The sequence below is a fragment of the Embiotoca jacksoni genome, unplaced genomic scaffold (genome assembly GCF_022577435.1).
Source record: "Embiotoca jacksoni isolate LCO1_2020_lvr unplaced genomic scaffold, fEmbJac1.0.p SCAF_29, whole genome shotgun sequence".
Lineage (NCBI taxonomy): Eukaryota > Metazoa > Chordata > Actinopteri > Embiotocidae > Embiotoca > Embiotoca jacksoni.
Window position 1 is genome coordinate 271,475 of NW_027185380.1, and position 71,026 is coordinate 342,500.

Sequence of the window (71,026 nt, forward strand, 5' to 3'; positions counted from 1 at the left end):
TAAGCTTCCTGAACAACCCTGAAATCTTGAGTGCCAACATTTTTTTTAAACACCGGGTCCATTTCTTTCCTCAAAAATATTCAGATCCTGTTTTTTGTTTTTTTAATTTATGACACTGAAATTTCAGATTTTAGGGACAGCTGCCATGAAACTTGGCAGTCATTAATTACTTTGATTAGTCTTAATCAAATGTATCCACAGCCTTAATTGGCAGATGATGGTACGACACGTTTTTTTTTTAGTTGATGTTGCTTAATCGCTAAAATGTAACAAACTTTGATTTATAGTATTATTATTATTATTATTATTATTATTTTAAAGGAATTTGACACGGTGCCTACTGGGTGCTGAATGGAGCCCGATGCTTTGACGGTGATTTGGAAAACACGGCTTAAACAAAATTTGTATTTGACATTAGCAGGATTAGAAAACGCAAAAATTCTCTTAACATCGCAAATACACATTTTTTTTTTCTACTGTCAAATCTCGTTGTGTTACACCACCGAGTGCCGTGAATTTGGGGTTAAACGACAAACATTTAATTATCGCTGATCGAATGTGTAAAATTTTGCATTTCACAGTGTCGTTTTTCTGATTTCGTAGCATCAAAAAAAAAAAAAAAAAAAAAAAAACACAACAGAATTGAGACACCTTTCGTTCCTGCTGTCGGCAGCTGGAACATCTGGAGGAAAGAGGATAAGGAAGTCGGAGCTCTGTTGACGGAACAATAACATCTTCTCCATCGACAAAGCAAAACCATCAATTAGGAGTAATGTCACCGGTGACGACTTGAGCTTCAGTGGAGCGGCAGAAACGCAGTTATGGTTGTTGTTTTTCTTTGCTATTGTACTCTCTATCTGGAGTTGTGAATCAATGCATCTTTTTGATCTTTCTCACTCCCATGAATACAGCGTGTGCGTGCGTGTGTGTGTGTGTGTGTGTGTTTCCTTGCCCCTGGGGGTGTGTGTGTGTGTGTGTGTGTGGGGGGGGGGGGGGTCTGTATAATGATAGTATCTCTGAGGCCCCTCCATGGGGGTTTTGAGGCCTTATTATCAGAGCAGGTAAAGTAATTTCTCAGTTCGACCAATGTTCCACACTAATTCCTTCCCTATATGTGTATCCATGTGTGTAAACGAGTGTGTGTTTTTTGTGTGTGCACACATCAAAGCCGTACAGAGAGATGAGCCAGATAGTATTTCTCTGATTAATTTAGTCATTTGGGATACTCTGTTAACTGGATTACACTCAGATGTGTTGATATGACCACATGGCCCTGGGATATGTGTGTGTGTGTGTGTGTGTGTGTGTGTGTCTCTGTCTCTGTCTGTGTGTGCATATATATGTGTGTGTGTGTGTGTGTGTGTGTGTGTGTGTGTCTGTGTGTGCGCTCACATGCAGATATGCGTGCTTTTAACAATTATCAAGAAGCAGTGTGTTTCGTTCCACTTGTGAGGTCCGGAGAGCTCGCAGTGACACGTAAAGACGCTCCGACTGACGAGGCAGAGAGACGCTTTAAAGACGCAGCACTTAAAGGGTTGTTCTGTAAATTGACTTTCGAGTTCAGTGACGAGTCCGTCACTCAAAGTCCTCCTCCACTCCCAGGAAGCCCGACAATCACAGCGAATTAGCATTTAGTTTTACCTCCTTCCATTAGCCAGTAATTCTGCTCATGTATTTCTCGGTCAGACGGCAGTTTGAGAGTTGATTTAAACACACAATGAAATAAAAGATTAAACATTTTTCCCCATTTATAATCATGATTGCTAAACTCTTAATTGGTCATTTCCTTCACAAAACCGCACCTGGTAGTTAGCGAGAGAAAATACCATCGTGAGAAGTGTATTTTTATAACTTTATTTTATTTTTTTTAGTCGTTAATTTCCCCCAAAAACCGCAGTTCAGGTCCGATTCATTTAACCCACATCCTCCTCCGGGTCTAACAGGTGACGGTGGAGGCGAACAGTCTTACAGCTCTGTATTAGTATAATTACTATTATTTACATCACTCACTTTCATAACCATGTAAAACTAAAGGATTTGATTTGAATCGCTCTCTGAAATGAACCCGTGTTGCAAATTTTGTGACCTTCTCGCTAAATTTTGAGACGCTTTTAGTAATTTTTTTTTTTACTTGGCCACAATTTTATCATCTTAATTTTTCCTCACCCTTAAATGTATATCGTTGTATCTTTGCGTAATTGTTTTAAGTCCTTGTGATGCTACAAATGAAGCTGTTTCAGACTTGACAGCAAAGTATTATCATCGTTATCACGAGCATCGTCGTAGTGATGATATTTAATTGTCCTCACGGTTGCTCTTATTTACTTTTCCATCTGTAAGCGTGTTTGTTTTCATAGTTTTCGCCCTGCACGTACAATTGATGTGTTGCTGTGGCCTGATTGAGAAATGACAGCTGAATTGAGAGGTGAATTAATTACAAATCAGTTTATCGTTTCTGAGAGGATTGTTTCTTGTGGTAATTATTGAGATCGTTTTATTGACCAGTCGTAGTGCTAAAAAAGTTAATGAAAACTGCATTTTAACTTCGATTGAACTTATAAAAAAAAAAGCAAAAAAAAAAAAAGCATATTTACACAAAGTGACGGCAGCGGATTTTGAACAGTGTAGTTTCAGTGTATGTCACCAGAATGGACGACAGTAATAATTACAGCAATGAATGAGCCTTTTTCATATGCATATGCATACGCAGAAAGAAATCGGAGCATATTATTAATACAAATTTGAGACCAGATGGAAATTCCGAACGTGAATTTAAGTCCAATTGTCAGTAAATGTGTGAAAACAATTGCTGTGTGTAGGTTTGGGTTTGTGTGCTGTGTCAAGATGCATCATGACAGACGAGCAGCGAAATGTAAAGAAAAAGAGAGAGGGGAGGGGGGGGGGGGAGGGGGTGGAGAGGGTTAGGATAACTGCGAGCAGGCCAGAGAGAGAGAGAGAGAGAGAGAGAGAGAGAGAGAGAGAGAGAGATGCTCCAGTGGCCAGAGGGCAGTGTGCATTAGAGTAAGAGCCTGATTGGCTCTGACCTTCCTCACAGCCAGCTGTCAGCCTCTTAGATACACACACACACACACACACACACACACACACACACACACACGCACACACACACACACACACACACACACACACACACACACAGTGTACAGCACACGGCCTGTTACGGCCCTGCAGGCTCTGATTACCATATCAGCACCGTCTCATTTGCATAAATCCCAGCACTCTTAATTAGGCTTCATCTCTCTCTTCCTCTCTTTACCTCACTCTCATTTTCGCCTCTTTCCCTCCACTTTTCCTCCTCCCTCTCCCTCTCTCTCTCTCTCTCTCTCTCTCTCCCTCTCTTCTCTCTCTCTCTCTCTCTCTCTCTCTCTCTCCTTCCTCCATTTGCTCACAGATATGGTGCCGGGGTTTAGGGTTAGAATTAGCAGATAGGAGGGTCCATGACTCCCAATTAGTTTAGTGCTGATTAGCCTAATGACAATTTCACTTCATCTACATGTATTAGCAGCACCATATTCTTTTACTACTTCTGTTCACATAAACATTATCTGCAAGGAATTCTCTCTTTCATCTTCTCCCTCTCTCTTCCTTTTTCCCCCCCTCTTGCTCTTTATTTTACAGGTGTTATGGTCAGAAAGGACAATGAGCTAATTATGGCCAGAAGTAAGCTCTTGTACCTGCAGTAAATTACTGTGCGGGAGCATTCGGCGTTATACCTTTGACTAACATGGCTGCATGGAGGGAAAATAAGTTGTTGTTCTTTTGGTATGTAATTACCTTTTCAGGCGATTTAACCCCTATAATTAAACAGGAAACTGTCAAATTCACTTCTAGGGTTACGTTACTCGGTTGTTTCAGAGACCGTCTGCCCCAAACTTACAAAAATCGGATCATTTTTACCGCAATATCCATGTTAAACACTTTTTAATGAAGCTTTTCACAAATGTTCTTATTTCTTATTGAATGTCTGTATCCTAAAGCAATTTTTTTTAATTTTTTTTTTTTTATCTTTCATTGGTGTATGGTTTTGTGTTGTTTGTGAGCCCCTGACCAAAGATAATTTTCTATCACTGGAATAGTTGATATCATTTTTGGAATCTTCATATTGCTGTTTTCAAGTTACCCCGCTGTGGGTGCCAAGCGGAAAAGATTCAAAAATTTTATTTTTCTATAAAACTCTCCAATTTTTCTGGATTAATGAATCACGTGTCTAATATTTCTTTTAAAGTATCACTTACATTTGAATCTTTATATTTTTCCTCCTCATTTGGTTCACAAACTAAACAAAAGCTTCGTCTGAGGTCAACTGAGAAGAGACACGAGAGGCTCAGAATGACACATATCTACCTGCACAGTTTGTGATATAAAAAGCCGAAATCTGACCTGCAGACTTTTCTACTGACAAACTATGTTCAGCTACCGAGCCAGCGAGCTAACTGATGACAAGCGCTTCGTATTGTTTAACACAACTCGTGAACCGCTGATTCGTCCATTCGTTCCAAAACGCCACCGAAGTGAAGCGTTTCTACTTTTTTGTGCCGTTGAAACAAATGTTTTGTTACTGGAACTTCCGACTTTCTGCAAAGCAGAAACGTGATTTCACGGAAAAATCACTCCAAAGAATATATCTTTATTTAATCAGGGAGTTGATCAAAACTGAAATCCTGAGCTTGTATTAAATATTTTTTGACACGGTTTGAAACTCCAGTCACAACTTGTTTGTGTGCAGGTAACATCTCTTTAACCCCTGAAGCCTGAAGTTGTTTTTTTTTTTTTTTTTTTTTCACCTCGAGGCAACCCTGGAAAAGGAAAATTGAAGCAGGACTTTAATTTGGATAGATTTTATTGATGACTGTTTACAGATTATTTAAAGCTAAATTCAACATCAGTTCAATTAAACAGTGACTTAAACAAAACACACTTTGTTACTTCTACGTAGTTTAAATCTCTATTCTGTATTGAAACCTGTTTGTGAATGTGGGCGCGTGAATGAAAACGGATTGGAACTAAATCGCATTCAGCTGTCGGTGCCTCACTCGGCCGGAGGCGAAACCTGATCCCGTGGACCTCCGTTATGTCTGCCGGGGGGGGGCGTGTTGCATCACCTGGAAGCCCTCAAACACTGACGTGGGACTCCAGAGCGGTTTGGTTGCGCGTTATTTACCTGACCGGGTTGGCTGGGAAGGATCTAGATGAAAGAACGAGACTTGGTGAAGGTTCAAGCTGCATCTACATGATCTTAAACTATGATGCACAGGCAGATGGAGTTTGGGGGTCCAGTGTGGAAACGGGAGAGGGGGGGGAGGAGGAGGAGGGGGGCCCTCTGGGAGGCTGTTGAACCCCCCGAACAGTGAATTCGGTGTGTGTGTGTGTGTGTGTGTGTGTGGTGTGTGTGTGTGTGTGTGTGTGTTGATGGAGGGAGGTGTGTAGGGGGGGTTAAACACAGCTATATTCTGTAGATAACAGGATTAGCTGGGAAGCGGATAATAAGTTAGCATTTCCTCCCCGCGGCGCTCTCTCCTCTCTCCTCTCTCTAATCCTGCAGCTTTGATGTCCCTGCTCCCATCAGGTATCTGGGCTGCTCTGGCCCCGGGGCCCCGGGGCCTCCAAATGCTCAGACACTGAGTTGTGTGTGTGTGTGTGTGTGTGTGTGTGTGTGTGTGTGTGTGCGTGCGCGTGCGCGAGTGTGCGTATATGTGGGTGTGGATGTCTGCCTATCTGTGTGTGTGTGTGTGTGTGTGTGTATTCAGTGTCCTCATTAGTTCTGCCTGTTTACTAAAGTTGGCTTCTTGGGATGAAATCTGCTGTGCGGCCGCTCTGCCAGAGAATCTGCTCTGCATTTACTCGCTCTCTCTCTCTCGCTCTCTCGCTCACTCTCACTGCCAGCGTCCGACCCGACAGAAAGCTGATGAGGCATTTTATTCTGGGCATGAAACATCTAAACAGCAACAACAACGTCGCAGGCCAACACAATAACAATCATCTCAACACCGAAGCAGTGAAGCGCGTTCAGAGCGTTGCAGGAAATAATGAGCTCCGTAGGATTTTCTTCACTGAAGAAGCCACATTGTTCCGATGATGTGCAGTCGGGAGCCATCGTACCTGTCTGATCTGCGTTTATCTGTGACCCGAGCCGCCCTCGTTTTTCTGTTGCGCTGATTGAATTCCCCCTCTGACGTGATTCTTGTCAGCGTGGTCGAGCCTCTGAAATGGTCCGTCCTCACCGGAGACGCGACGGCGCTCATTGTCTGCGTCATGAATGACCTTTGTTTACATTGACTCGACAAACATCCGCCTGTCCTGTAACGAAAAGCCCAAAATTGTGTTTTGGACTTTCTCTGGGCGTAGAAAAGCGTTGATACAGCACGAGTTGCACTTTGCATCCCCCTTTTTTTTTTTTAATCAGTCATCGTGATGGTTTCCAACATAGTAGTTGAAGCACTTATGTCGGCTATTTTTGGAACGGGAATGTGTGACATTTACGAGGATACTGACAAACAAGGCGTTTCGTCTTGTAGATTGGAGAACCGGTTGCCATTTGGACCGTTGTGAGGAAACTAGAAATTCTCACCAGGCTTTGTTCAGACACATGAAGTTCACTGAGGTCGCAGCACAAGCAGAACATGGATGCTGCAAAAAAAACCCCCAAAAAAACCTCTCTCCGGATCTGGCAAACAACGCTGAACCGGGCACGACGTAAGCTGATGTGAAATCATGTGCTTTGGCATCACATGATGACACAGTTATTAAATTGTAAAACCCTGTCTCGGAGTACTACGCAGTGTTTTGCCGTCTCGACAGATTTATTACTAAATCACTGCACTTCCTGGATCCTCTTTCACATTTTCCAATGTGAAATGCAATCATTTAAAATAGGGGAAAATACTGATATCATTGACATGTTACACGTGAAGTGGCGGCTCGTGATGTCACCTGCAGCTGGTTGTGTCGTTGGGGCCGTTGTGTACAGTTGCAGCAGTTTAGAGGCACTTGTTCCCTTCAGGCTTGTCTGACCGTCTCGCCGGGTTGGAGGGTGTTGCTTTAATCCTGCCGCTGGCCGGATATTTCTCCTCCACCTTCTGCTATTTGTGTGTTACCGTTCTTCGAAATTCCTACAAGAAACAACAACAGGCTACTGTACATGCAGAAAAAAGCAAGTTGTGCCTGCTTGGTTGGTTTTCTTTGGTTCTTTTGCAGCCATTTTGCTGCCAGGGCTCACCGCCGCACAAAAATCATCGCTTATCGCTTATAGCTGCCTGACTGATTGGTTTAAATCAATGCAAACAAGCTGTTTCCCCTACCCCCTTTAAACCATAAAGATATATTGTTCATTTATTTATTTAATGTTTATTTGTGTAGGGACAAGTATGAAGCACAAACAATGCGACACACCACAGCGTTTATAGCCTAAGCTAATTTGCAATGTCCGTCCCTACATGGACCTTTAAAATACAGAAAATCAACGACTCTTATTCACAGGAGACAATCCAAATCATGCACCCAACAATAAGCACGCACAATCAAAACACAAAAGTTAACGACCAATTATATGACACATTGATATATAATAAATGCACCATAAAAAGGAGCACAACATCGTTCGTGAATACATGACTGCTCCCTCTTTTAAAAACTGTTTCTGTTTCAGTTTAAAATGTTTCCGTCAGAACTTTCTCCGGCGCTGGCACAGCTCAAGTACCTTCAGGCAGACCTCGGTTAGCTGCTTCCACCTGTTTTCCAAACTTCCCGATAAGCTAAGTTAACCAGCTCAAGAAGCCACTTTCATATTACAAATGGTTGAATGTGAGACTGGTATTGATTGTATTACCCGAACGAATATGTCTCTGACAACAAATCTCAAACCAGTCCTTTTAAAGCTAAAACAAACTCTCCACCACACAGGGAGGCAGCGGCATCGACTTAAACTGTCTCTTTCTAATTGGATGTCCCTGCAGTACTTTCATGAGCTGATAACATCCCATCAGCAAAAAAAAAAAAAAAAAAATCCTCTTCTTTATAAAGTATCACACTGTGTTGTAAACGCAGATCATCATGAACCTTTATCTTATCAGCAGTCCAGATATAGAGATTATAGGCACTCCATACTGTTTACAAAGTGCAGGAAGCTTCAGTGTGTGTGTGTGTGTGTGTGTGTGTGTGTGTGTGTTCGTGTTCTGTGGGAAGGGAGAAATTGAGTCTAGGAGTGTGTGAGTCTAATTAAAACGATGAAAATAATTACTGATACAGGCTGACAGACAGCCTCGCCCTCAGACATCCTCAGTAATTAGTTAATTAACCAAACGCAAATTAGCAGCAAGAATTAGTCAGCCAGGCTTAACGGAGAAGATGGTGAGCCCTCCTCTCGCTTTCTGCTTTGCTACTCCCTGCTCCGCCTTTGCTATCTCTCTCTCTGTGTGTGTGTGTGTGTGTGTGTGTGTGTGTGTGTGTGTGTGTGTGTGTGTGTGTGTGCGTGTGTGTGGACGCTATGCTGCGCTGTTTTAAAAAAAGTTAGAAATAGGGCATGTCTGCTTTATTACACTTTATCACTACTTTGCATGTCACAGTCGCAACATAGCATGTAAAATTTTTATGCCTGAGTCAATTCATTCAAATTAAAAAGTGATTTTAGGATAATGAGGCGGTAATTTTCTCCCGTTTTTGCCTAAAAAAAAAACTGGGATACGTGGAGTGAACGTTTGCATCTGCTCCCCTTCAAATCCTCCAAACATCCAGTGGATGCTAATAAAAATGCTAATTTAAGGAAATAGAGGCATTTTCCTCAAGAACTTAAAGCTGAAGTTGAAATATAAAGTCGTAAAAGACCAAAGTAAATATTTCCTCCACTGGACATGACACATTATTATTATTATTTTTTTTTTTTATATATATATATATATATATATCTACTTCCTCCCAGCTCTCATGATCCAAACAAGTCACTGTGCTGTAGTTTCCCCGAGGCCCTGCAGGTCATAAGAACAGCCCCTCAGATCTAACACACTGAAGTCAGAATGATTACGTGAGCAGGGATGAATATTCGCCCGCTGTTGGGTCTGGCGGGCGAGTTGAAGCTCACTGCTGGAAGTGGCTGGTATTCCTCTTGTTAACACTCACTCGCCTGTGGTTCATTTGAAGGAAGATCTGAGAGGAAACAATGCTCCTACTGCACAACAACTCTCAGTCTGGACTTTGTGTAACCATGTACACTATATATATATATATATATGTGAAAAAAGGATAGGTCTGGAATTTTCTATATCTACATCAGTTTATATTGTCAGCAAATCCCGTGAAAAGAAACGGGAAGAAACAATCAAAAGCTACTCAGAAGAGTTTTATGTTTCCAAAGTCTGGTAGAGATTATGCCTCTCTGGCATGAAACATTTTGTTGACCAGAAACTATTAAAACACATCAAAGAGCAAAACTGTTGCACTGAATAACATGGACACTGTAGTTTATTTTCAGTCCATACACCTGGAAATGGAAATACTTACACACATACTAAATTTGTATAAATCCGCAGCTGAAAATAGTCCCTCCCTGAAAAATGTATTATTTACTTTTGCTTTAGTTTTTTGTAAAAACTATAGAGCCCTTCTTTTAGGTCTTTTAATGGGATTTGTTGACAAAAAAATATAGAATATCACAAGCCTTATCCATTTGAAGAGCTTTACTATACGCTTTAATAGTATCACAACTAACCAAACAGTATTTCTATTTTTTTCTTTGCAAATGAAGAACTTCTGTTACTCAAAGTATTGTCGAGGCTTCAACTCCTAATGTAAGTGACAGAAAACATTCTTTAGCAGTTGCACGGCACTTGCTAATGCCATACGGAGCTGTAAGTTATGAAGCGTGCCTTTTAATATTAACAGAAAGAGCCTCAGTCTAAGACCGTATAACTAGTGGATAATTGATGTTTAAAATTCCTACGATGAAACGCGACTGTATGTTTAGATTACTGTACATGTGTTATCGCCATTCGACACAGAACACTGTTAATAATCACAAACCCACATTCACTGGAAGTCATGTTTTCAATTTTAGAGGCACAGTAGCTTCAGAAAGATACTAAAGACAGATGAATGAATACACATGACCTGCATAGATACACGTATCTGTACATATAGTATATCATAGCACATATTACACATACTGACGCAGATGGAACAGTGAATGGTTTTGTCACTGGACATATGAATGTGTGTGTGTGTGTGTGTGTGTGTGTGTGTGTGTGTGTGTGTACGTGCGTGCGTGTGTGTGTGTGTGTGTGCGCGCGCGCGCATACTTGCATACTCGCCTTTAGCTTGAGGGTAAAGAGCCATGTGCACATTCAGGTCAGAGCTGTCAATCAATGTCCAATCTGGTGTGTGTGTGTGTGTGTGTGTGTGTGTGTGTGTGTGTGTGTGTGTGTGTGTGTGTGTGTGTGTGTGTGTGTGTGTGTGTGCGCGCGCGCGCACACTGACTTAAAAAAGCCACATAAAGCCAGCCTTAGCGTTAGCCACTAAAATGTCTGTCCATCAGCCCTGAAGAAAATGTCCCTGCTCGCTTCACTTCCTGTGAGGTGGAGCGCTTTTTAAGCAGCGCAGACTCTACGTTTTGTGGTATTGAAGTGAGGCCCGTTTTTGTTTCCACTGTAATAAAAGTCATTAAGTGTGTACAAAAGTTACGTAGAAGACAAGAGGCTGACGTTGAGTTGTGGTCCTATATCAGACATCATATTGTTCGTTATGTTGAGGTAAATGAGTGTTTAAAAAAAACAAAAAAACATTTATATTGAAAAGGAAAACACAAAAAACAACCGGGATCTCAATTCTCAGCAAAAATAATTGTCTTTCCCTTTTTATCCAGAATCGGATAGCCTAGTTTATAATGCTTTTTTTTAAAAACATTTTTTTATGTTCATTAAACCTTAAAACGTATGGATGTTTTACTCAAACAGAATAACAGTGCTCATACTTCATCTTGTCACCTGTACCTGCAGCAACACACCCGAAACAATGGAGCTTTGCTTGTTTGTGTTTGTGTGTTGTGCTATTTTCAGCCTGAAAAGCATCCCTTTATATTTAATCTTCTTCCGGCAGTCATTGTTTATTTCTGTTAACCATGAACGTAATCTTATCCCGAACCTCACCGAGTACTTAAAGGTGCCTAAACTTTATCATAATTTTGGGAGTTGTTTTAGAATAAACTGACAAATGTTCTACTTTTTGGTTTAGGTACGAGGATTTGTTGAACTGAATAATTGATCTGAGGGAACACGCCATGTACACGACGCTCTTGGTTCGCGTCATATCTTTTGTTTATGCCATCTTCTCTTTCCTGTCACCCTCGACTGTGCATCACTCGGTGAGAGTAGAGTCGCTGTAACGCAGTCTGTAAACAGCGCCGTCGTTTTTCCTTTTTGTTTTTTTGTTTTTTTCTGGTGGGGAACATTTCTGACTTTGTTTCCATTCACTAAGCAGCCAGCAGCTAAAGAGCCGGCGCAGTGGGATTCAAACTTCTTCTCCAGGGACTCGCACTGGAAGCTCATCTACGCAAAACACAGCACCAAAATCTAAAGTAACCATTTTTGACAGTCGCTAAAAATACAAAACGACCTCAGGGGGAGCGTGTGTGTCAATATTTTTTCTAAACATGATGAAAATGATTTCCTTCATTTTTGAAAATATCATTTTTCTTAACTTTTGATAAAGATATGGGAATACGTCGCTCCTTGTTTCCCCATGAAGTGAATTTGGGTGACACAATATTAGGAACAGCTCTCAGTAGAGCACAGTGCAGTTCAACAGCACCACAGATTACTGTCTCGCATTAAAGACCATTAAAATAAATCAACACAGCTCTCAATCAGATTTAAAAACTTAACGCTATAATCCTCATAAAGTGAGTATTTATTGCTGGTCTGCTGTATGATACCCGATGGGTCACCTGCCAGTGGCCACAGGTGTGTCTCAGGTTAGGTGATTAAAACACTTGGTTATAAGTAAGGTGAGATCTTAATTATGCTTAGTAAAACATTCTGCACGTCCATCATATGTGAACCTGAACACTCATACTATCCACCTTATAAACGTGTAAATACAGGGCACAGTGCTTCCTGCATTGGCACTAAACTTTGGCAATGGACATAAATTATGAGGTATGGAAATATGAATGCAATTCATGTGGATTTTTTTTTTTTTTTTAATACTTGACTGAGTCTTCTGGCAGCTCAAAGACAGTGTGATTGCAGAGTTGTTCTTCTGAGGGTGAAACATTATGAAGCATGAAGACCGCAACGGTCAAATTTGTCTTAATAACCAGTACTGACTTGGGCTTTCATGTGCGGCGTCCATATTTGTTTGGGTTTTGGACAAATTCATGCAGAAAGGCGAGTTTCATTTGTCTCCGTTCCATTTGGAATATCCCGTTGTCGGTAGCAACCGGTGACGTCACAGTCAATCAGCAGTTACAGGTTAATTGACTCTGTTCCACCCACCGTTTGGTCAGACCTGTGAGCAGGCACTTCATTCACGAGTATTTTATCCACTTTTTAAAAAGTCTTTTTTTTTTTATCCCTTGTCTGTAGGTACACTTTTATTTGAGCTGTTTTGTGTTGGACATTTTTTTTTTTAGGATGTTTTTACTCCTGACAGTCTGGGCCAAGGTAAATGTTTTTTGTAATTTTGTATAAATTTGATCTGGTTTGTTTTGAGATTTACATCTCTTCAAGCTTTTCTTTGGCTCTCTCCGAGAACAGGCTGTTTTGTGTCTGTTTCTTTAACGTAAATCAACGTCAGTTTCTTCTGATTGGCTGACTGATTTTTGAGTGACACGTGAAAGCAAACCGCAGGTTTTCTTTGGCCTTGTAGCTTGGAAGCTCCACAACAGAGTCACCGCTCAGTCTCAACTTCCACATAAAAGATCGCACAGCAGGCCTTGCTGAGGGCAGACGGATGACACGAGCGTTGGTTTGTGACATCACAAACTTTCGGAAGTCCAAGCGGCACGGTTGCTGAATGCAGGCTGTGCATTTTTCTCTGGATTGAGCATGTTCACTCCTTCGCCGTCTTTATCCAGCACCAAGACATGATTTATAATCAAATGACCATAATACGTCAAGAAACTTTTTGGTTTTTGGCTCCAGTCGTGGAGGTTCAGTAAGGGTTGAAGATGTTCCAGACGTCTCAAAGTTTGTTTTACTGGTTAAAAAACAACCCTCACAGGGTAATGCGATGCCGTGACCTCACGCTGCACTCGGCCCGGCTGCTTGCTAACTTGCGTCTCTTTGTTTCCATCGGCTCGGCCGCCGTTGACTTTGCCCTAATGTCAGAGATATGACATGACCTGCAGGCATCTGCTCTCCTTCCCTGGAAGCTTCACGCAAACACGCATCATAACCATCACACACACACTTTGGCAACGCACCCCCCCCCCCACCCCCCCCCCACACACACACACACACACCCCTGTCTTGTGGTATTTTCTCGGGTATCCACGCCACGCGTCCTACGCTGCGTCTCCTGTAGAGGAAGTGTATGTTTTGGTTATGGTCAGTGACATGCAGAAGCACTGTGGGGCCTAACTGAATGTGAGCACTGTCAGAAGACATTAGAGCCAAGTGTGTTGGTGTGTGTGTGTGTGTTGGCTAGTTGACTGGTGGGGAGACACCAGTACAGATGGGGGCTTCAGATGTGATGAACGTCATTGCTGGTCCTCTTCCTGTCCTCTTGGTTCAGCGTCAAGAAAAAAGCCCTGCCGCTGCCATCCGAACTAACACAAGCAACCCGTCGGCCACACCAGTGTCCCCTTTGTCTCCTTGTCCTGCACCTCACGCACACACACACACGCACACACACACGCACGCACGCACGCACACGCACACAGATACTCACTTCGCTCAGCTGATATCAGTATTACGAAGGTGAAATTGTGCTTTGTAGACTGAAACACCTGATAGCTCAGGCTGTGTCTCATTAGAGAGGAACTGTCAGAGAACTGATTCGGTTTATCCGTCTCCCCTTGACACACAAACACACACTTGGTTGTACAGACACACAGCAGACGCACACACACAGTGTTATAAGTGTTGTGAGGGTGGGCTGGATGCTATAGGGGTTGATGGTTAGTTCATGGCCTTGCTCACTCGATCAGACTCGGGATTTTGTTCAGACACTGAACAGAGACCTCCGTTGCCCCGAGGCCACATCGCTCTCTCTGACTGTCTCACACAGTCTGTGAGCCAAAGCAAGGATTCCTATTATATCTGTAACTGACAATACAATACAGTTTGTCTGTTTTCTTCCTCATTGTCTTCTTCTATAACACATCAACAGCAGCCCTCATTTTTGTATTTTTTTTTTTCTTAATCTTTGTCTGGATTGTCAGTTTTTTTTTCATATCTTGGATCACATCCTCTCTGTTTGCACTCCCTTTAGATTATGTAGATACACATCAGGTTGTAGCTGAATGGGTTTGTGGACCAGATGTGACAATCACATCAAATTTAAAATTGAGCACATGGTTAATCCTGACAGTATCCCAGCTAAGGCCGAACGTATATACGTCGCTTCGGTACGGTCTTGTGTCAAAAAATGCCTTTTCAATCACTACCAAATTTTGATACCTCGGCTCCATCCACAGTAAAACGTTTTCATCTTAAAGTGCATAACTTTTGCTACTTTTACACAGGAGTAAATCACATGTGCATCAGTGAGTCACAGCATTTATCACAAGTAGCCTTTATTTGTGCAGACAGACCAAGTAAAGTACACTTAATAAATCTTCCATTACATACTTATTTACCTTTTTTTAAGCAATTTTTTTTGGGTTGTACTGCAGTAAATGGATGATTCTCTGTGCGCATAGTGTCTAGCACATGAGGGGCTTTGGGAACATCGTGATTCTAGCGTGTAGTAATAACTTGCATGTGAAGCGTTTGGAGAACATCGGGAAATTGTAGCTACAGAAAACAACCTGGGTTACAATCTCCCCCTCTAAAATGCATGAAAACAAAAATTTTGGACCCATAATGTGTGTAATTTTCTTTTTCTCAAAATGGACTTTTACCAAGTTGGTATCGGAAAACAAATTCTGGAACCGGCAATAAAGTCAAAGTATCAGGACTAGTTTTTGAACGATTCCCCAAAACCTAACTGCAGAAATGTCTGTATTACTAGACGATAGGGAAGTAGCAATCGGGGAGCAATCGTCCAATCCAAATCAGGCAGCTCACAGACTGAGACCATAGCTGAACGACTGGGTTTCACTTATCTACAGAATGTCAGACTTTTGGACTGCTCTTACGATACAAATTTCCTGTTGGCCGTTGACGACATACCAGACACTCTCGGGGTAAATCTGCTTTTGTGTTGTGAATTTTTTTTTTTTGTCTGACACATAAGTGACCAAATGTGCGCAGTGCCGTCACGCAAAGGTACAAAATCCTGAAGCTGTGAACCTATTCAGTTACAAAAAAACACTGTCATTTTCTTAGCTTGCCTGCTCCAAACTAGAGCTGATTCTCCACCGAAATAAACATCCAGTCTTTGTCCCACAACATAACCAAATCTGGCAGCCATATGGGCCCGAGTTTGTGTACCAGCTGAGGGCACAACCACATAGTTTGTTTATTTAAATAAAAAAGATTAAAGATAAACTGTGCAAATGTAGCTTTTGAATTTAAATCAATTCATGACCCTGGCAGGATGTTGTGTTTTCTAAAAACAATTTCACTCACCAACGAGTGGTTTTGATTAATGCTAACAGCGTCATTTTGCTGCCTTATTTATCCTTCCGTTGTCGTCGTGTTCCTCACATAGTGGAGTGTTTTCTGAGTTTTGTGCTCTTTGTGTTTCGGCTGAAGTAGTTTTCTCTTTCCTTCCCATTGAAACATCTTGTCTGCGACCGTTGCTCTTGTCTCATGTCTGATCTCCTGCCGTGAGGTTCCTCTCTCCCTTTCACAGGTCTCGCCTCCCTGTTTATGAGTCTGTAAGCGGTATGACCTAAGCATGCCTCCAACAATGAACACGGCTAATAACTGGCTCTCAGGGGACTGTGTGGACGTCGGGGGGGGTGGGGGAGGGGTAAATGGAGAGTTAATAATACACACACACAAGCTCAAGTTCAATAGAGTAGGTGTGCATTCACTGCAATAAAAAAAAAAAATACTGAAGTCCAGTGGTTTTTCCGGTATGTAGTTGCAGCTGGTTCAGTTGCAGCGTTTACAGTGGTCAATGCTGATCGGTTAAAGGTTGCTCCAATAGTTTCAAAATTAAGCAGAAGTCTACACCCAGTAAGATGCAACGACTGGAAACGAGCTCCTGTGAAGTGTAATGCCAGGCAACCAGCATCATATTCAACCAATTAATACGACAGCAGTTTTAATCTTGTGGTAAGATAGCTAATAAGTGCAAAAAGTGATGTATTCCTTTTAAAGTGTAGTCAGTCAATCTACTAGGTAATTAAACAGCCATGCCCCTCAACATAGACTAAAACCAGAACAGATATAAAAGCCATCTAAGAGGTATGATGACCACAACAGTGAAGGTATGGGCTGGGCCTTCCCAAGTGGCAACCAACAGCGACGTCGCCCATTGGTCGCCATTTTGAAGCCTCGAGTTTGGATTTTGGCCGGCGCCATCTGGCTAGTTCTGATTTGTTTATAGCCGGTAGTGACCATGTTTGGAAGAAGTTGGGGGTGAGCGAGGGGTGGATCTGACTGGATCTGATTGGAAACCCAACGATACTACGTCCCGCCCACCAACAGCTATGACCTGACTGAACCAAAAGCCTGTCAATCACACAGACACGCCCTCAAAAACATTGCATTTTGTCTTGTTAATGACGGGATCATTTTCAGATGGACCGCCAGAAAAAGGAGTGACTTTAGCTCGCAAAACGGAAATAACCCGTAAATGTAAACGTAAATTTCATGACAAGTTGAATGGGAGACTATGGAGCCGGAGGCTTTTCGGAGCCAATCTCTAGTGGCGCTCGGTGGTATTGCAGCTTACGGCACTTCCTCGTCGGCCTGATTTTTTTCAGACGCACAACCTGCGTCCACTTTTACGTGCAGTCTACGGGCGTCCCTGCGATTCAAAGCCGTTGAAACCACGGCAGAGGAGCATCGATTAGCATTTACGCGATAAGATGGCCAGTTCCGACTAATTAATATGCTGCGACAGTCTTAAACCGCCAGCCTGTGACCTCTTAGGACGTTAGAATACAGTGACTAATGTCATAAAGATCTACTCTTGCAACAGGCACAAGTAACTTGAAGTCCCTGACCTTCAGATACTGGCTTCAGGGGACGTGTTGCTCCGCATCCTTGTGCTCGTGTGTGGGTGTTTATGTGTGCGAGCGAGTGCAAGGAGCTGGTGGCGGGAGTGTGTTCTCCTCTGCGTAACCTTGACCCGTCTGGAGAAAGCGGCCTCGCCTCAGCAGCAGCGGCAGCAGCTGTGTCACTTCAACTCAGCGTCTTCGGCCCAACCTTAAGGGACCCGGACTGCCCGTGTCCCTGCCCAGCCATTCAACCAGGACCCCCCCTCCGCCCCCCACCCCATCACCACCACCACCACCACCACCCCTGTCTGATGGAAGCATCAGCCAGATCCCCTCCCTCCCACCGCCCCCCCCCCCCCACGTCCACTCCTGCCCTGAGCAAAGCAGCGAAACACACATTCATGCACACCGGCCGTCATGCATACTGATAAACGCGTTCACTATCAACAGCAGCAGACAGTGGCCGCGGCCGGCCGGGCGGATGGATGCTCGAGTGCTGACGAAGCCCCGGTCTCGGCCCCTGCAGACACGGGGACGGCGGCGGAGACAAACACTGGCCTCCAGCCACTCCCAGTCAACTCTACATATGTCACATGTTAATGACATCAAGTCGGTGGCCACCCACAGACCGCGGCACACTTGAGGGCAGCAGATTGAGAAATAGTCCTTTCTCCTCGGAACGGCAGTCTTATCCCTTCGCCGTGGCATTCACCACTCGGAGGCTTTAACTCCTCGCCTCACCGCAGGTCTGTTGTCAAGTCCACCTTTCCCCCAGCCACGGAGCGCACACTCCGACATGCTGAATTTAGTTACTGAGTAATTTAGAATAAAATTTACTTGTACAACACAAATATATCATTATAATATTTATGATACATGTTTTTCTTCCTGTGTAATAATTAATATTTGTAGCCTCCAGGTTTCCTCTGTTAATTAATTAAGTGAACCAGACTGAAAAGGGAAAGTAAAAGCCATTATCCCAGTGTGTGAGTTCATCGTTCTGTATATGTTCGACTGTTTCATGGTAGACTCAAAGAAGATACGCTTTTTTTTTGTTTTTGTTTTAGTAGGGATTTGAGCCAAAAACAGGCTTGTTGGGAGCCAAAAACACATTCGCAGCTTTAATCCTTATCCCATTAGTGAAGTCAGCGGTGGAAACGGTAAACAGCAGCCGTGCTCGAAAACGGTGCAGCATCTTTTGTCAAACACGACTGATTCACTTTCGCCTTTTTGTTTGTGTGTGTGTGTGTGTGTGTGTGTGTGTGTGTGTGTGTGTGTGTGTGTGTGTGTGTGTGTGTGTGTGTGTGTGTGTGTGTGTGGGAGCGTTTGCCTTTCATATCGATCACGGCTGTGCCAACTGCTTGTTTTGTCTTTTTCATATGATGAACCGTGGGCCCTCGGTGAGGCCCCGGCGGAGCTCTGCTCCACGCTAAAGGGCTTTTTGTGAGACGGTGTCACGCTCCCTCGTTCCGGCGAGGCTCGGCGTTTCTTATTATTCATGGCTCTCTCCCCGTTTGTTGAGAAGGCCGGGATCAAACAGGCAGATTTGCCACGCCTGACACCCCTGCTGCTGCAAGTGTGTGTGTGTGTGTGTGTGTGTGTGTGTGTGTGTGTGTGTGTGTGTGTGTGTGTGTGTGAACTCGGCTCGGACTCAGTAATGACAGGATTTGTTAAACAGTAAATTAATGAATAATGAAATATCCAGCACGCGCCTGCCTTGCCTGGAGCAAAGTGCCCCGAGCAGGAATTACTCCCGACCAGCATTCGGCTGTCTGCATGCTGGATAACCTGCGTGTGTGTGTGTGTGTGTGTGTGTGTGTGTGTCTGTGCGTGTGTGTGTGTGTTGGATAAGCATTTTTACAGCCCATTGCGTGACAGAACGCCGAGGGGCTCTGCTGATGGGGGCCTGCTCTCTCACTTCCTGGCAGAACGACATGCAGACAGACGCAGACAGAAGTGCGTGTCGAGGAGAGATTGTCAGCGTCATCACTTGGTTATCGCGTGTTCTCATCGTCTCCGTGAGCTCAGTCGACGCTCGTAACCGGATTACCCTCCACCTGGTCCGCTCGTTAAAGTAACAACCTCTGACATTTTCATAAAAACTACATTTTGCCTTCCCATTATTACCAATTCATCAAACGCAAGTGATCCGTATTATGTCGAGCTCCGGAGCGCTTATTTGCCGTTTGAAACTCTCGGCAGCTGGCGGACGCTTTCCATGCTGCACAGGAAGTGATGCGTTTTAGCGTCGTCACCAGTAGCCACGTTGCACCTGTAAAAAAAAAAAAAAAACTCTGACTTTGGGCTGATCCAGTGCTTATGTAATACGACTTTACAGTTCATATTTCAGCGGTTCAAAATAAAAAAAATGGTGGTCAGGGGGCCTTCAGGTGCTGCTCATCATGCCCCAGAGTATAAATGTGTATCCTGGTTAATAAACTGCCTCAACAAGGTCACAACATCAGCTCCCAGCGATGCTGATATTTTGTTGGTCTTCGTGGCAAAAGTTGCGTTTTATTTTCTCCGTGTGACATGTTGGCGGAAATGAATGAATTAGTGCCTTATTATTAAGACTACAGGAAGGAGAACAGGAGAATTGCATTAGAAAGCTTCACCGCCTCCTCTTTTAGTCTGGATTTTGATATTTTCATTAACCGTTTGTTAACTTTAAATTGGAACTTTGCAGAGTTGCATGATGGGAGCAGATGAACCACTCAGTAATAATCTGTTACTGACAAGTGTCTTTTTTTTTTTTTAATGAGGTTTAAAACTTCCTATGATCACTGGAATCATTGTCTTTTGATAAACTCCAAGTTTCATGTGTTTGCATAATTCTTTAAGGGTAAACAAAACGCTGAGCAGACACAAATGACATTAAGTTTGCAGCAAATTTGTGGTACTTTTACAACTATGTCTACGACGAGTAAATGTCAAAACCAGAAAGCTGTAAAAGTACAAGTGAACGTGTCGTCATCAATCATTAGGGACCGGTGAACGTTTCCACCGCTTGGCATGTCTGTGTAGGACGTTGTATTTTCTCTCTGCGACTAAACGCCTCGCCGTCGTAGTAAACGGCAAAACAGAAATATGCAACGAACTGCGTTTGTGAAGAATGAAATATGGCCGTAAAGTTTCGGTGACGTGAAGTGCTGGCTGGAGCACGTTTCTCTTTGTGGACTCTTGAGCGCAATCATCTCCGTCTGAAACCGTTACTTTCAAAAATATGTTTCACTTGCGCCGTAAAAATTTGCATTGCTAAGTAGACAGAATATTAAACTTAAACGCAAGTAACTGTTAAAACGCATTTCTTTTGCAAATTCGAAGCCAAAACAAGTTTGAAAAAGTTTTGTCCTTTTAACCAGAGTTGATCTCTTTTTTTTTTAATCGCTTGGAAAAAGCTGGCCAAAACAGAAGCATTGCTGTGATTTATGACATTTGCATGATCTTGCGGACTTCTTTTTGAGCACCAGGTAACTCTTTGGAGCCTCGACGATGCGGCATTATTAAGAGGCCTGAGGCTCAATACACAAAACCAACTTTGTTGGCAATACGAGAAAACGCTGCACCGACCAGAGATGTTTGTCCTCTTATTTTAATAACATGTTCTGAAATAGTAACGGAGCAGTTTGAAAGAGGTCAATCAGGGAAGATTTTTGCATATTAATTTTAAATAATATTTGTGGTAAGATTTTCATATATTTGAGATCAAATTACAGATTACCTACAAAGTTTCTGCGCTGTTTTGAGGTGGAAAACAGAAAGCTTCCAAAAAAATTTGAGTGCACATTATTTTTTTATCCAGGTTACTAGTCCTTTTTTTTTTCAGTCATATTTATTTTAGTCTGTTTCTTAGGTGATTTGATCAATTTTGTTGCCTCACAGCTCAGCGACTTAAAAAAAAAATAGGGCATTTGTTTGTTTGCCTAAAATGTTTATTTATTTGTTGTTAATGTTTTTTTTTCCCCCTTCTTATTCCTAAAAAACCAGCAAAGCATTGCAACTGCATACACTCCTATCTTCAATGAATTATTTGTTTGATTAATCCACAGCTGAAATTACAATTTCATGAAAGTGTTTTAGATCCGAGTGCCTTTTAATGGTTAAATTGACGCCTTCGCTTGTCGTTGTTTTTTTTTGTTGTTGTCCGAGTTAATTTGTTAAAACGCCACGTTTCTCCTCCTCGTAGTTGTTTTTGTTTACTCTAGCTCGTTTGCTTATTTATTTATTTTTTCTTCCAGCCAGCCTGTCCTTCTTGTGGCCACCGATGCTCAGCGGCTCCCTGCCTTTGTTGAGCGGGAATCGCTCGCGGACACGCGGGTGCTGAACTCCGCACCTGCGTCACGCGGCGTTCCGCTCCACGGGTCACGCTGAGCCCGCGGGACACTTTCTCCCTCTCTCTCCCTCTTTTCTGTCTCCCTGCGTCTCTCTTTCTCATTAGCTTTCTTTCTCTGTCTCTGTCTCTCTCTCTCTCTCTCTCTCTCTCTCTCTCTCTCTCTCTGCTTTTTGCTGTGCGTCTCGCGCTCACTCGTCATTAGCACACCGGCGGTAGATCCCCACCGCAGAAACGGGCCCGCGAGGCACGATTCTGTTCTCCCTGCGCGCTCGCGTGTGCGCGAGAGAGAGAGAGCGAGAGAGAGAGAAAAGCCGCTCTGAAACGAGGGCCTCACTGGATTGAAATACAGCCAATTATCTCCCTGGAATAAGACTGTATCCATCATATCTGTGTGTGTGTGTGTGTGTGTGTGTGTGTGTGTGTGTGTGTGTGTGTGTGTTTGGTCAGGCTTAGCAATATATGGACACTTTCAACCCATTACATTAAGAATATTAAAACAACAATAATAATAATAATAATAATAATAAAAACAGTAATAATGATCATATTAATACTTTGGCGATACAAGCACACTGCTACCAATAGCATCAGTCTGGCTATAAACTGCAAGTATAGTGAGGTATTTTAATAAACCGTGGGTACATACATGACATATTGGTCATAATTAAAATAAATCCCAGTTATAATCCAAGATTTATTATTACTAACCGTGTCAGGAAACAATAATTTAGGTTTAGTTTTTACACTAAAGTAGTTTGAGAGTGATTTTGAATTTAGGCGCGTGATGAGGTTTCTCTTTTATCAACATTAGACCACATTTCTGACAGCTTCCTTCAGTTTTCCTCTTCTGGAGGAAGATGATGCCGGTTTGCATCTCGTTCTCTCCTGAACAGCGGTCAAGCTGAGTTGCAATTTAAAGGAAATATCCCTGTTTTTAAATTCTGTTTTGTAATTGTTACGTTTTGTAATGACAGCATATTTACTGTTGTTGCAAAGTATTATTATTATTATTTATTTTTTTTTTTACATTAGAATTCGGTCAAATAAACCAGAATGTGAGGTTTTACTCCAGTGTTTTCTTTGGCCCATGAGTAGATCTTAATGTGTTTTTTTTTTTTTTTTTTCTACACAGGTGCTTGGCAAAACATTTCACATAAATCACAACCACGACCAAATATCACAGTGAACAACAAGATTAAAATGTTTTGAACATTCAAAAAGTAGAATTTTCTTGCAAATCCCTGAAATATGAAAGTTCACTTGCAGGTGTTCATTGGTGTTTACACAAAATAAGTCATTTTTGACGTGACTGAACTGAAAACGAGTTGATCCCCCCCCCCAACGTTTGGTCGGACCGGGCAATTTCCCTGGAGAAAAGGCGCAGGCTGCACACCTCGCATAATAAAACACATGGTTTATTATCAATATGATAGAAATGAAATCACTGGACAATTAGAAGCATGTCTACCCATCATCAGCACCATGACAACAGCTCTATAAGAACAGAAAAACACTGGATGAGTCCTGTCCCCCCCCCCCCTCCCCCACTGGCTCACAAAGGTCAAATCACAGATAAATAGGCCTACTCCAAAATAGCTGGCGCACCTATTTACACAACCATCCATTTAAATTAATATAAATAAATATTTACACACATAAATTAACACCCTCCCTCCTCGTACTCGTGTTAAATAACCGGACAGACCTGTTTCACAGATAGAATGCTCACCACCCCCCAATCTCCAGACCCACAATGCTTTTTCTGTGTGAAGACAAACACAAGCACACGCACGCGTGCACACACACACACACACACACACACACACACACACACACACACACTCAAAGTCAGGCACACGGACACAATGTAGTTTTGTTGGCTGCTCACAGCATCTCAGTCTCGCAGGATGCAGGCAGGGGGAGCATAATGGACGTAACACAGTAACCACCATGTCCTCAGGGGAATGAAAAGAACGTAACACAGATGAAAAATCCCTCTGTGCTCTCTGACACTGGCCCACGGGTGTCTTCCTCTGCCTTTTTCTCTCTACCAAGCCTTCCTCCTCTTCCTCCTCCTCCCTGTGTGTGTGTGTGTGTGTGTGTGTGTGTGTGTGTGTGTGTGTGTGTGTGTGTGTGGCAGGTCGGTCGCAGTGGTGTAAAGCTAGAAGTGACGGTGTAACGCCTCTGTCTGTGTGTCCGCCTCCCTCTCGGCTGTCCGTCATCATCATCACCCCTCCCCCACCCCACCCCTCACCCCACCCCACCCCACCGCGTCCCCGCCCGCTTCATTTCCTCTGCTTCTCCTCTTTGTCACCGGCCTTGCCGCCAGCGTCCCCGTGCCGGTTGTTGGGCGGGTTGTTGAGAAACATCTTGTCGAGTCCTTTGAGAGCCTCGGTGAGGTAGTTCTGCAGGGCGGTGAGCGCGGCGCAGATGGCGGGCGAGCCGAAGCCGTGCGTGATGAAGGAGAAGTGGGAGAGGCAGCTCTGGATGCCGGGCTCCAGGATGTGGCCGGGCCTCGAGTTGCCCAGGGGAGTCCTGTCCTGGGCCAGCAGGTCTGTGAACTCCTTACACAGCTGTCTGCAGGGAGGGGGGGAGGGGGGAGGCGGGGGAGGGGGGGGAGGAGGGAGAGAGAGAGAGAGAGAGAGAGAGAGAAAAAACACAACGGGACATGAGGGAGGAGGGAAGCTGTGCCTCATCTCACTGGCTTTAGGAAGGCTGATTCCGTGATTAACTACCAGCTCGCTGCCATTAAATTTAATGACCGATGGTTAATTCAGTGTTTCCTTGAGAATCCTATTAATGGCGAGGCTGACTCAAGATGTGGGATTCTACAATTACCAACCCGGCAGAATGGGCAACACACCCCTCGGGGCCCGCGACTTCCTTGAGGCCCCGAAACATTAGTTGCACTTAATTTGATCTGAATTTATTGCTGTTTTTTTGTAGGAATTTGCAACGCTGTAGAGCTATTTTAACTTAAATGGGTCCTGCTTTTTCACCTTATCTATGGGTACACGAGTTTCTTTCGGTTTTAAATTGCATCAAGTCAGAGCAAAGTTTTCCCCCGTGAGCAAACCAGCACGCGGTTTATAAACTGAGTGACTCCAACTGGCGGCGAACTTCAGAAAAAAATCGGCTGTCGGCATCGTGCCGAGATGCTTCTGTTGGTAAACGTCGAGGGGCGACAGCGACGGGATTCTTTTGCATTTACGGTAGATTTTCCTGCAGTGCTTTTTTTTTAAATGATTCTGAATACAATCTATTCACGAAGAGATCTTAGAGCAGGAAATCATGTGGTCCAGTCTCAGAGAAAGAAAATCCACAGATCAGACTCAGGTCAGATCGAAAAGATAGCAAAGTTGGCGGCATCAACGTTACGATGCAATAAGAAATGATGTCGTGGTATCAACCTAATATCTTTCCTCAAAAGAAAAATATCAACAGGTTTATACTCGACTGACTCCCACTGCTTTCTCAATGTGGCTCAGCACGCGCGGGGAAATTGCGTTTCCAGCGGTCTGGCGGATCACGGGTGACCAAAATGGATCGTATTTAGGAAAACGCTCAAAAACAGCACCCGGGTCAGTCCTCTAACATCGGCTGATGAAATTATTACAAGCAGCTCAGCAGCTCGTGACGGCAACGTGACTCAAGTCGGCCTCCTGAACCCAACCGGCAGACGCCGACTACCTTTTATGTATCACAGATGTGTGATGTAAACCGCCTTCAGTAGTCTGATAGCAGCGTGATATCCGCGCTAAAGCTTGCGGCATCAGCGCGTAGAGCTCATCACGATAATTAAGATGTTAGACCTTTTTCTTTTTTTTTATCCATATAAAAAAAATGTAAAAAAATTTTGTCACGTGGCGCATACTGGCTTCTGCTATGAGAATAATGAGGATGTCCTTGAACAGCTACTTTAAAAATTTTCCTGCTTATTTTTTATTTTTTTTTTTCAAACTAGATTTTTTTTTTAACTAGATTTTTGTGGAAAGAATTGAATCTTATCCTACCGTCACAGAAGAGGATTTTATGTTCAGTGTGTAACATTTTCAAGCAAAACAGAGAAGAAACGGAGGTTTTTCTTGAGTCAATCTGTATGACATAATCTATCCTAAAGGAAAACCCCAAAAAGTGATGTCCAGTATACCCCCGGACTTTTGATTTTGCATGAAGTGGAGCATATTTTCTGTTGGCGTTCCTCTCAGTTTCATATCATGATTCCCTGCGTTTCCCAGAATGCTGTTGGAAAATAATCAGAAGAAAAAAAAAAAAAAAAAAAAAAAGCTTGAAGTTATCTGTGATTTATTCCTGAACCTGTACAGACCGGGGTTTTAAACGGAAAACAGCGAGACTTTCCTCCTTTTTTAAAAAATCACCTTCCGGCTCCAGCCGTCTGTAAAGAATTTAATACTTTTGATTACATTTGTTTGTTTTTCTCTAAATCGTATTGTCGTGTTATTTTTAGACCATCTATCAGACTCATTTGGACGCTTAACCTCAAACTCCTGCTCTGTAATAATATCGTGTTGTTTGTGTCTGACAAATTATCTTCAGAAAAATGTTCCAAGCCAGCGGAACCCAGAAATATAAGACTGCTTATGACAAACACAGAAGCCCCTCGGAGAAACTAACGCCGGAGCAAGGAAGCCGTGATCGTTGCATCCCTCCAAATGAAGAGCAAAACTTTAGATATTAAAATATGTCATTTCCGATAACGGGTAATCAAATGGATCGAATTTTTTTTCGCTGCGGATTTCATGGTAAAATAAAGCAGCGAAGGAAAATCACCTCTTCACCCTTTTCTCCTTGTTAAATTTCAGCGAATCATCCTCTGGTTTTAGGCCCACATTTTATATTCGAGAGACCTCTTTCTCCCTCTCACAGATTTGCACACACACACACACACACACACACACACACACACACACACACCCAGTAAGCGGCCTAAGGGCAGAGCTCCAGCAAATGAGTGACAGGCTGTGCAGGCCGAGCCCAGCTGGGGTTAGAGGAGTAGAGAGGAGAAGCCGCCACCCCGGGCTACACTCAAGGCTCTCGCTGTTGTTTTCTGACGACTTGAAACACTCCACTGCTAAATAATGAATTTCTAACAGGCAGCACCGACGCACAAGTATTGGAACAGGTTTGAATCTGAGCATCAAACATCCACCACCGAACACACCGTACATACCGAGGAGTAACACGCAAACACGCACGCACATACACACACACACACACACGCACACGCACACGCACACGGGCAGATGGTTTATGCAGTGCAGGCCAGCAGACAGCACTATTTATGCAAGCTAAAAATACAACCTTCCTGAAGGGATCTTTGTTAGGTGATTTACAACCTTTACATTTAGAAAACTTCCCATTCAGGGGAACAAATAGACGTTGAATGGGATGACTCATTAATTAGAAGAAAACTGCTTTTGTCGACGGCAAAAATAGCAAAAAGAAATTCAGTGATTCTGTGATTTAATCCACATTTATAAATCCGCATCACCTCTACTGCCCTGCTTTTTCTTTAAAAAAAAAAAAAAAAAAAAAAAAAAAAATTCTATCTTGCTCGGTTGCTGAAGGTAATCAGAAGATCCCGGATTCAATTCCACAGTTTAACAGCCATAAAAATGGATTAATAGAAGTAACTTTACAGGGAGGACCAATAAAATGGATCGTTTCTAAGACCAGAAGCAGAGGTCAGAAACATGCACTGTAGAAACGTATAATGTCTGTGAGCTCTGCAGACGCATTAAAGACTTCCACGTCACGTTACATTCATCTGGACCTCAGTCAAAGCTTAAAGGAACCACTTGTGAGGAAGCTCATTTTTGCATTTGGATCCAATGAGTTGAGATCACATTGCATGCATCTCACATCTTATGCTGATATTGTAAAAAAAAAAAGAGAATTTATACAACAATCAAAGGCTGCAATTTGCTTGTTTTGTTTAGTCATTATAACATTCTTGCTTTTGAACATGGTTTTGTGCTCTTGACTTGAAAGCTTGAGTTAAATTGAACTGCTCCGATTTTCCAGTGTGGCAGTCAGATGTTTCATAACAGATTAGATCCATATTGAGTTCAGTGGGAAGCAACAGAGTGTTGCAGTTGGTTTGCAAACTCTGGGGCTCCTTTTAAAAGGGACCACAGAGGCCCCGGGAAAATGAAGGAGAGCCTAATTTCACAACTATTTCATTCCTCTGAAAGGTGTTTCCAGAGGATGAGTAGTCTATATTATTCACTTTGTGCATGTTAAAAGTTATACAATTCAAATCCAAAACAACACACATTTTTTTCCAAAGGGCACAGTGGAGCTATAAACTGTGTCAAACGGGGAGTTTGTTGTCCCAAAGGTTGATCTATTTTGGATCTTTGAGATCTTTAGATGTGAGAACATCTGCTGCATCAGTGTCATCTGAATTGGAAATATCTGGAGACTGACTGAACTTTTCTACTGAACGTTTCACAGCTTTTCTTCCCTCGTTGTCTTTGTTGCTTACTGAACTTTTACTTCTCGTTGTCGTCTTCTTTTCTTTTTTGCTCATGTGTTGCAGGTCAATCCTTGATCCTATTCTGCCCATACGTTGCAGCGCGGACATTAGTTTATGTTGTGTATGAGAGAAAACGCTCCACAGAGGCCGCGTGAGGGGACAGGAATCTAATCAAACGTTCCATCAGACTCACTTTGTCGCCAGCAGCATGTTTTTCCGCGTGTGCACCTCGTTGGGGTCCGTGTGTTGCCGGTTGAGGTACTCGCTCACGGCTTTGGTTGGGAACTCCGTCTCGCAGATGTAGCCGAAATCCCGAGCCAGGTGGACCGCTTCACCTGAGGGTGGTGGTGGTGGTGGTGGGAGGGGAGGGGAGGGGAGAGGGGGGGGGGGGGGGTATAGGTGCAGGGTACATTCGGTCAACATAAACCGTGTAAATTTTGAGTCGAGGGTGTTTCAGTTATTTTTGTTTTTCAGTTCCACAACATATTAACATTACACAAATTCTTATAATCCCCCGCCCCTTGAAAAAACGTGCATGTTTATTCCCCCCCCCCCACCCCCCCCCCCCCCAAAAAAAAAAAAAAAAAAAACGGCCGTGAAGTTATCAGTAATGTCAGGGCGTAACGCCTGACACGCCAATATCTCACCGAAAACAAGCGAAAACTGCCAAATGTCCTGTTTTTATTGTGAAAATTCAAGATACGCGAGAGTAACTCGGTTTCTGATTCTTAAAAAAAAAAAAGAGGAGAGTTTTTCAGGAAACATAACAACACAATTTTCATAAAAGTAGCTCATAAGTAACTCGGGGAGGGAGGAGGGCGATAAAAACGTGACAAAAAATGTCACAATTTTGGATCAATTACATGTTTTCAGTTCGACGACTTCCGTACGCCCGATCAGGTTGCGGGATTTAACTGAAATAAACACAGGAGACCAGATTTAAAGCTGTATGTGGAAAAAAAAATAGGCCCAACTGCGAAAATATACAACCTGTCGTAGCCACATGACAAAAATGCAAGAGGACAAGCCCGACCTGCAGCCTTTACTCTGTGAAATTAGCAACATCTATTTCTCTCTACTTACTTATCACTGAATATCAATTTTCCTGGCTAGGACTTTTTTTTTTTTTTTCTTTTTTTTTTTTTTAAATAAAGGCATATTGTCAAGCCTGTAAGGTCACGACCTTTGTAGTCCTAGATTTTGGTGAAGAGACATTTTTTTTTGTCACGTTTGAGTTACGTGTTCAACTTTCAGATGAAAGAGCACCTAAAATGAAAAACAAACAAACAACAACAACCTTTTTTTCTTTCTTTTTTTTTTACTTAATTTTCGTATACAGAGTTTTACTGTTGTTTTGCATTTTGTTTTTTAACTTTAATATCATAAAGAAAAGCTCTTCGGAGACAGATCAGTCACCTTCTACAAGAGATGTTAGTAATGTGACGTTGGCAGCTTTGCGTCTCCCAGCAGGTAGATTCAGTCCGATCTTCTCCAACTTTTCTCTCAGACACTTGCCACCGTTTTTAGACTTTGCTCTGTAAAAAAAAAGGACCCCAAAAATGACATGAAGTATCGTTAACAGACCATAAATGTTTACAAACAATTTTAGAATATTAAAAAATCACTTCAGTCCCATTAGGGATCATTAAAGTGTACTTTGGAAAGTATTAATCCAGTGTTATTGTCAAGACATCAGATTGCGCAGGTTGCCTCCAGAGATTTATTATTAAGTGTAATGAGTCAGATATAGAAGGCTTTTCACACTGCTCATAAGTGGGATTATAGTTGCTCCATATTTAATGAGCTCTCAGACACTATCCACAGTTTGCTTATCTCTGAACGTGTGCGTCAACGTGCTTGGAGGCTGCAGTCGTACCTTCTCAACACGCCCCCCAACAAGGAGGCGTTGAGGCACTCGGGCGGGGACAGTCTCCTCTGCACCTCCCCGACGGTCACCTTGTACTTGGAGGTGGAGCTGAGCAGCGACAGGCGGCCCGGTACCGAGCAGAACACCTCGTTTATGTTCACGGTCACTCCGCCCATCAGCCCGTCCTTACCGAGCATCAGGGAGCCCATGTTCTTGGGTGGCATGGGAACTGAAAGAGGACGTTTCAGAGGCCCTGTGAGTGGAACTGTGACGTAACGCGCTTTAAACATACAAGACACGAACTTTTAAATCTTTAACAAAAAATAAATTAAAAAAAAAATAAATAATCTCCTCTGTGTGGAACTTCGTGCGGCGGATAAAGACCACGCGCGGCGGCCCCGGCCTAATGAAGCGCCCACGTGCCGGGCATTTTGCTTGTTATTTAATGTCGCGCGACATTCTCATTACAGCGTTATCGATTGTTGATTGGCTCGCGTTCTCAAATCGCATTAACCACCTCCCCGTCTTTTCTCCACGGCCGGTTTAACTCCCACGGGCAGCACTGTGGATGCTCCTTCATCCCGCGTGTTAATGCTCGCGTTAATGGCGTTAAGAGAAGCCAGCCAGCCAGCCAGCCTCGTGGATGCGTATAAGGGGCCAGTGCGAGGTTGTGGGTTTTTTTTTTTTTTTTTTTTTGATGGCTCCACGGGGGATAATACCGCAGATTAAGCTCTAAACGAGCTCACGAGATCTCCGTGAGCGGTGCCATTTATTACATCAGCGGCTTAAATGCCCCGCGGGGAGCTCAGTCACTCAACATCCCGTAACTAAATCAGCGCACATCATCAGAGCGGCAGCGTGGCGGGCTGTCAGCGACACACTGCCTGCTAGTCAATAGAGCCACCGGGGTCGTTAAGTCGGCTTCAAACTCCCCCCCCACCCCCCATCCCGTAGCACCGAAACACGGAGATCTGCCGTGGACCAGCTGACCTACGCGTCGCCTTGCCGTCTACGTGGTAACCTTTCTCTGCACGCCGATAGGCCAGGGGTGGGGTGGGGGGGGGGGGGGGGGGGTCACCCACCTCCGCGCAACATAAATCAATATAAATCATAGTGCGCATATTATAAGAAAAATAATCCAGGAAGGGGGAAAAACAAAAAAAACAAGCAAAAGTATTCTCATTTCCCAAATCAAAATAAACGATCTCATTTCTAACAAATAACATCTTATTGTGAAGATCTGATCCATTTTAATTACTAAATTTTGTCTTTTTATTTATTATATTGGAAGGACTGTTTGTAACATTATAGTGTGTGTGTGTGCGTGCGTGTGTGCGTGTGTGTGTGTGTGTGTACCTTTCTTAATTACTGATTGATCCAGTATGCTCGTTCCGTTGGTGTCGTCAATGGTCTGTTAACGCCAAGATAAATACAAATCATTACAGTCTGCTTATTTCAAAATTACACCCACGGAAATAATCCACTTAAAAAAAAAAAAAAAAAAAAGATTTTTAGTGTTAGACTCCGTCACACAGAGCTCACTGGCTGATAATTCAGACTCTACATCTTCTTTTTTTTTTTTTCCCCAACAACGATAACAATAAAAGATTCAGCAGGATTCATTTCAGGTCTCAAAAATAAGAAAAAAAAACAAAAAACATCTTTGAGTTGTTTGTTTGCAGACAGCAATCAGATGTAGTTTGTAACACCGTTTTGACTCGTGATTAGAAAAAGCTACTCTAAGCCTAATTCATCAACGTCATTCATCCTCTTGCCAAATACATTTTAAAATAGACCTGGTGTCGGCACGAATGCTTCACATAAAGTCAATTAAAAAAAAAAAAGAAAACTAATAAATATACAGCCTATATCAAAACAAATTTATACGGAGTTAATAAATGGATAAGCCAGAAATGAAGAATCTATTGTGGAGGTTAAATGGTAAAACAATTCGTGATGGTTGTGCCTCGAGGGGGAAACGAGGGGAAGATGAAATCTTGCACAGATGACTATAAAAACCTATCAAGTCTTTGGAAGATCGCTTCGTAAATTTAGAACTTTGGCAGCAAAACAATGCTCACAAAAAAAAGAGGAGCATTTAAATTCCAGCGAAATGAACTAATAATGACAATAATATGACAAAAAATAAATAAAATAATACAATCCGTGAGATTGCCTTAAAAACGCAATTAAACTTTGCTTCTTTATTATCAAGTTATCAAAAATGTTGCAGCGTCGTCATAACACGTGTCTGTTTTTTTAAATCTAATTACGACAGTAAGGTTGGTGAATTTAATTCACGCAAGCAATGAAATCACGTCTTATGAGCATCTTTTCATTAAAAAAAATAAATAAATAAATAAAAAAGATGATGTCTGGGCTCTCTGAAGACATTTTCTTTTCTTTTTCTTTTCTTTTTTTGTTTTTAGCTGTGGGCCATTTGCGTTTAGGGTACAGCTGCTTGGAGAGGCCAGCCCTGAGGGAGCTGCTCTTGAGTTCACTGACCTTAACTTAAAGTCGCGACAAAACATGCGGAGACAATGGAGAAGACAACTGTCAACGATTACCAATTGATCTTCCTGTGAAAATGTTTTTTCCATTTCGTATTTATTATAATTTAATTGTCGGGGTAAATCCGTTAAATAGAACTGTTTCGTTCCTGAAGGAAATGACTTGAATTAACGATTGTAATGTAAACTCCACTTTTCATATCTACTCAGATCGTATTTAAGAAATAGAAATAGAAGTGCAGTGACATTTTTCCCTTCCGGTCTGCAGTCTAATCGTTCTCTGTGCATAGTGATCCAAATATTCTCTAAAAAAAAAATAACTTAAAAATAATAAAATAACCTATAACGAAGTTGCAGCTGAAAAAAATAATATATGTCGTGCACTTTAACTCCTGTGAATCTTTGCGTGGCCTTTGACTCACCTGGATATCCTCCATACCGTGCAGCCCGTGCAGCAGCCCGTCCCCCATACCGTGCTCTAGTCCCGGGTGAGCGGAATGCAGCAGCACATCCGGCCGCCTCACGCCACCGTAGTCCCGCCGCGGGTCCAGTCCGGACAGTTGAGGCAGCGAGGCCCGAGGCTGCGCCAGCAGACCCGAGCTGTCCATCCGGTCCCCGGTGGCGTCCTGCCGCTGGCGCGCGCCCCACGCGCCCTGCTGGCTCTGGTGCAGGGAGTTCAAGGAGTACGGGTCGCTGACGTGGGAGTACGGGTCCTGGCTCTGGTAGTGAGCGAGCGGCTGGTACGGCGGAGGAAAGTACGGCGGCTGGAAGTCCGAGGAAGGCGCGTGAGACAGCGGCGGCGCGCTGGAGTAGGGTCCCGCGTGCGACACCGAACCCAGCTGGGACAGGCGCGAGCTGTGGCTCGAGACGCCGTCATGCCGGTCCTTGAAACCGGGTGGAGAGAAGAAGGGAAGAAGAAAAAAAAAAAAAAAAAAAAAAAAAATCAACCCTTTGTAGAATTGGAACCATATTTTAACGACATGAAACCGCATGGAGGCCCCGGATCGCGATGCCTTTATTAAAATGCCTGTGGTGATGTAGCCAAAGTAGCCTAACTGGCATTGAAACTCCTGAACACGAAAGCCTGGAGGAAAAGAAATAAAAAATAATAATAAAAAAAAAATGTTACAGTCTAATTTAAACCGTCTCACAACTAAAAAAAAAAAAAACAACCCCTGCCAGCAATATATTCCGGATTCACCGTTTGCGCACAAGAATTCTGAAATAGTGAGTGAAGAAAACTCACCGCGGTGGAGTAGGAGTGAACTAACATCTGCAAACCGTCTGCGGGTAATCTGGAGCGGGGCTCACGGTCAAACAGCAGCGGCGTCGGGCCGAGATAGCCAAACTCATTCCAGGTAAAAGCGGGGCTCTTTTGTATCTTGTGGGCACGGTACGGTACGGTACGGCCCGGTCGGCAAATCCACGCGAGAAGAACCTTCTTCCTCCGCCCGGAGCCGCCGCCTCTCTGAGCGTGAGCGCCGAGCTTCTCCGCCTCTCCACCCCCGGTGTACGGTGTAATTGTTATTCATGACTGAGACTTACAGGAATATTAATGCGCGCGAGGCAGGGGGGGAAACTTGGCGACACAGCGGAGCGTGAAGCCTTTCGCGCGACCGCGAGTGACGTTTAAATTCCGTGGAGAGCCCCCCTGAAACCGCGCGCGCGACGAGCAGGAGATAGATAGAAAGAGGAGCCGCGCGACTCCGGCAGGAGAAAGCGAACGGGGTACCCGGACCTCCCCCCCCCCCCCCCCCCCCCCCCCGTGAGGAACTCCCCATCACGGAAACAGCGCTTTTGGGGGGGACTTTTATGGTAAAAAATAAATAAAAATAAATCTGACATTAAAGCACACTTTCTTGCCAGTGGAGACATTTTTTTTTTTTGTTGCACAAATAGGTTCTTTGCAAACAGACTTTGACATTATAACAACTAAATACCAAGCAGGTTGGCGGTGTAAACAGGGGGTTGCTGTAAAAAAAATACTGGGTCGACCATCATCACACCGCCACAAGTTCCCTTCCCATCCGGTACTCCACATCTTAAACGCAAAGACAACGTGGAAAGGATTTTTTTTTTTTTTTTTTTACCAAAGTAAAATCCAGTTTACAAAAATAAAAACAGATTTTTCTTCCATCTCTCAGGCATTTTGTTGTTGGTTTTGTGTGTGTGTGTGTGTGTGTGTGTGCGTGCGTGTGTGTGTGTGCGCGCGCTAAACTTCAGCTCCTACACTTAACTCTCCTAAGGAATTACAAGGCGGCTCAAAGTTGCGTCGCAGCTGCCTTTTGTTATCCTCCTGACAAACAACACCCGGGACACTAACACGGGCGCGCGAAGGGGCTCGTGCGAATGGTGTCACAAAGTCAAAAGCAGCCATTAAACTTTACACCGTCGACTCTACGACCCCCCCCCTCTTCTTCAATCCCTCTTCGGATGACTTGTTTAACAACATCACAGCCTCCCCTCCCATCACACGCCGTGGGAGAAAAGCCATGTGCGGCACGAGACAACGGCTTCCCACCGGGCTGAGCCGAGGGGCCTCGCGAGCTGCCCTTTCTTCGTGCGCTTTGTGCTCGAGCCCATTGAGCGCGAGCCGGAGCAGCGTTTCGCCCCCGCGCGCGCGCGGCGTATTTCTCCTTCTTTTACCTCCTCCTTTCCGCTCCTTTCCCCTCGCTGTTTTTATTAAAAAAAAAAAAAAATTAAAAAAAAAATATTGTTCTGGGATCAAAGCCAAATCATTTACATATCCATACGCATCTTCACCCTGCTCTGACCCAGCCTTATTCTTCTGTCATTTTTAAAGTGTAAAATGAGCCACTCGTTTGTTATTGGATTATTTTTTGATGAAATAATATTTTCGCAGCATCGCTGGTTTATTTTAAGCAGCTTTTAGATATTGGTAAACTGTTTGTTTAAAAAAAAATATGAAGAGTTTTAGATAGGCCTATACTTAAAAGGCTAGGCGTCATATTTAAAACATATTTCATGTAAAAAAAAAAAAAAATCGAGAAAATCATATCAATATTATTTACAATATTTATGCAATGCCGAGTAGTTGATCTATTTTTCCTCTGGACCGAAAAGTAAATAAAGCTGAACCAAACATGACATAACATGACCATTTCAAAAACAACAACAACAACAACAAAAATCGGTGCGCAAATCAACCAAATTTCTGCAATAACGAAACTGTCATGTACTGAAATGTCCTCCAATTCCCACTCACAGTCCCTGCAATCAAAAAAAAAAAAAAAAAAAAAAATAGCAGGCCTTAAAGCCTCGTGGAAAACACTTCACCACACAGCAAAGTCTAAGAATTTATCTCCCAAAAAAAAAAAAAAAAAAGCAGGTCTAATTAGTCCATTCAGTCTATTTCCCCGAAGTCACAAACTGGACGGTAACGTTACCTCGTAAATATCTTCATACTTGACATTCTCAACTAGTTTCCACAGCATGGTCGCTTTCTCCGGTGTCGGTAAACCGAATGCAGCCAAGTGAGGAAGGGATGTCTCAACTCTCTCTCTCTTCTCTCTCTCTCTCTCTCTCTCTCTCTCTCTCTCTCTCTCCCCCCGCCTCCCTCCCTCCTCCTCCCTCTCTCCCTCTCTCTCTCTCTCTCCCTCCGCCCTCTGTGGTTTCAGGCAGGCAGTGCTTTGTGAATGGGGAACCCCTGTAAGGACTCCACCGCCGTGCAAGAGGAGCTACAGGGCGGGTTGACAGCAGCAGGCTGCTTCATGTATGGTGAGTAGCAAATAAACACAGAGAGTACATGTTTTATTTATCGTGCATCTCTGTAATTACCAATGCAAAAATAAAAAAAATAAAAAAAATAATAAAAAAAAACACAAGCAGCTAACAGAAGCCTTTCATGTGTAGTGTACACAGATAGTACAGGGTGAAATAGTAGATGTACTTACAGTAGTGTGGACTTTGTTCTGTTACAATGTCTGGTTTTTGTTTTTTGGAACAAAGTGGAGCGAATGTGATTGAAGTGGAAAAACCAATGGAACATACTATTATTATTTGAACACTGACGGGACATTTGATAGATTTCTACGTACGCACGGGCAACGAATTAAAACATCAACTAACGTAAGATTCAATTCATATATTTTTTTTAATTCCGTTTTTTTTGTTTGTTTTTGCTCCTATGTTTGAATATCGGTCAAATAAGCGCCTCGCGAATCATTGTAAGTTGTGTTTTCTGGCCCTACGGTGTGGTGACGTCACTGAACCGAACATGTGTCAGGTCACCATCCTTCCCCTCCAGTGTTTTGATGTCGGTGATAAAGAAAAACAGTCAAACAGGTCACTCACAAATTCTTACCGTACATGTTCAAACGGACACATGACACACATTATTTCCCCATAAAACCATTGTGACCCCCCCCCCCCCCTCCACTTTGAAATGATGTTTCTGAATTATCTCCGTTATATGGTAATGACATTAAAAACAAATTTATTTATTTTTTAAATCTCAGGAAGTGAAAAACTTGATCAATAAATCAAAATGTTCTATGTTTAACATAAACACGTGTACCGAAGAGAGAAAACAAAATTCTCAAATGTTTATGTTGTCTTCACCTGGTGAAAGGAAATATCTCATAGTCACTAAATGATTACATAGCGTGATGATAAACAGCCATGTCGAGTTGTCATCCTGACCTGTTGCAATTGCGTCGTATGATGTTGTAGAAGTGAAAAGGGAGGAGATATAGAAAATGATTTGCTTTCCTCTCAGAGTGGGATCTTTGCAGAGTGTTGACCACCGACTTTAAACCATCTTAAATGTTGCGCAATTCTAGTTTCGGTAGTTTAAGGACTTCTCTCTCACCTCTGTCATATTTTCTCAATGAGCAAACAATCCTGTTTTTTTGCACCATGTTTTAATCAGTGAATAAACCAAATGTTTTACTATTTGTCTTTATCTTGCTGTATCTGCAACTTCTCTTTTGTCTCTTAAACTGATCCCTGGAAAAGACAGATTCAGTGTCTTTGTTAAAGTTGCATAAAACAAAACAAAAAAAATCTATAACAAACAGAGGTCATGCTTTTGATACCTGTCAAATTCCCTCACAATCACCCAGCAGTGCAGCTCTGAGAGGATTTTGTCCAAGTGTGTGTAAATTGCGCCCCCTAGTGTCATCAGACCATAAGTGCAATCATCCATCCAAACTGACTGGATGGAGGGAAAAAAAACAATGTTGTGCGTTATTGCTCCTTAGTTTCTAATTGAAAAGTTTATTTTCTGAAGTTGTTGAATTTATTCCCATATAAATGAGTTCGTGTTGTAAATCTAAGATGTTTTTGATTGAAGAAAAATGTATTTTTTTGAAAGTATTTGGGTTGATTTGTTGGCTGTCAAGTCAAAACTTTAAAACATGTATTTAGGAGCTAATATATATATGGTTCTTTGTGCTGTGCTTTAGTCAGTACTTGACATTTATCCTGGGAGATTTACTGTTGTGAGGATTTTATTCGCCAAAGTCACGCTTTTGCCTTTAAGGTCCCCTTTTATCTTTGGTTTTGGTGCTTTGGAGGAGTTGAGGCGCATCGGCCACAAACTGAAGCCCGGATTAAGTTATCCACACATTTATCACGTGGGCATATGTGCTGAACACGCTGCTGTGTGTTTTCTCTGACCTGGCATGTGTAGTTAAGCTCCTTTTGATGTTAAATGCAAAAAAAAAAAAGAAAAGAAACGGACTCCGAGGATCCCAGACATGAATGTTTAAGGAGTACGGCTGTTCTCGTGTTGTCTGTAAAGACCCGCTGCCAAAGATCCACCCATCCCGCTGTCTCTTTTCTCTTTCTCCCCCTTTCTAACACACACACAACACACACAACACACAACGCACAACACACAGATATATAGAAAGACTGACACACACACATGGCAGGACATATGACTGTCAGCAATAGCAGATGTCCTGACAGTCTGGAAGTCTGCAGGCGTGTTTGTGCTTGTTGTCCTGCAGGGCTTTGACACATGATGTATCAGCATACATTAAAGACGTGCCACAGTATTACTGCTCTATCTGCTCCCTGCCATCTTTCAAGTCAATCTACAAACTGTCTCGTTTTCACTTTCTCTGAGGCTGCTTCGGTTGTGAGTCCACCTGTCCCCGGCCCCTTGTAGTTGCGCCGCGGTTATTTATATATATTTTTTTTAAACTCGTAGATTTTCTCAGGATCGTTGCAGTTAAGACGTTCGGCACGCTTTGCGCCAGAATACCGACATACGAATTCATGCAATTACCTCGTTTCAGACCCAAGATCTCCATGCTGCATCAGACTTATGGCAGCGACAAAAAGTGTAATAAAAAAAAAAAAAAACTGGACATAATGCTGAAAATCAGTGGAGTAATCCTCTTATTATGGAGTTGTTTCCTGGTAACAGAAGACACGAACCTCACGGATGCACTTAACCGGACGAAAAACACATCATAAATTGATCGCAATGTGCTCGTCTTCAATCCTCACTCCTCTCAAACTTTCTGTTTGTGCAAAGAAAACCACAGTATGGAGTGGTTGCAACATTTTTAGGTACTTTTTTTTTAAAAGATGTGGTGTGAAGTGTTTGGCTACATACGCTGTTTTTGAGAGCGGTAATGAAATGGCTCAAAGGACCCAGAAAGTTTATACATTTCTACATCATTTTTACAGCAATCACTAAATTTCAGAAGTCAGGAGGATGAATGAATTATTTTTCAATTACATAGTAACTTTATTGTTTTGTTTTCTTGTCGACAAAAAAAGCTCTGAAAATCTTATTGTAAGATACATTCATCGTCTATCAAAATTCATGGCATCCTGGGGCGACTTTTATGACTTTTGTTGCGCCTTTTTGAGTCTTTGTGGGCTGAGCGTGTGTACGTATGAATGGATGAGACAGCAAAAATGATCTAACTGTATTAATAATCCAACAAATTTTGCACTTTAAGATCTTATTGTTTATCAGGACATCTTTTACACACCTATCCAGTCTAAAAGGTGTCATCGCGGGATAACATTTTGTCCAGTTCCAGCTGCAGTTCAGCTGTTTGACCACCAGGTCGCACTAGAACACTACATAAAGGAGACGCAGGCCGAGCAAGAAGTATCAGCATAGATAAGAGTTCAGCTTCAGCACAAATCCTCTCAATGTAGATTCAGGAACTGAATCTGAAGGAAAACTCCAGTGAAATGAGAATTATCCATCTTTATAACAACTAAATATCATCAGAATTACACTCTTTATAATACACTTACAGTTTCAATGAGTTACAAGCTCAAGACTTCCTGTAATATAACACAAGTAAACACTAAGAAAAGACACAAATATTTGCTTTTGATTGATCAGCACTTCCTCTTTTGTAGACCCACAGCTGGCAGCATGATTTTTGAAATGCAAACAATGTCTGCATATTAGTGATGATTGCCACAAGAATAGTGTCTGGATTATTGGATGTTTAAACAGAAGGAAAAGATGCAATCTTGCACCTAAAAAAAAATAAATTAAAATAACAATAGTGCCAGAGCTCGTGTTTGTATTCATGGTAACATGTCAACCGAATCCCTCCCAGGACGTACCAAACAGAAGCAGCAGTGGTTGATGATCATTTAATGGAGAGCGGGGCGTTCTGTCTCCTCGGATTTGAAGTCTCGCAGGTTTGAATGCATTGCAGAATCTGTGTGTGTGTGTGTGTGTGTGTGTGTGTGTGTGTGTGTGTGTGTGTGTGTGTGTGAGCTGACAGACGGGGACAGTCAGGACGGCGGCAGCGGGAGGAGAAAAGGCCTTGAACGTTTCTCGGATCAGGACGGAGGAGGAAGAGGTTTTAGCAGAGAGGCAGGGGAAAGACTAGGAGGAGGAGGAGGAGGAGGAAGAGGAGGAGGAGGGTTAGAGCTTCAGAGGAAAAAGACGGAGGGCTTAGAAGTTAGCAGAGTTTTGGTAGTCGTGACTCTGGGGCTCAGTCAGCAGGAGTTATGGTCCCACGGGGGGGGCCCTCAGCCCTCAGACTGTTTAATACACTTCTATATAAATGGCAGTATTCATCGCATGTTGAAGATGTACACTTCTAGTGTGTGTTCTGCTCGTTAAACCTTATTAGATACCCGGGTTGCATTCAAATTATTCAGAAATCTGACTGCATTAAATCCCCCCCCCCCCAAAAAAAACCCACTAAAACAATAATAAATAAAATAATCATAAATAGTGGGACAGAAAATCTGCTCTTGATGTCTAATGTGGTGATTAACCACAGCGTTGCATTGTGATACGATCAATAGTGCGTGTGAATAATGCATCGGCCGCCCCGTCACATTATGCATCGCTGTTGTCAAACTTGATTCATTCTTGTCAGTTTGCAGAAACTGCAGAGGCGCAACGTATTGATTTCATTTTCCTGCTAATTTTTTTTTTTTATCACGTGGGGGTGGAGGGGAGATTTGGGGGGAGGGGGGTTCTTTCACATGAATTACATTGATATCACACAAAGTAATAACAAACAAAAGGTTGATTAAGTTGCATTCTACCAACGCATGTTTGCATGTGTGTACCTGTGTGTGTGTGTGTGTGTGTGTACAGTATGCATGTTTGTGATCATACCCTCCAGTGAGATGCAGCGAACATCAAAGAGCCAATCACACACATCAGTCTGTCACAGCTTCACACACACTGGAGGAGAGAGTTTGATTATATATCAGGATGCATTTTTATTTTATTTTCCATATCAGCCACTCCTGTGATTGATGTTCCTCTCAGCAGCGAAGACTAACTGCTTATATATATATATATATATAAAAAGATGAAAACATGCAACTCTTAAAAACAAAACATTAAGACTTGTGTATTTCGGGAAAATGTTGAATTTAATTTTGCGTTGTTTTTTTGTTTTTTGTTTTTTTTTAATTCGTGAACTTATTTAAGCCTTAAATTAACAAAATGCTGCTTTTCCTACTTCGGATCAACCTTTAAATCCACTTCTCGGTTGCAGTAAGTCAGATCTGCGTGAATGTCTCGCAGGCGTCGTTGTCTCCATCCTGACATGAAGTGTTTCAACAAACATATTTATGAATCCACTGAAGTGAGGAGCAAAAAACGGTCTGAGGACCCCGAAGCCATGAAAGCTGCTTTTCTGCTCTTCATGACTGAACATGTCGGAAAGAAATACTATAAAAAATATTAAAAAAAAAAAAGCAAAGAGTAATCAAACATGAACTTAGTTTTAATAATCAATGAACCACTAGACTAGGGTTTGATTTATTAATTTAGTCTCTAAAATGTTGTCTTTTTTGAGTGCTAAGTCATGAAAATAGTGAAAATTAATGCCAATATCCAAAAGCAGAGGTGGCATCTTCACACGGTCACTTGTTTTGTCCAACAAAAAAAAAAAAACACGTCGTTTTTCATAAACAAACTGATGGAAACGCAGAGAAAAATAGCAAATTGTCATGTTTGAGAAGCTGGAAACAGGAAGTGTTTGGTATTTGTTTTTCTTATCTTTCAACTTAATCCAAATGTGAGACTGTCAGTTGTCTGAAATGATCATCTTCCAGCAGCAGTCTATGGCAGTCAGGTGAAAGTAGGTTTTCTTGTATTTTTTTTTCTTCATTTTTGTGTTCATCTGTTTGGAGGGTTGGTTTCTTCTTTTATTTTTTTTTTTAACTCTAGTGAACGATCAACTGTATAGTAAATAGTAGAGTAAAAAAAAAAAGGTAAAATTCAGACCACTCAAGCCTTTACAGTGAGTGGTTGTAGGGATGGTGTTGCCGTCTTGCAGTAATGCGTTGCTGTAAAAAAACCAACCAAAAAAAAAAACCAACATACACACACACCTGAGGGAAAACCCGGGCCTGCATGCGAGTGTGTTTTCGGGATAACACCATCTGTCAAACACCAGACCTCAACAATAACAGCGATCTACTGTTCCTCTGCACCTGTGTCACTTCCTTCCTTTACATCTCTCTTTACCTCCATTACTTCTTCACCCGAGGCTTCGCTCGCATTGATTCGGGGTGACGGGGAAAAAAAAAAAAAAAAAAAAAGAACCGGCGCAGGCGTCACCGTAAACGCATCCTGTCTGATTATGTGTTTGCGTGTTATGCGGCGAAACGTGACCTCCTTTTCAAACGACCGGGATATTAAAGAGCGAACAGAACCTACGGAGCCCGGATGGAGACGCCAGCAGGCAGCTGCTCCGCTCCTCTGTTTTATCGTTACCATTTTTTTTTTTTTTTTTTTTGAAATATAAATAAACAGAAAACCTGACAGAAGTCGCTCAGAGGAGGCTTTTGAACTTTTTCTGTAGGTAGAACCTTCTCTCACAACATTAAAGAGGAAATCTGGCTTCTTTTTTTTTTTTTTTTTTTCATATTATTAACACTCTGAACTCATGCGGATAATTCACTCTCTGGTTTTTGATGTATACCTCCTCTCTTTAGTCTCTACTTACTCTCTGTGCGTCTGTATTTATATATGGGTGTGTGCGTGCGTGAGTCACATCTCAAAAGCCAGAGTAATAAATTGTAGAACACGTAGCAACTGTCTTTATTGAACACCAGCATTTTTAGACTGTAGGGATTTGAACATATATATAGTTGAAAGCCTACAAGAAAAGTAATTTAAATATTTATATATATCTTTACAAATGTTCATGGGCGAGTCCGAGAGCTCGTGTCGGCTAAACTTGCGATCTGAGGAGGGGACGGGGTTGGGGAGGGATAGGGGAGGGGGGGGTGTATACAAAGATAGACATGCACAGGGAAGAGGAACGACAGCAACGGCAAAGTCACCTTTTACAAAATGGCTGAGTTGGACCCTTTTCTCTCTCTCTCTCTCTCTCTTTCATTCTCTTTATCACACACACACACACACACACACACACACACACACACACACACACACACACACACACACACACACACACACTCTCTCTCACCACAGTGTAGCCTACCCCAGGCAGTGGTTTACATCAGTCTGTTCCTCTCTGCCATGGTCATCGTGGTAAACACACAGGTTGCTATGGCACTGATTGTGTAAAAAATGTCTCCTGCAGGTACTGTGTGTGTGTGTGTGTGTGTGTGTGTGTGTGTGTGTGTGTGTGTGTGTGTTTGTGTTTTGTGGGTCAGCGTTATGTACAATTTTTGATTTGTTCAAAAAATGTCTGAAAAAGTGAAGTTACCAGGATTTCGAAGCAGAACTGGAACTTTTCTGGTTGACGTCAGAGATTTATCTTAATAATTTAATACAAAACTGATAAAATGAAACTTCAGAGGAGTTTTCAGTCTGTGTTTTTTTTGCAGAAATAATCCACATCTGAATTGACTGGATTGAGATCAAATGGATCCAACCCCCCCCCCCCCCATTTAATTTGTGTGTGTAGTTTGTGTTGTTGTGTTGGCGATTTATCTCCCCGCCCCCCTCCCCCCCCCCCTCTCCTTCCCTCCCTCCCCCCCAACCCCCCACCCGGTCCTGGAAAGCTGTGATGTTTACTTCCTGTTTTTCACAATTAATAAATAAACCAATAAAAGTCTCTAATGAGTCACGGCCGTCTCCATGGCAGGGCTCCCTCCCTCCCTCCTTGTCGACACGCACACGCACACACACACACACACACACACACACACACACACACAGGAAGTGTTATTCTCACACACACCGGGATGTCTTGTTTGGGACGGATCAGTCCGTGTTACATTTCAACATAAAATAAATAAATAACAATAAATATGAATTGTCCCAAAGAAGCGCTGCGGTGTGGGAATTAACAAATCCTCGTTGAGAGTGCGCACACACACACACACACACACACACACACACACACACACACACACTCCTAAATGCAGCGCTCCAAGGCACGGGGACCAGGCGGGTGGGGGGCTACTCAGTCTTTTCTGTTTTCCCATCTTTGCTCTGGGGCTCGGCTGTTTTCCGGAGCTGCGACTTTTCCGAGCTGTTGTTGATCTGTTGGTCGGTCGGTCCGCCCGTTTTGCCGCTCGAGTTTTTGTCCAGGTAGTTGAGCATCTCGCTCAGGACCGTCTGGAAGGTGCTGAGAGCCGCGCAGACCGCCGGCGTGCCGAAGCCGTGAGTGATCAGACTGTCGGGGAGAGGAGACGGGACAGAGTCGTCAGAAACGCGCGACAGGAAACCAAAAGGAAGATAAAGGTCAACCAATCGGTGACGAGTCCGTCTGACACGGAGAGCTCGAGGTGACGCGGGTTCTCGTCGCGCCTGCAGCGCAACCTTCCTCCTGAAAGAGTTTCTTCAGTCTGTCAGAGAAGCCTTTCAGCGACGGTCTGAAAGCTGCTTCCACAACAGTAAACGGGGGAAACATGGAATCTGTTTTAAGACATTCTTGGCCTGATTACTGTCTGACTTGCACAGATTAGAGCTTCATCAAGCAGTTGCTCGAGAAATCTGCAAATATTTCTGCATTCAATGACTGTTTGAATCACTTTTGAGCCGGCGACGCCAAATATTCCTCCTCTCCGTCGTCTCAGCTGTGAAGATTCACCTCTTTTCTTTATCTAATGCGATTTTTGAACGAAACCCTTTTCGGTTTCGGACTGTTCAAAAGGACGTTTCAGCGAATTGCAGGTCTGACTATTGTCTGACTTAAACACCACGTACAGATTAGAGCTTCATCAAGCAGTTGACGGAGAAATCGGCAAATGTGTCTGTAATCGGTGATTGTTTAAATCGGTTTTGGGGCAAAAATGCCAAAAGTTGTTGAGCAGATTTGCTTCTTTTTTTCTTCTTCGTGAACTAAATATCTTTCGGTTTCGGTGTCTTGGTGGAGCAAACTGGACATTTTAGGAAATTGCTTCGGGCTCTAGCAACGCGTGATGGAAATTTTTCACCACTTTTTTTTTTTAGAATTTTATAGACTGAACAATTATCCCGCAAAATATATATAAACAATCTTTAACTGCTCTCTCAATACGTCATAGAATAATACTGCTGCAACGTACACAGGAGCTGGTTGAGTCCTCAAAATCCCACGTGGGTATTCAGATGGTCAACTTCTCTTCTATTTAACATTTCCAAAACTAAATTTAGCAAGTTTGGCCTAAACGAAACAAAATTCCTCCTCTAATTCGATTTTTTTTAAAAATTTATTTAAATTTTTTATTTCTACATATTATAAATCATAAAAGTTTACTTCACAATCAAACAAAGTCAAACGTTCCAATCGTAATAATTTTACAGCTCCGCAAACAACAATAGAAAGATAAATTGTTGTAAAAAAAAAAAAAAAGAGAAGGTTTTAAGAGGAACTTTTAGAGTATTGTACAGTTTATTTTTCTGCCCTGCAACATCACCAGGCCGGTTCCTCCGCCGCTAAACGCCCGCTCTCGTCTCAGCCCGGGACCCCGACGCTGCCAGGAGGATGCTCCTGTTCAATCTGTCACCGCGTTTATTCTCCTCGGCTCACATCTCGTTTGTTTGCCCGTGTGCCGTCTACATCGCGCATCTCCCTTTTTTTTTTTTTTTTTTTTTTTTTTTTGGGGGAGAACTCGTAAAACCTCCCGCGAACGGTGATCGCGCGCCACGGGTGTGACATTTGCGCGAACGAGGCGCCGCTCTCTCCTCCTCTTGTCATCCGTGCCGAGAATCAAACTGCACAGCTGCATCTTTTTCCAAAATGGCAAAAGGGGGTCAAAACGTACAAGCGGAGGCTCCGCGAGGGGGAAAAAAAACAAAAAAAAAACGTCGTCGCTCGGGCGCTTTTAGGCGTTTAAAAAGAAGGACTTCGAGACTTCTTCGAGACGGGCGAGACTTCTTCTCCACGCCGGGCGTTTTGCTCACCTGAAGTGTGTGAGGTGTCTCTGGATGTCCAGGTCCAGGATGGGGGTCGGTCTGGAGGAGCCCAGAGGAGAACGGTCTTGGCTCAACAAGTCCTGGAACTCCTTACAGATTTGCCTGACAGACAGAAGGAGGGAGGGACTGAGGGTTTACCATCTGTCTCCCAACACAACCGTCGACATTATTTTTTATTTCTTTCACCCCCCCCCCCCCCCCTCCCCCTTCTCTCTCCCTCTCGCACCCATCCTCATCATTTTGGACGAACACCCCGCAAGTGCATTCAAGACATTTCCTCCCTGCGAACAACTGAAGGAAAACCACACGCGGGAGAGAGACCGGTTCATCGTGGTGCGTTATTAAAAAAAACAAAAAAAAACAAGAAAAACACTTTGACAACATGATAGGGGAAAAAAAATAAATAAATCTGGAGATGGAGAGTTGAAGTTGCTTTTCAACATTTGCCCAGGCTGTCTGTTTGGATTTTCATCAAGTGTTTGGGCTGCATTTATTGGAAAAAAAAAAATAAAAATCAGCTTATCTGGAGAAGAGTGGAAGCCGTTTCCCTTCAGCACAATAGTACATGTTAGAATTTACAATAATAGAGTTGGATATGCAAAAGCCCTGTAGCACGACTATCTGCATTTATAACATGCAACGTGTTCAATTATGTGTTGTTTGGAGTTAAGTTGATCACAATTTATTTTTTTCCCCCCCATTGAGCAGAACGTTGATGTTTTCATACACAAAACCTTTCTTGAACTTAATATCTTTAAAAACACTAATCTTGTTATTTAAGGGTAAAAGCTCTTTTTTTTTTTTTTTTTAATCAAAGAATTTCCTCAAGAAAACAGCTGGTAGCTGGAAATGCGAACATAAATGAAGCAAAAGCTAAATTGAAAGAAACTGAATCTAGAAATAAAAAAAATAAAAAAGAATCCCTGCCTTGTTGCAACTCGATGATCAATTGTGATTTTCATCTCAACTTGTAGATTTATAGACACTAACTTAAATCTGGCACTTCTGACCAGATTGGTCCCATTTCTCGACCTGATTACCCAAGAAATTCAAAAAAAAGATCGAAGTAAAATTTCAAAATAAAAGTGTCTGAGTCTTACCAAGCAGCTGCAAAAGTTTCAGCTCGTCTGTTTTCGTTATATTTTTGTGTTTATATATGCGTGTGTGTGTGTGTGCACGTGTGTGTTTGTATTCTTACTTTGTAGCCAGAACCATCTTCTTGCGTGCGCTGGTTTCTTTCGGCTCGCTGTGCTGCCTCGCCAAATGTTCCCCCACCGCCTTGCTGGGAAACTCTGTCTCGCAGGTGTAGCCGAAGTCCCTCGCCAGGTGGAGCGCCTCACCTGCACACAAACGCAGGAAGGACGGAAACACCGAGACGAGCGCTTAGGAGATTAAATATGAACGCTAGAACAGGGATGGCGAGTGGAGAAACAAGGCGTGCTCCTGAATAACCGTCGCCTACCTTCCACCAGGGAGGTGAGCAGCGTGACGTTGGCAGCTTTCCTCCGTCCTGCCGGCAGGTTGAGGCCCAGGCGGTCTAATTTCTCACGAAGACACCGGCCTCCATTCTTGGACTTCGCTCTGGGGGAAATGGAGTAAATGACTTTGAATCACATATCCTGCATCATCCGACGCCAAAAGAATATCACGTAGAAACTCAACCAAAACACCCCAAAAATAAATCGCCTGAACTCGTGTTTAATAACGAAATCTTGCACGTAAGAATGGAGGAGTAGTTCGTCAAATTAGGCACAAAATGGGAGTAATTAAAACATCTCTATGTATTAGATATTCTGTCCTTGAACATAGAAATGAACCCTTTAAATTTGCCTTTTTTTTTTTTTTTTTTTACATCTCTTTTTGTACCCACAGTGAGGTGTTTTATTTTGAAAAGCAGAGGAACTTTGCTTCCTTTCGTTGCTTCATCTTTTACGCCAAATTCCTGCAACGTCCATGCTGCTCCTTCCTGTGCTGTAAAGCTTACGAGTTGTTTCTGGACCCTGCGCTTTCACTGGAGACTTTTATTTTTGGTGTAAAAAAAAAACAACAAAAATAAAAAACTGATTGTGTGCAGACCAACATTTAAAAACATTACGCGGTAAAAAAAAAACAACAACCACACTACAGATTCTCATCTGTTACGATCATTTCTGTAACGTGATTTCCTCCAGATAGAGATCAACGTCTCTGTTTGCAACATTCATTTCATTTGGTTGAGGCCTCATCTTGCAGGACCGGCCATATTCTCTGTGCCCACCCCCCCCCCCCCACCCCCCGCTTCCCCCCCACTCCCTCTCCTCCCTTTCTCTTCGCTCCACCTCATCAATAATACAGCGCTGGCAACTCTTGCTTTCCTCTGGTTCCTCTGATCCCGGCGTGCTTTGGCCTGGCCTCGCCTCCCTCCGGCTCCGGGGGGCACGGCGGCGCGTGCAGCCCCGGCCCCTCGTTCGCCTACAACAGTCTTTCGTGGCCGCCGCTCTATCTCCAAACGTTTCATCCGAGGGCTACGGAGTCTCAGACGGCGCCCGCCGACGCTCCGCCAGCCAGATTTACACTTTCCCCTTTTCCGCGCTCGCCTCCCCACTTCAATGTTATTACGTGTTCTCGGAGGGTGTGCGAGGCCGCGGACGAAGTAGCAGAAACTTTTGGACCATCGAAGGCAATTTAGGCCGCAACTAGCCGTTGATTAACGTTACAAAATCCTATATTTTGTGTGGTTTGGTACACCGCCAGGTGCTCCTGATACTTTTTTCCTTCCCTCTGCCATCACACTTTTATTTTCACGTGCTGTTAAAAAGGACTCTCTGCTTTTGAAATCTGTGTCTCCAAGCGCTCCGTGGAGGGTCTTCAACGAACGCTACGGCCGAAGCCGTGAACTCATTGAGGCGCCGGCCGATTGGTCGCCGCGGAGTCACGATTTATCAAGAGGATGTTTTGGGGCCCGAATGAGAAGCGATTGTTGTTGTTGTTGTTGCTGCTGCTGCAAAATGATTCTTCAAAACTGTTAAAAACTCTGTCAGAGAGTTTCTCTGTAACAACGAGATGAAATGAAAGCATATAGAGCCATAATGCTGCAATAGAATGAGATTAAGGGTTTTGTGTGTGTGTGTGTGTGTGTGTGTGTGTGTGTGTGTGTGTGTGTGTGTGTGTGTGTGTTGTATGCTGACCTGCGCAGTATGCCGCCCAGTAGGGAGGCGTTGAGGCACTCTGGAGGGGACAGTCTTCTTTTCACCTCGGCGATGGTGACTTTGTACTTGGAGGTGGAGCTGAGCAGCGACAGGCGGCCCGGTACCGAGCAGAACAGATCTGTAGGATTCACCACACACGTTCCCCCTGCGTACAAAACACAGGACACAAATCACGCCGAGGTTTTAACGCGGACGCCCGGACGCACCGCCGGGGGAGAAAAAAAAAACAAAGTCGACCCAAATGAGTTTTGCCGTCCAACCACCGGCGGAAGAACAGAGTTGAGGCTGCGCGGTCCTCGTGGAGTTCAAACTCCGTGTCGGGCTTCTTCAAGACGACTTTTCAGCTGGTCACAAACTCGACTGACGGAAAATGTGGCCGCGAACCGCCGGTGCAGCATAAAGCGAGAGTTCTGGAGGTTTTTTTTTATGGAACTGGAACTGACACGTTCCTACTTTTGTTGCTTTGCTGAAGGCTGATACGCGGCTGCTCTTCTTTCTGTTTGACAAACTCCATTGTGCGTTTTGGCTGACGAGGGAGTTCATAACCAGAACTCTCATTGTGGAATCAAGTGAACTTCCGTCACTGCAAAACAGCAACAGAGCAGATTTTTTTTTTTTTTTGACCCGGTGATACTTTATTTTAACAGCTGTTGATCGTTAGTACACAAACGCTCGATTGGGTTTGAACGAACAGTTGGGGTACGTTTATTGTTAGGTTTTAATTCGTGTTTTCATACGTTTCATACCCACAACACCCACGCAAGGCTAATTAAACAACCGAGATCTTCATTTGTTGTGGCTTAACCACGCAAGCACAAGAGCATCGCACCAACCGTCTGTCTGTCAACGCTCTAAGTGCCGTCGTTGGTGCGGCATAAACAATACAAATGTTCGTTTGCTTTGTAGCTTCTGATTTAAAAAAAAAAAAATAAATAAATAAAATAATGATAAAAATAGAGGCTTTGAAAAGTATCTTGGCGCTGTGATTTTGGGGTGATACTTAGAGGCTTACTTCATTTTGCAATAAATTAGAGCTGCATCAATTAGTCAGTTAATCGATTACTGATTGATAGAAAATTAATCAATAACTATTTTGATAATCGTCTCTCTTTTTTAATTTTTTTTTTTTTAAAGCTGATTACAGCTTCTTAAATGTGAATATTTTTGGGTTCCTTTAGTCTTCCATCACAATGAACTGAATATCTTTTGGTTGTGCACTGTTGGTCGACATCTCAGGCTGCATCTTGGGCTTCAGGAAACACCGAAGGAATTTGTCACCACTTTCGGACATTTCAAAGACCAAACGATTACACGAGAAAATGATCAACAGATTAACTGATCGTGGTAAATAATCGTTAGTCGCAGCCCTGCAGTGATTACTGAGAGGGAGAGAGAGAGAATGAGAGGCCGCTGAATTTCTTTTTTTTTTTTTTTTTTTTTCATCACGAGAGCAACAAGGAGCCCTTTTCGGTGCTGTTGGTGTAGAAGCTTTCAGGTTTATCCTGAATGTATCCAATAAAAATCCATTTAGACCTTGAGAAACCTTGACTCAAAAAATGCATGAAGATTTTGGTCTGAAAAGAAAAAAAAAAAATAAAGAATACATTTCTCCTCGAACCCCAACTCTGTATCCATCAGTGATCTGGAGTATCGGATTGACTCGCGTTTGAAACGACTGCTTTTTGTAGGAAAAAGAAAACAAAAAAAACCACAGGATGTGTCTTTCTGTGGAAAAAGTTCCAGCAGATGAAGCTCCAGTGAAACGCTCAGGGACACGTGTGCAAAACACCGAGTCGGTTTTGCACTTTTGTTCGTCGAGGGTGGTTTCAGCTGTGTACACACACACACACACACACACACACACACACACACGCGCGCGCGCGCGCGCACGGACACACGAAGTCTCCTGGCTTCTCGTTTCAAAGAATCACGCATATCGGGACATGAGACAAAGAATAGAAATCAACTGACGTGGCTGAGAGCAGATCAATCAGGAAATCTCCCGCCCAATTTATTGGTGCAATAACGTTTGAGCGCAGCCAGTCTGCAGAAGCATGTGATGATTCACAGTGAATCGATCAAGTGGGAAGTTGATGTGGAAGAAAAGTGCTTCGAAGCTTTTCCACCCGTGTTTTGACGGTAAATTCATTTTTTTTTTATTTGATTTCGTGCTTTCATATTGTCTCTAACTGCCTCCAAGCCCAATATACATAAAAGATGCAGCCTGTTCTGAACCATATAACGTTCATGAGATGTTATCAGTACATTTTCCCAATAAACTGTTTTTTTTTTGTTTTTTTTTTAAAGGCTTAATGTGAAGTCGGAAACACATGTAAACCGGAAACAAAAAAAAGGGGATTAACATCATTAAAGCTCTTTCATCCTTCGTAAACTCTTTTACTCTAACTGTAAACATAACATATGTTCAAACATTATTCTAATCTCAAATTAATCCCTCTATGATTGTGAGAGCAAATGCACACTCACACCGTGAAGCCTACTGATCAAGTGTCTTCAATCACCACCGGCATAATCAATGTGTTTCCCCCAGCACTTCACCAGACTCCTTTTCACGAGTTAAATATTACATGTCGTTTTTTTTTTTTTTTTTTACTATGTACATATATTTATATTTCTGTTCCAGCTCAATATTTGTCTGGATGTAAGAGCTGCTTGCTGTTTTTCCCAGGAGGGGGAAAACAAAACCTTTTAATCACCTTCCGCCATGCAACCACCGACTTGATTTCATTGTGTACTCGAGGCTCATGAATGTGTGATTTAATGATTGCGGTTGTGATAGTGAAGGCTCTTTCGCATTATTAATTGCATCTGAATCGGTGTTGCCGGATCCTCCTGGAATATATCGAATGCTCCGAGTAGGCCTATTGTTATTAAACTTTCACTTGAACTAACGTCCCAAGCAGCTGAAACGCAAGGTTTCTGTCTGATGTACTGTAGGCTATATTCTATTATTCATCTGCCTCATTATCAAATCTAACAGCAGGGTGTGTCGCTTTGTTATTAAGCCGTGCTGGATATGATGAAATGAAGAAAAAGGATGCCATTTAGGCCGAATAGAACAATGCTGGAGGCAAGGATTGGCTGCACACGCCAATTTATTTTTTTCGGGGTGGGGGGGGGCATTGTGGACAATTTGGCCACCAACTAAGCTTTTCTATATGACCAGCTGTAACCTATATATATATATAATTTTTTTTTTTTTTTGCACTCATGGATCTATGATTCACAATCAGCAGAAATGTGCTTCACTTTCTGGCCACATGAAGGCAGTTAGACCGGATGCCTCGCAAAAAAACAAACCAAAAAAAAAAAAAAAGGTGTCGTTCCAGGGTTCAGCACCGTGGACAGCGGCTGGCACCTTTTCATTTCAGCACCGTGGACAGCGGCTGGCACCTTTTCATTTCAGCACCTGGACGGCGACTCGTGACGCCCACAGCACAACTCTCACATCCTAATGGCGTGGAAACAAAAGCCTGTTGTACACCAGCGGGCTCCGCTTTGTACGAGGCTGTATGGGACTTGTGTTTCACTCAGGCTGTCAAAAAAAAAACGGACGATAGCAGGCCGAGGGAATCGATTGATACTATTGGTTAACCCTGAGTGTGTGTGTGTGTGTGCGTGCGTGTGTGTGTGTGCACGCGCACGCGTGAAGTCCGGCTGTGTCTAGCCTATACGTGACACAAACCGGGCAAACCTGTCTGTCAGACTCACGCGCTCTGACAGGGCGCGCGTCTCCGAAAGCCGCGGGTTCACATCATATTAATTCCCCTAAAAATGTTTTGATTCAAAGTAGTTTGTATTTTATGTTGCCAAGGGCAATCGAAAAGAGCTATTGCCGGTAGTGCAGTCAGCGGAGCGCGCGGGCCCAGAGGCGATAACGGTATTTAAGCAACGGAGAGTAGCCTCGGGCTGCGGCGCGAGCGGCGGGCGGGATCACACGCGGAATCAAGCGCCTTTTACGAGTTTGCCACGAAAATTAAAAGAAAAAGAGACAAGGGCCAAATGCCATACTCCTCATATTTTAACAACAATGTTTATAGCTCCAAAAGAGCCCGCCAACGTCTTGACAGAAAAGAGAGATGTGCGCGCACGGGCTGTAGTAGCGGGGGCGCGCCTCTGACAAGATCAGCTTGATCTGTCAGAGGCTGCTGCCGGAGCCGAACTGGAAAAAGGGGGATAGCAGGGTGATTAAAAACACAGACGACTCCTCCTAAGTAGGATCCGCATTTCTTGAGTGATTTTCTTTTGAAAAAGGTTATGTGAATATTCATGCCGCCCAAAAGCCGCAGTCAGAAAGAACAACATTAATATGATCTCGGCTGAATCCCGGGCCCCGCTCGGCATTAGCATATCAAAGCGTCCGCCCGAGGCGAGAGAAGCTATCGATACGGGAGCGGGAGGTAAAGCAAAGATTATTGGTTGTGATGGTTGCGGCGGCTGAGCTCAGGGCCAAATACGGCGCACCATTAACCGAAAGTGATGGCGAAGGGATTCCCGCGTCAATCCGAGAGAAAAGCCCCAACACCTAGGCAGAGCTGATGAAAAAAATTAAACCCGAGACGCAGCCTTTCCTGTCGCTGTGGAAAATTACACGCAGGCCTCCTCCCCTCCACTGGAAAACAGAGTCGGGCTTTGATGGAGCAAAAGCAAGATCCACAGCGTGTTTTTAAAAAAAAAAAAACCTTACTCGTGTGGAAGTTGGCTGGTGCGCTTTACGGGGGTGATGCAGGCCGAGGCCACATCCACATCCCCCCCACCCCCGAAGAGTCGACCTGAGCCGCCTTCACCAAGCACGTTTTAAACACTGGGACTAACTCTGGATTAAACACACACACACACACACACACACACACACACACACACACACACACACACACACACACACACACACACACACGTCCAGACAAACAACAATTACTGCAGTCGAAATAGGCCTCATAATTATTCTTATGGTTTACTTTGGGCTACCCCCCCCAACACACACACACACACACAAAATGATAATAATAATAATAATAATAATACTGAGAGCAACGAAATAATTATTATATCCTGATTAGTTTTCAAGAAATTATATAATTTAGTGTTTTATCTGTTTGGACACCATACAGGCTAATTTAATAAACTGGAAGAAAAAAAAAATCAATGCATTTACAGGAAGCATTATAGACCTTTAAATTAGTTTGTTTAATTAATACCAAATAAATTTTACAATATTCCTGTTTTTTTTTGTTTTTTTTTTCATAATAATAGGCTGTATATATATATTTTTTTTTATAATCGCCCACCAAATCCTTTCTTCCTTTCTTTCTTTCTTTCTTTTTTTTTTCTACAGGAGAGATAAATTCATCAACACCAACGCTCGTGAATTACGACGAATAAATGATACTGCGTGACACGTAAACGTGACGATAAAATAGCGTGCTCATGTCGTGAAAACAAAGGCAAAGCCCGTCAGTCAACACTTTTTTTTTTCCAAATATGACCTCCCCTTTTGACTTCTAAAAACCGGTCATTTACTGTGTGGCGCGGACGTCCGCTTGTAAAAAAAAAAGTCAAATAAACAATTTTAAGTGCGGGGTTATTATTTCAGGCCGATGACATCACGCGAGATGCCTATTAACTGATGACTTCCGTTGGCAGTCTAAATTGTCTTCAACCCAACTCGGTGCCAGAGCTTTGACAAGGTAGGCGGTGAGTGACAGTCCGCCGCAGACTGCGGGAGCGCTTTGCCTCCGCGCGCGCGTACGGTTGCGCGTCGGCGTTTAAATAGGCGAGGAAAAAACGGGGGGGGGGGGGGCCGTTCCCGCTGTAACATGTTGACAGCAGACAAGAGAGGAGTGTTCCGCCTGTTTGTCTGTCTGCTCGCTGTCTTGTCGCGTCGGGCCGTGAGCGTTCACGGCCTCCGGTACAACAACAAGAGAATATAAATGGAGGGAGGTGGATGGGATGGGGATGGGATGGGGGGGGGGGGGCCCTTACCTCTCCGGATGACGCCCCCTTGGCCGTTCAGCACGAGCCCACACTGCGCTTCCACGGAGCCCTGCGGAGACACACGCACTCATTAGCACGAGCAGGGAGGTGAAATCGCTTCACCTACATTTTGTACACATGCTGCAGCGGTTTACCTGCTGCCAGGTTGTTGTTGTTGTTTTTTTTTTTCAGATGCAGCAGAAATGAATAACGTTTGGTATGTTTTTATTTTATTTTTTGGTGTTTTGTTTTTTGTTGTTTTTTTTTTTCCCTCCTGTCATTCTTCAGGAACATCCAAGGTTGTTGATTTCCCCTTAAACCTATTAGCACACACTCGCACGTGCATTAAAAAAACAAACAAAAAAACAATGAATCCCGTACAATTAAAGGAGCATTTCACGGTAAAGCAAACTTTTAGATGACTGCGATTACATGATCGTAGTTGTGCTGTTTTTGGCTTAAAACTCAACACTATTAAGTTCCTTTGTTTCCACGTAAGCAGACCAAAAATCCCAACGTTAAAAATAGCACTGCGATATATCCTCGTGACCCGGTGCCACGGGTTCAATTAAAAAAGTCAATTCAATTTAAAAAAAAAAATAAAAAAAGTGCCTATTTTTTTTTTTTTTTCTTTCTTTCGTGAAAACATGTCACGGCCCCCCTTCAGGTTTATCTCGCAACCTCTTTTGAGTCCCCTAACCCACAGGTTTGGAAACCAGCACGTCTCCATCCTTAAAGCTTCGTAAAGTTCAGCAGTAAGAAGGGAGTTCAAAAACAAAAAAACAAAAAAAAGAGACCTAAAGAGTCCAAACAGTGGCCCTGCTGAACGCCCCTTTGAGCAATTTTCTGGCGGCGGAAGCCTTTTTTTTTTTTTGTTAGAAAGTGTACATCACTTAGCGGGCTTTGAGTAAAATCGAGGGCACGGTGAAATAAAGGATGCAGCTCACGGCTCCCCCCCAGAAACGAGCTTAATTTGAAAGGCTTCGGGCTATAACCGAGGACGGCGCAACTCATCCAGACTGAGAAATGAGCCGAAGTGTCCAGAATTGTGTTGCAGCCACCAACCTGTTGGGGAGGGAGGGGGTGAGGAGGGGGGGGGGGGGAAGAGATCCCTGTACGCAACAAACATATATGCTTGCACGTATGGAAAACCTGTTACCGCCGCCATTTTGGTCCAGATCAGATTCCGCGTGCTATCAACAATGTCATCAAGAAAAGAGAACACGCGCTTTTTATTCAGAAAAAAAACAAAAAACCCCCCAAAAAAACCCCCGTAATCCCCCCCCCCCCCACATACACTCCCCTCCCGCGCAAGCCTCGAGGCCTTGCCCACGCAGAAAGCCCCCCGATTAAAATAAACTTGGGGGAAAAAAAAAAAAAACCCGGAGCGTGTTGCAGCTCTTTCTTAACCAAGCTCCTGCTCCGTTTCTTTTCTTCTACTCCGAAGCTAAAGTGATTATAAAATCAATATACAAAACGCAGAGGTCTTGCATGAATTAGCTTAGTGACGGGGGGAAAGGTGTGGCAGCTGCTTTTGTTCGGCGTGAAAATCTCTTTAACGCGCTCAAAGATGCGACCGGGGCCGCACGAGACCATAGGCGCATCTGTTCCGTTCATACGTCCACGTCTCGCGCAAGCTCAGGTTCACGAGCCGCTTTCTATTCTTTTCCTCAACAGAGGGGTCAGACCTGCGCTCTTTTATGTCCCAGAAGCTTAAAATAAATCTCATATTTACCATTAGAGCTGTGCCTATAGGTTGGACAAATAAAATAAACGCAACCGGACCTTAGGCTGCCCTATTATATTCAGTATATATCATAACAAATATACAGGGGGGGGAAAAAGAGCCTATTATTGTCATTATCGTGAATTCAAAAATTATTAAATTACATGCAGAAATTTCAAAAAAAAAATAGTCAATGGTAACAGAACAATAATAATAAAAAAAATAATCAAATGTAATGCAGGCACAATTATTATTCCCCTAAACTCGCTGCTATATCAAGGCACAATTTTATTTGATTTTGAATAGCCCTACACATCATCGCGCCTTATTGCCACACCCTTTAAATAATGTTAAAAAAAAAAAAAAATCAATAACTTAAACTATATTTCATTCAGATCAAATACAAATTCGAATTACTGTTTGGATATTATTATTTATACTCTTTAAAAATAGCACAACAATTCGCGTTATCGTTATTTAACATCGAAAAGGCATTTGCTGTTTTGTCTGCACAGCGTCATGTGATTTTAAACACGCGAGACGTTATCGAGACGCGTTTGGTTGGTAAATAGTTAACGTGACTGAAATGATGTGTCGCTGTGTTTAAGTCGTGTTTAAGTGCGGCCGCGTTTTAACAAGCTCAGATGTCGCTGGATAAGTAACAAAGTTGATTGACGTTAAGTCGGTAATTGGATAAACTACGGTGCTTTATGGCGCTCGAGCTGCCCATTGTGCCCTGAACCCCGATCCGTTAATCCGCCCTTTACCGGAGAATGGAGCAAACCAGCGGCTTTTCTTTGCCTCAACAGACAGCCGGACACACACGCACACACGCGCACGCACGCACGCACGCGCACACACACACACACGCACGCACGCGCGCCTTGCGAACACACACATGCGCTCGAGGACCGTGCGAATCCGTTTTCATCTCGACCATTTCTTTACATCGAAAAAGAATTATGTAAAATATGGGTCACGTGCGTTTCTGGAAAAAAAAAAAATAAAATAAATAAAAGGGCGGATTTGACAATAGGGTCGTATAGACTGCCAGTCAATTAACCTTTAGAAACGGGCCTGCCTTTCAGAGGCGCGGGGCCGTGCAGACTTGACATTTACTTTTAGCCTGTTGTTCACTCACGTTTGCTTTTGGCAGCAACATTATGTCAAGACGATAACCAATATTATTTACCCCCCCCCCCCCTCTCCTCCCACCTCCCCCCTCCTCCCACCGCCTCCCCCTCCAAAGTAGGACAGAGATGGAGACAATCTACTGGCCAGTACAGCTTTGTGATTGTCCGAGACAACAGACAGATGAAGCAGACAGGCAGACAGACAGACAGACAGACAGACATCTGGCGCTGTCTTTCTGTTCAATATTTTTTTTGGGGGGGGGGATTGCTGTGTGGCTGCTACAAGAAAGGGGGAGGAGGAGGAGGAGAGAGGGGGAGGAGGGGGGGGGGGGTTCAATAGTAGGCCAGTGGGGCAGGGAGACTGGGGCACTGGGTCTTGTGGCAGCTACGAGAGGCTGTTGCGCTCTATTGTACTAAATCACATCTTACGGCGCAGAGTTAACAAACCAGAGAAGAGAAGCCGAGGGATAGATAGAAAAAAAACAAAACAAAAAAGGCGCTTCGGTAAGATCTCGGGGCCTCGAGGAGAACGACTGTGAATGAGCGGCGGAAAGGAAAAAAGAGATGGAGGCCGCCGGTACCTGCAGGTCGTCGGCCGCGGTCGTAGGGAGGCCCAGGCCGCCGGCCGGCAGCAGCCTCTGGTCCGGGTGGTGCATGCCGACGCCGTAGGCCTGCGAGCCGTGTGACGTCATCAGCGACAGGTCATGGCGCCGGTAAGCGTCGAGGCAGCCCAGCTCGCGCCGCTGCTGCTCGTCCAGGCACGAGGACTTGAGGGCGGAGCGCGCGTTGTGCAGGTTGATGAAGTCGGCGGGCTCCCCGTGGTGGAGCTGCTGGTAGTACTGGCCCGAGTGCAGCGAGTTGAGCCCGTAGGCCTCCGGGGCCACGGCCGGGTGGGAGTGCTGGAACTCGTAGTGGAAGGACTGGTGGTGGAGGGGCGTGTACTGGTGGTTGGCCGAGAAGTAGGGCGAGGCGAACTCCGTCCCCGCCGGCGCCGGGTAGGTGAGCGGGGAGGAGGAGGAGTAGGCGACCGAGGAGTTGGCCACGGACTCCAGACACCCGAGCTGCATGAGCCGATAGCTGTTTGATCCGTCGTGACGTATCTACAAGATAATAAAGAGACGGGGGGAAAAAAAAAAAAAAAAAAAAAAAATATATATATATATATATATATATATATATATATATGAGCCGTGTCATTTAGCATCAGCCGGTGTCTCCTCTCGCTGCCTCCCAAACACACTCCAAAAAGCACAACTCACACTCTCAAAGCGCTTTTTTTTTTTTCCTTCCCACTTTAAACCACCTGAAGGAGATGTCATTTCCACACGCCCGGGAGGGGAACGAACGCGCGGCAACAGGAGCCATCGGTATTTCTTTTTTTTTTTTTTTCTCCTCCCTTCGGCATGCCTGTCACTCTGCTCGCAGCGTTTTAAAAGGCGTGCTGTTATATATTATTATTATTACCGAGCTGCTGGCAAATTTACTGTCCCAGCTCTCTCGCTCATAGCGGATGGGAGGTGAGCAGAGTGAGACGCAGCGGAGAGTGTTCCGCCCTAAAATGTTCTAATCACACACTGTTACCGGTTCACTCACGAGCCTCATTTGCTTCCACACATTATAAATAAAAAGCCCCGTTTTTTTTTTTTTTTTTTTTTTTTTTAACCGGCAGCCCCAGTGAGACGCACGACTCATTTCTCCTTTTGTGCATTAGACTATATCTATATATTTTTTTAAAATCCGTGCGATACAGTAATAATCCAGACTTCCCGAGAGCAGACCTCGAAATGCTTCTCCGTTTAAAACGAGCAATGTTTCTCCTCCAAAACACTTCCTGTAATTTCGTAAATTAAAAAGGCTGTTTTAAGTCAAATAAATTCGCCTACCTCTGCGTCGTGGACAAGTCCGGGGAAGGTCGCTGACATTGTGCTTTCTCCAAAGTAACCCGTGTTTTTTTTTTTTTTTTTTTTTTTTTTTTCTCCTCTCTCTCCTCTCTGGCCCGATCGAATAATAATAAAAAAAAAAAAATGCCTTAAAATCCCCAAAAAGCGAGAGAAATGGAAAAGTCCCCCCTCGCGCGCTCTCGGTAACGGTGGAAAGCTGGCGGAACGCGAGCGTCTCCCCTCTGCACGGACGGGGCTGGCTCACGGATTTTGTACTTGCAGGGTATTTCTCGGCTGATGTCGTAGGTCCCTTGGTAATATAGAAGTTTTGAAAATTAAGCATCAGCACTGAGGAATGGGAGGACAATAGACGGAGCGGAGCATCCCAGGAGACAAGGAATAAATATTGTATCTTCGCCTTAATAAGGAACCAAGTGCTTCTTTCAACATTTTCTACGCTTTTTGTGGACATTTTCATTTTTGACTCGTTTGTATTTTTCACAAGGTCTCCTGCTCGCTTTCGTCGTGTTATTATTATTATTTTTTTTTTATTATTCACATCGGCTAAACCGTTTTACAAAAAAAAAAAAAAAATGTGCGGGATTTTCAACGGAAATGTAAGTTTGCTCAGAAATATTTTAAGGCAGATTTCGATAACGGAACAAAGATGGATTTTGATTTTCTTTCTGCACCGAACTTGTAATGCATTTATCGAGCTTTGACGGGGAAGATTTTCATTGTGAAACGGGATGATTTCGATGCTTTTCTTGCGTGAATCAGATGTCTTTCGATTAGTTTTCATTATTACCGTTTTCTGGCAATTTTAATATTCCACTGCAACGTCAATACGGATTTCATAATGAAGCAGTTTTCAGTACAGATTCATTCGATATAACGAGAAAGGATTCGATTAGAAATATTCCAGTATGAAATAATAATGTTCAATTTATAATATTTTCCTCTAATGATAATTATTATGACTTTAATTTTGTACTTTTATGTACAATTGTGCTAAATGAAAGCAACTGTCTTATTTTTGTTTTCTTTTGTTTATTTTTTTTTTTACTCCTGCATGGAAACATCTTTTTATGAATCTTATTTCATTTAAATTGTTTTTCTTTCTTTTTTTTTGGGGGGGGGGGGTACTATGAGTGTTGCCTTTGTGAAGAACAACTCGAGACCTTTTTCTCATCTGATAATAGCAGGATATATGTGTGGAGCGCGTGCATGGTTGAATCGATGGCCAGTGTTGTTGTTATTATTGTGCATTATTATTATTATCATCATTATAACTATTTTTATGATTATACTTTTTTCGGTCAGTCGGTCAGCCTCGTGACCTCTCTCTCTTCCTCTCCTCTCTCTTTCTCTTTCTGTCTCTCTCTCTCTCTCTCTCTCTCTCTCTCCCTGCCTTTTCTCCTCGTGCTGTAACTCACCTGAGCACGCGCCCTCGGGGTGGTCCTGCCCAGCTGAACGGAGCCGTCATGGTGTTGTAGAGAAAGATGGCAGAGGGGGAGAGTGTTTTTGTTGTTGTTGTTGTTGTTGTTGTTTACATTCATTATAAAAGCATATTGGCTTTAATGAAAAAAAAAAAAAAATTCAATTCAATATGAATTACCTTCTTTAACACAAACAGGTTGCCTCCAATGTAAAGGTTTTATAGGATAAACAACGCGTCGGATTTAGTAACAGGTGTACCCAGTGAGCTCGAGTCAAAATCTATAATGAGTTTAAATATACAGAAACACATAGCTGACTTGCCCCGAGGCCACCTGGGGAGCAACAGAAACACAAAAGCAGAAGCCAAAAGCTTGTGGTCACAGCCTGAAGAGAGAAGCGGAGGGGAAATAAAGGAGAGGAAAGTGCAGGAGAAGGGAGTTCTACTGCTGTCTGTTAGATTTCCTGCCATTCAAAACAAACCAGCCAACACACACAGAGAGGAGAGACAGAGGGGAGGGGGGGAGGAGGGGGAGGAGGGGGAACCCAGAGCAGAGATAAGCCCTAATCAGTCTTGTTTTGGATGTTTTTTTTTGTTCTTCTTTTTTTTTTTTTTCCCCCTACTCCGCTGTAACTGTAACCAAAGCGACTCCCTGATATTATTAAAGTGCAGACTGTGGCCATGCTGACGCCGGGACGCCGAGATTGACTCTGCACTTTAATTAAGCAACTATTTTCCCTCCCATCTGTTACCGCATGCGTCTCGCGCTCTGCCCAAATCGGTTACAATAACAATAATAATTCTAATAATAATAACGATGATAATAATAGTAAGGATAATGAAATCTTCATTTTTTTTTTTTTTTTTTTTTTTTTTTCATATGCCATTCATGCCATTGCTGCAAATATTTTGCACACTGGTCACACGGCTGAATGGAAGAAAAAAAAATACCCCCCAAAACAAGCTTAAATATTCTATAAGATCCTCCTTTTCTTCTTGATCAAGACTATTTAGCCCATAAGTCTTGCAGTCATATCTAAAAAAAAAAAAAGAAAAGTCCTCACAGGCAACACCAAACGGCTCGGGCGGTGCAGAAAGGGGGGGGGGGGGAGGGGGGGGAGTGGAGGGGGCGCCTTAAATAGCCTCCTTTAAAAAGTTCTCAAGGCCTTTTGTATTTTAATTAACCGATACCGATTGTTTTGCCTCGAGGCTCGACGTGAAACCTCTGCACGACGAGACCGGTGAAGGCCGGTTGTCGCACGCCAGGTATTAAAAAAAAAACGAGGAGAGAGAGAGAGAGAGAGAGAGAGAGAGAGAGAGAGAGAGAGAGAAGAGAAAGAGAGAGAGAGAGAGAGAGAGAGAGAGAGAGAGGCAGGCAGCCAGCCAGGGTGTGAGGAGGGTGGGGGATGAATGGGAAGGCCACCGGGCAAAGAGAGATGGAGAGAGTAAGGGAGAGCTTTTGGTGTCAATTAAGGTACCTTAAGTGAGTCTAAATGTCATTTTCTGATGCTTATTTTCATTATTTTTCCTGTTTTTAAAAGCAAAAATCCAGAAAATTGACCAGAATTGAGCCACTAAATCACACCAGGAGTTGTTTTTTTTTTTTTTTTTTTTTTTTTTTAAAGGTGAGAGGAATTCAAGCTTGATCAAACGGGGCAGAAAATCTGACTGACATATTGGCCTTCGCTGGCAGCTTTCCTCTCACATCATAATCAAGATTTAGACGAAAAATTTAAAAAAAAAAAAATGGAAATCTACCTGAGATTGTAGTTCTGTTGGTTTCAGGGAGCTCAAACAAACTTGACGTGTCTTAATTTGTCTTTTAAAACGTCTTTAAAGCCAATAAAGTGAGTTTCCTACAACCAGAGGGGACGCAACTTGACCCAAAATGTGCACACTCCATCGACCAGTGTCTTCACCGATCACTGAGGCCACGACTCAGCATTCAGCTCGTTCACAGCAGGAGGGTTTTGAAGGTGAACGCGTCGCTTGCCCGAGACACGTACAACGCGCATAGGCAGGATATGCGGCCACCGTCGCCGCCAAAAACCGAGGCACCAGTTGCACGGTAGACGGTCCTAATAGGGCTTAACGCCGACGAGTGGCCCCAGCTTTTACCGGGGGCTGGGAGCGCCGCACCAGATGCGCACTGATCTCCGGACAGGAGCCAGTCCATCTGCCGCCTGACGAGGCAGGGAAAAGGCCCGAAACCCCGCACGGTACAGCCCAGAGGCGAGAATTTAGATCAGCCCCGAGGTTGTTTTTTTTTCTTTCTTTTCTTTTCTGGATGGACCGCTGCTCCTGCGGAGAGCAGAGGGGAGGCCCTGTTGTCATATTTTTTTCTAGAGCTGGTGTCAGGAAGTAAGGCAGCATGGTGAGGCGGAAGATTATAGTTTGAGCTCATGAGGGGCCATGTGCGGCATCTGAACACTTGTGACGGACTCGGTGACTAATAATGTGACATAATATTGTCTTTTCCCAGCAGTATTAAATCTATTGTGGGGACATATCTAAATAATCGTGTCAGGGATCATTCAAGTTAAATTTGGCAACACTGGAGCAAATAGTATCTAACCAGTTCCTCTGATTTTCTACAAAAAAAAAAAAAAAAAAAATGATGATTATCAGTTTATGGCAATTTTGATGGCACAAATTGTTAAATCCATTGACTTTATTGCAATGCAGGATGCTTTAAATCTTAAAAGAAATAACCTTAAACCAAACTTCAATCCACAAATTCTTTATAAAAAGTTTATGTTAAAAAAAAAAAAAAAAAAAAAAAAATAGCCCTAGTTTCCTTACAAAGTGGGATGTCCCATTTCTCCGTTGCTCGGATCAGACCGGATTGGTTTAAATGGTTTAATAGTGGGCCACAACTTATTCATAATAGATCACTATATAGCCTGCAGTCATTTAGTCCTTTGCTGCCAGAGTAAGCAGTAACTCCCCCTTATAGGCTTTAAGACTACTTTACTGTGTCAGATTCTTAACACTTACAGCAAGTGATGGTGCGTTTAGTGGGACCAGGGATCCATGCTGAGTTACAAACGGCCTATAGGCTACAAGGGCTGACGCTTATTCAACTATACAGCCACAAATAATAATAATAATAATAATAAATAAAAAGCTATTTATGATTATAATGGAAGGAGTCTTTAAAATATGTCTGAAGCCATTTTTTTCATTCAGAGGGGAAACAAAAAAAACAACAACAACAACTTCAAAATGTACAATGCTGTCTGCCTCCAGTCTATGTGCACATGTGTTGGCCTTGTTTATGAGTCTGTTTGGTTTTTAATCAGCCCCCGGTCAGACACCGGCCTCATATGGCCATGAGCGTCCGTTAACTCGGTCCTGCAGCCCAGCTATCTGTTTGTGTGTGTGTGTGTGTGTGTCTGTCTGTCCGTCTGTGTGTGTGTGTGTGTGTGTGTGTGTGTGTGTGTGTGTGTGTGTGTGTGCGTGCGCGTATATAAGCCTGCACCTTTTCCAATAACATAACGTCAGACATAATGAGAAGGCCACCATAACAAACGGCCCAGAAGATGTTTGTCCTCCATAAGCAAGCAAGCAAGCAAAAAAAAAAAAATTAATTAAGAAAAATGGTGTCTGACCTACATAAAGGATGCGCCTCGGAAGGAAGCACAGGTTAATATGCTAATATGGATCTGCTAATTGTAGGGGATTTACTTGTCGGTTTGCGGAGGGGAGGGGAGAGGGGAGGGGGGGGGGGGGGCCGGGGCGTCACTGCCTTGTTTAAGCCCTTCAAGATTTGCAGCAAATTAATTTCTCCCCACGCAGTGCGTGAGGTGAGGAGAGCACGAGGAGGCAGGAAACAGGTGGTCGCTGTTTAAATGGACAGTCAGGGAGGAGACGGGGGACACCGTCCAGACTCCAGAAATCTGGATTGTTGGCACTTGTCCTACTTTTTCCTTACTTCCCAATTTCCCTGAGATGTATTTGCCTTAATAGAGATTTTAAACACACATCATATATTAACTACGCCCACGTCCTGTCACGTGCATATATATATATATATATATATATATATATATATATCATATGAATTATTATCGCCAAAGGGGTGACACCCCCAGCTCACCCTCACACACAGAGCCCCAGGACATCCAGGCTACTTCAAGGACCCTGAATCTCTCCAGGAAATACTTTTTTTTTTTTTTTTTTTTTTTTTTTAAATACAGGAAGAATATGGGTGCTCCGTGTCCTTTCGAGAGGCAGCCACCGGGTATCACTGTCGGTTTGTGTTGCCAATTAGCGTGTTTAGTTGTTGTGCTTTGTGACTGTAATTACTCCTGAAAGTCAATGCAGAAGTTCAATTCGGGTCAGACACGTGTCAGCTGCTGCGAAAAATGTGAAAGAAAAGGCCAATCTGCTGCCAACGGACAGTCCCTCAACAACATATTGGATATTTATACATATATAATTCTGAGGCCAGTACACGGTCATGATAATTATAAACAACAAGTTCTCCACGGCCTTGTTTACTGAGAAAACTGAAAAGTGGCGTCTTGGATAAATTATGAAAACAACCAAATATGTTTTTAATCTGGTTTTATTTTAAATTGCATTGGAACAGGATACTTTAAATATATATATATATATATATATATATATATATATATATATATATATATCATAAGCAATAAAAGCGTCGTCGGTTGAGTGTTTCTTTTCTTTCCAGGCCATCAATTAAAGGTCTTCCAGGGTGAACAATTAACTGTATTTTTAATAAACGATTACAGCCATCAGCCGCGTATAACCGAAGCTATAAAATTGATCTCTGAAACTTAACTTCAGCAGCTGTTGGAGCAGTGAGCCTGGTGTGTGTGTGTGTGTGTGTGTGTGTGTGTGTGTATATATGTATCTGTGCATGTGTATCTGTGCATGCGCGTCGATCGATGTTCATTAACTTCTCTTTTCAAGAGTTTCTGAAGTGCTCCTGAAGATCACACGAAAGCTAAAAGTCTTTTGACTATTTCCCATCCAGTTTTTTTTTTTGTGGTTTTTTTTTTGTAATGCACAGATGGGTGGAAAGAGCAAAATGTACCTTCAGATTTCCATCATCTCTTCTTCCTCTTACTCTCTCTCTGGTTTTTTTTTTTTTTTTTTTTCCTTCTAAGATCTTGTAGCTTTTCAATCCTGGAGCTACATGAGATTCAACAGACAGTAAAAAAAAAATAAAAAAAATCAGACTTTTATGACTTTAAATGAATGAATTAATCAATCATCGCTGGGTTTTGTTTTTGTTGTTTTTAGATGGTTGATGTCTGTGGGGTTTCACATGTATTTAAAATATTTGACAGAGTAAAAAAAAAAAAAAATAGAATAATGATTAAATGCATGTGTGTGTATTACTTGAGATTTGGTGCCAGGCTCTAATAAGAAGCTTTCTTCTGCGTGGTGAGCTCAATGCCAAGAGTCAAGTGGGTTGTTCACTTTTCAACTTTATTCTCGCTGCAGCCAGTTGCAGTTAAAGTCAAACTTTGGTGGAAGACTGACTGAAAAACGGACGTGTGCGTGCGTGTGTGCGTGTGCGTGTGTGTGCGTGTGCGCGTGTGCGTGTGTGTAAATTCAATACAAATGTTGCTTCAGCACAAAATGGAAATGTTAAATGAGCTATCACAGCGAGGAGAATCAGTCAGTGATTGTAGCTTCTTACTTACTGTGGATCCAAAATTGCTTCTAAAGTGAATTTAGAAAATCTCTTTAGTACAAGGACTCCCGCAGGCAGGTGGGTGGGATACAGATGTCACATCAGCACTGCCCACAATTTTGCCTCTTCAGTCAGACGTCTTGCATGCAGATGGAGTTATTCAGCCACTGTGACGATTTTATTTCATGTTGACTTTCCTTCAGCTGCTTTCGGCATTGAATTTGTCCTCTGTCATCTCTACGTTGCTGAATTTACACCAAGAACTTTACTGAGGAATCCATCCACTGATTGCCAACCTGCGTTTTCCGGTTGACCTTTTAAAATAGATAGACGTTTACCTGCTAACTCTTGACGCTGATTTCATATATTTCTGAGCAGATATATATAAAACCTTATTTCATAGTTTCTACTTGATGAATATTTTAAGCCCGCAGACCTAAAGTCACCCAAATTAACATGATTTTGCGCAGCAGACTTATGTATTTTTCTGTTTATCTATTCTTCAACTGTAATAGTCCTAAAGCAATCAGAGTCCTGACTCTTAGCTTTAAGGGCTTCTTCAACTCGTTTGCCCTTTTAAGTAGTAAACATTAAAACAGTGACAGACCAAACAAATTAAATTTAATCCGTTTTGCATATAATGCAAATAAGCTGTCTCTTTTATTTACTTGTATCTTGTCTCATCTCTTTTTTGAATCGTCTCCTATTCCCACCATCGTTTATCCTTATTTATTTCTAAGTCCATTTTAGGTTTGAGGACTTCTAAATTCACTGTTTGCATGCGCTGACTTGTCAGACCAGCCGGTACATGATGCTCTTCATAGATCTTAACGACACAATGTGCCGAAAAACAACACGAGATCTTTGGTTTCTGGCCGAAACGACGACTTATCAGAGTTTTATTACATCCTGTCTTTGGCCCAGGCATTTACCTCCACGTCTGGATATGAAATACATTTAACGATACGTAATAATCCCGAGTGAATTCTCACAACGTGCACTTTTACAGAGTGTTTTGCTGTTGTGCATGAAACAAAAAGTGTTTCCCTCTTTTGCTGTTCTTGCCCCATCCAGCAGAGTGCGCCGCTCTGGCAGTGCAGCCTGAGGGGAGATTAACCTGCTGGTCTCTGAGAAAAGAGAGGGCACACACACACACACACACACACACACACACACACACACTGTAACACACACACTGTAACACACTGATTCACACCCTCTCTCACTTTCAAAGCCTGTAAGTGTACACATGCGAGAGGGAGGGGAGAGGGGGGCAGGTTCAATGACTTTGATCGTGTAATTCCTGTGTAATCTCTGTAATCTTTTAAAGCAGAGCTGTTTGCATGCATGTTGTATGAGTGCGCGCGTGTGTTTGTGTGAGAGAGACGACGTGCGTAATGTACATTGACGTTAACAGGATGGACGTTGAGGCTGAACGTATACTGCTAAAAGAAAATCTTTGGGAATCAAACGGTCCGACCGCTCGCTCGTTCAGTTTTGAAATCCAGCACAGTCAGACGGGCGAACGCAGGCTGGAGGGTTTTACTAACGTGGAGCTGCACGTAGACCGAGCTCAATCCTTCACAAGCAGCTTCTTTTCTTTGAAAGTGGTTTCTGCTGTTTCTGCTGTTGTATTTTGAGAATGTGAAGCTGAGCAGAGACAGGAGATACTGAAACCGTCACTCAGCTGGAGGACAAAGTTTTCAGGTGTCACGGAGGCCTTCATGCAACGCACTTTGTCATTTATCATTTATCATAACAAAAAAAAATGTTCCACAGGATGTAAGTTCCTTATGATTATTGCATTATAAGCAGTGCAGAATATATTCTGTGTATGAAGTAAACGCTAAATAAAGTCTAATCATGGAAACTACAGCTTGGACACTTGTGCGTTGTCTTTATTTCTGTTTAAAAAGGATTACATACATGTACGCACATGAAACAAGACCACCGGATCAAAACTGATCACTATATTTTAAACCTCGGTGTTTTCAGCGTGACCTTCCTTCAATGCAGTGGACTCAAAAGAGCATCTCGTAGACAGCAACGACTCGGGGAGACAATGGAGCTTAAAGTGATGCCGCATCTTGTGAAGTATAATTTTGGAATCTTAAAACACTCTGCGGAGACTTGAGGAGAGATTTCATCCCTCGTGCAACATCAGCTGCTGCGATAAACTTATCACCGGGTTTAATGACCGATCGCTGATGAAGAAAACTCACTGAAGTTTGTGTCCATTGATGAATTTGTTTCTGAACGGGAAAGAAATGTAACGTCAGAACAAGTTTTTTTTTTTAAGCTACAAAGAAGCAGTTAGTCGGGAGGAGTGGGGCTCCGAACTTAAAACTCCTCAAAGCAAACAAACCAAAAAAGGAGGTTAGTCGGAAGAACAAATGAGCGAGGTGTGAAGTCAGCTGTTTGAACCAGTGAACGAACAGCAGGCAAACGTAACGTTACTACATATTTTTGCGTCGGTTTGACTGTTTGAGACGAAGAGGAAGAAAAAGTTAATTATGTTGCAGGAGAGTTCTCAGAAGTTTTCTGTTCACATGTTGGTCATTATTCCAAACTGGTAAACTGACATTAACTGTGATTTATGAAGGACAGACTGTCAATTATATTTATATATACCGTCTACATTGCATGCGTGGGTTTTGTTTGACAATCAACAGTGATGAGAAGATTGCCACTCTCTTAATGTCGGCACAGGAAATCTGAAGCTCCATCCGGCTGCTGGTTTTCTTAGCACAAAATCTAGAAACAACTAGCCTGGCTCTGTCTAATTAAAGGTCACTAATTAACATGGATCTTAACAAATCCATACAAAAAAACTGTCAATTGGCCAATTTACGAGAGACTATATGTGGGAGTATTTCTTAGCAGAGGGCAGATATTTTGTTACATCGGGGAAATAGCAGAAACGTCCTCAAACCTCTGCTGTTCCTGGCCAAGAAATAGTCCCTCACAAAGCAACGTCTTTAAAGCTACAAATGAAAATGTTTGCGTTTCAGTTATCGTGCAGAATTAAATAATGCGAGCTTTCGAGGTGCCGGTGAGCTGATCTGGTTCGACCGTTTTCTCCTTTCCAGTCATTGGATTAGGCGTACACTGCACAGTACGGATCTTATTCATCTTCTCATTCAACTCTTACAAGAAGGTGAATGATTGTTCTTCCCCAAGATGTCGAACTATGTCTTTAAACTGATTTAAACAGGTGACATCTTCCGGCGGTGTTTGTTAAACGGTGGTCTGAGCCCTCTCAGGAAGGAGTCCCAATAACGGACTGACTGCTGTCACACCTGATCACGTGAAACATTTGACAGTAAACACTTCAACAACATCACGACATCAATCACGTGGCAAAATTCTCTGCATCAAAAAACGTACAGTTTGAGAAAATGAGCCTTATCGTTCTTGCGACACGACCTCGGATCATCAGTTTGTCCCTCACAGGCCACCGTCACCCATATTGATTCCTGCTGATTGTCAAATCCAGCTTCCTTACCGTGTTGTGTTGTGTTTTTTTTGTGTGTTTTTTTTGACCCGTGATGCTTTTGTTTATCCTCAAACGTAACAGAGGCAGATCTGAGGTAGAATACAGGTGCGGATGAAACGGTACCCAAACTTAAGCAGAGAGGACCGATGGAGAGACGCTGCAAGACTTGAAAGCAGAGTTTGGTCAATTATAACAGACTCCTCCAGCTT

General features: G+C 43.1%; 2 protein-coding genes across 3 annotated transcripts; both read right to left on the reverse strand.

Moving 5' to 3' along the window:
* Positions 1 to 23,889: 23,889 nt before the first annotated feature.
* On the reverse strand, positions 23,890 to 35,977 carry tfap2b (transcription factor AP-2 beta). Of its 2 annotated transcripts, none has more exons than XM_069161674.1 (7): positions 35,901 to 35,977; positions 32,916 to 33,377; positions 31,340 to 31,394; positions 29,993 to 30,212; positions 29,533 to 29,651; positions 28,310 to 28,451; positions 23,890 to 24,194 (listed from the first exon to the last, which is right to left on the reverse strand). In XM_069161674.1, exons 1-7 carry the CDS (start codon positions 35,946 to 35,948, stop codon positions 23,903 to 23,905), a joined length of 1,338 nt encoding a protein of 445 aa, XP_069017775.1. In that variant the 5' UTR covers positions 35,949 to 35,977; the 3' UTR covers positions 23,890 to 23,902. The 2 variants fall into 2 exon arrangements, with proteins under 2 accessions (XP_069017775.1, XP_069017774.1); XM_069161673.1 differs by lacking the exon at positions 35,901 to 35,977 and adding an exon at positions 33,740 to 34,109.
* Positions 35,978 to 43,943: 7,966 nt separating this feature from the next.
* On the reverse strand, positions 43,944 to 60,446 carry tfap2d (transcription factor AP-2 delta (activating enhancer binding protein 2 delta)). The gene is made up of 8 exons (XM_069161709.1): positions 60,216 to 60,446; positions 58,914 to 59,432; positions 55,483 to 55,543; positions 49,459 to 49,624; positions 47,754 to 47,872; positions 47,490 to 47,631; positions 46,280 to 46,393; positions 43,944 to 44,567 (listed from the first exon to the last, which is right to left on the reverse strand). Exons 1-8 carry the CDS (start codon positions 60,252 to 60,254, stop codon positions 44,351 to 44,353), a joined length of 1,377 nt encoding a protein of 458 aa, XP_069017810.1. The 5' UTR covers positions 60,255 to 60,446; the 3' UTR covers positions 43,944 to 44,350.
* Between the last annotated feature and the right edge of the window lie 10,580 nt (positions 60,447 to 71,026).

Excerpts from the sequence above, each read along its gene's own strand:
- tfap2b (XM_069161674.1), bottom strand. The coding sequence starts at position 35,948 with ATGCTGTGGAAACTAGTTGAGAATGTCAAGTATGAAGATATTTACGAG. Across the intron at positions 30,213-31,339 it reads TCAATCAGTAATTAAGAAAG|TTCCCATGCCACCCAAGAAC; the intron begins GTACACACACAC and ends GTCCTCTTTCAG. Across the intron at positions 28,452-29,532 it reads ACTAACATCTCTTGTAGAAG|GTGAAGCGGTCCACCTGGCT; the intron begins GTGACTGATCTG and ends CACCACCCTCAG.
- tfap2d (XM_069161709.1), bottom strand. The coding sequence starts at position 60,254 with ATGTCAGCGACCTTCCCCGGACTTGTCCACGACGCAGAG. Across the intron at positions 47,873-49,458 it reads CTGGGCGGCATACTGCGCAG|AGCGAAGTCCAAGAATGGAG; the intron begins GTCAGCATACAA and ends CATTTCCCCCAG. Across the intron at positions 47,632-47,753 it reads GCTCACCTCCCTGGTGGAAG|GTGAGGCGCTCCACCTGGCG; the intron begins GTAGGCGACGGT and ends GTTTGTGTGCAG.